The sequence below is a fragment of the Panicum hallii genome, chromosome 7 (assembly GCF_002211085.1).
Source record: "Panicum hallii strain FIL2 chromosome 7, PHallii_v3.1, whole genome shotgun sequence".
Classification (NCBI taxonomy): Eukaryota; Viridiplantae; Streptophyta; class Magnoliopsida; order Poales; family Poaceae; genus Panicum; species Panicum hallii.
In genome coordinates this window covers 30,112,606-30,184,694 of record NC_038048.1, presented here as the reverse complement: position 1 = coordinate 30,184,694, position 72,089 = coordinate 30,112,606, and the positions used below count along the sequence as shown (strand labels likewise).

General features: G+C 45.3%; 4 protein-coding genes across 4 annotated transcripts; 2 read left to right on the top strand and 2 right to left on the bottom strand.

The window, feature by feature from the left end:
• Nucleotides 1-26,296: 26,296 nt before the first annotated feature.
• Nucleotides 26,297-27,544, top strand: LOC112900605 (F-box protein At3g07870-like). The gene has a single exon (XM_025969450.1). It carries the CDS (start codon nucleotides 26,297-26,299, stop codon nucleotides 27,542-27,544), a length of 1,248 nt encoding a protein of 415 aa, XP_025825235.1.
• A 7,840-nt stretch (nucleotides 27,545-35,384) lies between these two features.
• On the bottom strand, nucleotides 35,385-42,236 carry LOC112901469 (ankyrin repeat-containing protein NPR4-like). Its single transcript, XM_025970395.1, has 4 exons — nucleotides 42,147-42,236; nucleotides 41,220-41,810; nucleotides 40,344-40,873; nucleotides 35,385-36,063 (listed from the first exon to the last, which is right to left on the bottom strand). The coding sequence occupies exons 2-4, from the start codon at nucleotides 41,788-41,790 to the stop codon at nucleotides 35,461-35,463; spliced, it is 1,704 nt and encodes a 567-aa protein (XP_025826180.1). The 5' UTR covers nucleotides 41,791-41,810; nucleotides 42,147-42,236; the 3' UTR covers nucleotides 35,385-35,460.
• On the bottom strand, nucleotides 42,048-42,663 carry LOC112900604 (ankyrin repeat-containing protein At5g02620-like). The gene is made up of 2 exons (XM_025969449.1): nucleotides 42,147-42,663; nucleotides 42,048-42,052 (listed from the first exon to the last, which is right to left on the bottom strand). The coding sequence occupies exons 1-2, from the start codon at nucleotides 42,661-42,663 to the stop codon at nucleotides 42,048-42,050; spliced, it is 522 nt and encodes a 173-aa protein (XP_025825234.1).
• A 1,672-nt stretch (nucleotides 42,664-44,335) lies between these two features.
• Nucleotides 44,336-45,196, top strand: LOC112900603. The gene has a single exon (XM_025969448.1). The coding sequence runs from the start codon at nucleotides 44,336-44,338 to the stop codon at nucleotides 45,194-45,196; it is 861 nt and encodes a 286-aa protein (XP_025825233.1).
• The last annotated feature ends 26,893 nt before the right edge of the window (nucleotides 45,197-72,089 follow it).

The window sequence follows — 72,089 nt, the reverse complement described above, 5'->3', positions numbered from 1 at the left end:
AAGCTCTCATTATTTCTAACTCTATGCTTAAAGTGAGTTTCATCTTGTAAATACCGAGAACAATGTGTTAGGGCATCGTCAAACATAGAACCCTCCATAATTGATCCCTCCGGGTGACTTTTGGTACGAACATAGCCCTTACATTTCTTAAGAAACCTATACAAGTGCAAAACAGCACTCATCAATTTATCAAAAAAGTAGTTTATTGTTTTGTATGTTGCAATATGCACTAGATAATTACCTCTCCACTGGCCACATGCTACGAAAATGGACTGGTCCTGCCATTCTTGCTTGTTCAGCAAGATGCACCATCAAATGAACATTAATGGTAAAAAATGATGGAGGAAAAATAATCTCTAGCAGGCTCAAGATTTCAGCTATTTCAGACTGCAGCCTTTGCATATCACTTATTCGTAGAGCAGGGGAGTACAATTTCTTGAAGAAGTTGCTTAAACGAATTAAAACAGCACTAACTTCTTCAGGAAGAACTCTCCGCACAGCAAGTGGAAGCAAGTCTTGTAGAAGAATATGGCTACCATGACTGTTAAGACCAATTATCTTTTTGTCACTAACAAGAACATTATGTCGAATATCAGCTGCATATCCATCCGGAAACTTGACCCCTTTCAAAACTTGACAAAACAGTTTCTTTTCAGCGGGACTCATTGAGTAGGGTGCAGGAGGTAAGTAAAATTGATTATCATCTAGTTCAACCGGATGAAGGTCACTTCTAATACCTAAAGCTTGAAGGTCCAAGCGAGCATTCAAATTATCCTTAGATTTTCTAGATATGTCCAACAAAGTGTTGATTATGTTGTCACACACATTTTTTTCTATGTGCATGGCATCATAATTATATCGGATCATCAAGTCCTTCTAGTATGGAAGAATGAACCAAATAGGTCTTCTTTTCAAAAAGATTAATGACTCCCCTTCCTTGCGTTGAGAATTCCTAGCTGCCTTGTTGGATGGGTTCTTGCCATAAACTGTTTTCAGGTTCTTTGTATATTCCAGAATTTCATCTCCAGAAAGAGGAGCAGGCGCTGGCCTCAACTCAGCGTCACCACCAAATGAAGCAACATCAAACCTTAATGGGTGATTTGGATGCAAAAACCTACGATGACCCATGTAGCAATGTTTGCTGCCATTCCCAAGTCTAAGAGAACAGATCAAGGAGTGATAGTTAGGGCACGCTGCCTCACCAGATGTGACAAACCCAGACACACTACCGAGACCAGGAAAATCAGTGATGGTGTAAAGTATTGCAGCACGCAAATGAAAGTATTCACCCTTCGAAGCATCATAAGTTCTCACACCATTAACAAACATATCAAGCAGATCGTATACAAGTGGCTGCCAGTAGACATCCATATCACTACCAACAGAATACCGACCGGGGATTAACGCAGACATAATGAAATTTGAATCCTTCATGCACATTGCAGGTGGAAAGTTGAGTGGGATCAAAATGCCAGGCCAAATACTGTAACTAACATTCATAGTCCTATACGGATTGAAACCATCGGTGGCAAATGCTAGGCGAATATTGCGACTATCAGCAGCAAATTCAGGATTCTTCTGATCAAAATCCTTCCACAAAAGTGAATCAGCGGGATGTCTAAGCAAGCCATCTTTTATTCGGCGTTCCTCATGCCACCTTGTGAGACTTGCAGTTTTAGAGGATACAAACAATCTTTGAAGTCTTTTCTTAATAGGAAAATAGCGAAGAACTTTTTTAGGAACCTTGTAATCCCGTTTCCCATCTAGACTCTTCTTTTCCGATTTCCAACGTGATGCATTACAATTTGGACATGTATCAGATTTTTCATGCCCTTTCCAAAAGAGGATGCAATTATTTTTGCATGCATGAATAGTAGTATACCCAACTCCCACCGATTTGACCACTTTCTTTGCTTCATGAAAATTTTTAGGAAGTTCTGAACCTCTAGGCAGCACATCAGCAAGTAGGTCAACAAATCAAAACTTCTATCTGTCCAACCTCCAATAAGTTTGATGCGAAGTAATCGAACTAGGAAACGTAGCTTTGAGTATTTACTGCATCCTGGGTATAATTCTTGACTATTGTCTTCTGCTAACTTACAAATTGAAGCTACATCATCACTAGGTGGCTCAAAAGATTCATCATGCTCCATACACCCTCCATCATCTAAACCACAAGCTAAGTCCCTAATCAACTCATCTATATCATCATCTTCGCTGCGTTGCTCAATAAACTCATCTATATCGTCTTCATTCACAGAAGACGAAGAAACTTCTCCATGTAAGGTCCATGTTTGGTACCCTTTTAGAAAACCATCACATATCACGTGTTCTCGTACTTCACTTGCCTCTCTCCAAAATGAGTTAACACACTTTCGACAAGGGCATAATATCTTGTTCCCTACTGCTGAATTTCTAAACGCAAAAGCTAGAAAACCATTCAACCCTTTTTCATAGGCCTCCGTTTCCCTATATGCAATTCCTATGTTAAAAATAAATATAACTACAGCAGCAAACAATTTCAGTTATTATGAACAAGTTGTTCGGTACCTAGCCTCATTGGTGATCCACGATTTATCCATGCACCTTTATGTGAGATACGAAACAACTTTCAAATATGGAATCTAAAAATAGATAACAAGCATCAAAACATAGTTGCATATTTTTGTAATGTACATGCATACGCAAGGTATGAAAAGAACTCAGAGGCACACAGAGAAAATTAATGAATGGGTATGCAAAATTACCCTTTGTGTGAGCTGAGGTTTGATAAGGTTAATGTCAACCGCCTTCCAATGAGAAACGCTTTGCTCCAGCTGAAATCGGTACCTACAAAGATAAGAAATAGCAGTACCAATCAGTAGCTGCAAGATTTGTACACTGTGTTTACGAAATAATAATTCCCTACTGCGGGAGAGAGGGAGCAGAGCGGCCAGCGGGAGGGAGCAGCGCGAATGTCTTCAGTAATGCGGGCAAGCAATAAGTCCAGAGCAGATTGAACTTGGGAGGGAGAGAGCAGAGCGACCAGCGGGAGGGAGCAGTGCGGCAGGGCGGAGGTGGGCGCGCGGGCAGCTGCGGGCGGCTGCGGGCGCGCGGGCGGGCGGGCGTGCCGGCGGCGGCCGGCGCGCAGGCGCGCGGGCGGGGGGGGGGGGGGGGGGGGGGGGGGGTGGGGGGGCGGGCGGCTGCAGGCGCGCGGGCGCGCGGGCGGCTGCAGGCGCGCGGGCGCGCGGGCGGGCGGCAGCAGGCACGCGGGCGCGCGGGGGGCGGCGGGCCCTCAGGGGGCGCTGGCGGCGGCGGGCGCGGGGGGCGCGCGGGCGGCGGGGGCGCGCCCACGGCGGCGGGCGCGGGGGCGGCGGACGGCAGGGCGCGCGGGCGGCGGGGGCCTGCGGACGGAGGCGGGCGCGGGGGGCGCGGCGGGCGCGGCGGGGGCGTGCGGACGGCGTGCGGGCGGCGGGGGCGCGCGGGCGGCGGCGGGCGGCGGGGTGCAGGCAGGAGCGTGCGTGAGGCACTTAGGGTTGGGGAGGGGGTGGGGGGGCAGCTATTTGTTGGGCCAGTTGTTCGATTTGGGCTGCAAATTCAACGAAAATTTTCGCGCGTAGTTTGGGCGCGCGGGAGTCTGCCCGCCTAAACCTTTAGCTACCGACTGTCGGTCTCGATATAACATATTTACCAACCGATCGTCTGTTGATATAATCGTACAGTTTTAGCAACTGATCGACTATTACTAAAACAGCTTTTAGCTACCAACTTTCCGTCCTAACCTTTTAACAACCAACAGCTAGTAGTTAGTATCAGTTGCTAAATGTCATCCGTGGTATAGTGACACCTCCCGCCCATCCAACGGGCAGGAGGTGCCAAATCTTTTTCTAGGTCCCTCCCGAGGGTCTCTTCGCGAATAAAAAACTTTTCTTATTCGCGAAGAGGCCCCTAACGTGGCCGCGGGGGCATCCCGCCCGCCCAACGGGCGGGAGGTGCGGGGCCCCTACAGTGCGGAGGGCCATCCCGCCTGTTGGGCGGGCGGGAGGTTCCCCTCCCCCTATATAGGCCCCCACCTGACCCCTAAATTTCCATTTTATTCAGTAAAAATTAGGAAAAAAAGAAAGGGAGGAGAGGAAGCGGCGAAACCCTGTTCACACGTCGGTTTTGGAGGTATATTCTCGTTCTAGTCGTATAATTACTTGAAAATAACTATAATCTAGGAAATATTTCTTAGGGTAGTTATATTTTGAATAGTTTTTAGTATTTTCAATTATTTTTAGTATAATTTGTATTCTAAATAGTTTAGAATCTGAAAAATATAATATGGGAATCGCTGAAATTTAGGGTCGTTGTGTATTAATATGTAGTATAACTAGTTTATTAATAATTGACAGATATGTCTTCCAAGAAGGGTACTTTTAGTATATGTTACGGAGAAGGAAATGTGATTTATGGGCCGAATGGATAGATTTAAGTGAATTCAACTGTGCGGTCAGAGGAATTACCAGACCGCACGAGAGGATATTTGAATCCCTATGCAACTGGTTAATGAGCGGATTAAGGATTAATCAGGAGACACACACTGTGAGTGTTCAGTGCGTCATAAATCGTATCACTCACGCTTTGATCCGGGAGCTGATGCCATTCGCAAGCAACGATGACTGGTTAAGTTATTTGCAAAATGCAAGTCATTGGCAATGGCCATTGGTACTCCTTATCAGTGTGTACCAGAAGCCTTTGATAAACATCAAAGCTGCTGCGGGGGATGAAGATGTTGATGAAGAAGTTGAGGAGCCAAGCATCGAGGCAGGTGGCACCGCAGCACCTCAATGCATGGCTGATGAGGGGGAGAACATATGCCGTATTGTTGAACAGCTGCGAGACGAAGATCGTGAGTTGGATGAAGCAATGAATGCCGATTCGTCTGATGAGGAGGAGGATACGCCTGAAGAATGGGTGAGCAGTGACTTCAGTCATCTTGTCATAGATGAGGGACCCAGCGTGCCTTGGGATTGCAGGGAGAACGAAGTTGCCCAGGGTGCGAGGTACCAGTCAATTGCTGAGGTGAAGGAAGCTGTTAAGTGTTGGTCTCTCTCTTATACGAGAGTTCAAAACAGTCGAGTGCAAGTCTCATAAGTACGATGTGGTATGTGTGAAGGAGGGTTGTCCGTGGCGGGTGCATGCCTATAAGGGCAAATGGAAAGATTATTGGGAATGCTCAATTGTCACTCAGTAAACTTGTTATTTGCCGGGCGTGCAGAAGTCTCATCACAACCTTATATCCCAATACATTGCAAACGAGATGTACGGGATGATAGTAGCCAACCTGTCATTTGAACCAAAGTCTATTATCAGGCATATTCAGGAGAAGTACAAGTATACCATCTCGTACGGGAAGGCATGGAGTGCAAAATAGAAGGTGTTAGAGATGAGGTTTGGCACGTTCGAGGCTGCATATGATAATATTTCTTGATTGTTAGCCGTCATTTGTCAAAAAAAATCCTGAAAGCTATTATGACCTGAAAAGTCTAGACAGAGGATAAGGTCCGCCCTTCATATTGCAGCGGGCCTTTTTCAGCTTGGGCCCATGCATTAATGCATTCCAACACTGCCGGCCTATCCTGTGCATTGATGGGGCCTTTCTCATAGGAAAGTATAGAGGGCAAATGCTGACAGCCATTGCAGTGGATGGAAACAATCAATTGCTTCCGGTTGCTTTTGCTTTTGTTGAGAGCGAGAACACAGACAGTTGGTACAGGTTCGAACGAGTTTTACATACCGTAATCTTCTTCGTAAAATTGAACTAAAATTTTATGCGTATACAAAAGAGTATGGCAAATAAATCTTATATTTGAAAAGTATGAATTTTAAATAGTTTGTAAAATATAAATTCGAACAAAAAATAAGAAAGACATAAATCTGCACTGTAGGGCGCCTCCCGCCCGTTGGGCGGGCGGGATGCCTTTGCCGCCGCGGGAGGGGCCTCTTCGCGAATAAGAAAAGTTTCTTATTCACGAAGAGGTCCTCGGGAGGGGCCTGGAAAAAGATTTGGCACCTCCCGCCCGTTGGATGGGCGGGAGGTGTCCGACCCTACGCCTCCGGCCCGTTGATCGGGCGGCAGGTACCCATTTTTGGAAATTTTCCAAATCAGCACCCCTTTTTTGAATTTAATTTTTTAACCCCTTTTTTAAAAAATCGAGCAAACATAGCGTGGATATTGGGCTTCAATTCGGTTTCAGTGCTGCGCCGAAATGAGACACGGCGGCTGTAAAAAGCCCAGAAGTTCCAAAGCCCCTCGTGGCCATCTCTCCGTCTCTCAATCCCATCCCCACTTCCCTCTGGAATTTGGTCCTAATTTTTTTAAAAAAGAGGTTAAAAAAGTTAATTCGAAAAAGGTGCCGATTTGGAAAATTTCCAAAAATGGGTACCTCCCGCCCGATCAACGGGCGGGAGGCGTGGGGCCGGACACCTCCCGCCCATCCAACGGGCGGGAGGTGCCAAATCTTTTTTCTGGCCCCTCCTGAGGGCCTCTTCGCGAATAAGAAAAGTTTCTTATTCTCGAACAGGCCCCTCCCGTGGTGGCAAAGGCATCCCGCCCGCCCAACGGGCAGGAGGTGCCCTACAGTGCGGATTTATGTCTTTGTTCGAATTTATGTTTTACAAACTATTTAAAATTTATACTTTTTTCAAATACAAGATTTATTCACCATACTCTTTTGTATACATATAAAATTTTAGTTCAATTTTACAAAGAAGATTATGGTATCTAAAACTCGTTGGCGTCAGTCTTGGTGATGAACCAGCCGTCACGCCAGTCCTCCCACTTAGCACTGGAGGAAGCGCTGATGTAGGAGTCGGCCGTCCCTTGCCGGAGCTGGAAGTAGTAGGCGCCAACCTCGCGCTTGCTCCTCCCTGACCCGACCAGGGCGTAAAAGTGCCTGAAGATGGCGGTGCAGGGAGGGACCCCACGAACATCTCCATGAAATGGGCGAAGACCGCCACGAGGAGGACGGAGTGGGGGGTGAGATGCTGAAGCTGAAGGCCAAACTCCTCCAGGAGCAGGAAGAAGAAGGAGGACATCGGTGGCACCAACCCGCACATGGCGTACGCATTGAAGAGGACGAACTCCCCCGCGGCCAGGTCGCGGAGGGGGACTTTGCCAGCCCGGATCCTCCCGACGAGCTCCGGCGTGGTCCATCCTAGAAGGCAGCGCACCGAGTCCAGCTGGATCTCGTGCTGGAAGTGGTGGGGATGACGAAGAGAAGACATGGTGATGGACGCTGCGATTGCAGGGGATGGATCGCAAGGGAGCAGGAAGGAGAAGAAATGCCGAGCGCAAGAAAGCTGATCGCAAATGTGCAAGCGGAGACGAAGGGGTTCTGCGGCGTCTGTTGAAGGCAAGAGCGAAAAGGTAGCCGGTCTCTTCGGCGGCTGCCTTTTATGTAAAGCTGCTAGCCCTCTCAAACTCTACGGCAACCGAGGAGAAGCCGAACGGTTGTTTACACCAGGCCCCCTCCACTCACACTCTATGACCGGTGGGCCCGAGCCCTCTAGTCAAAGGAGTCACCGCCGGAGCGGGAGGAAAAGGCGAAATCCGAACCGCCAGAGTCGCACGACGGGCTCAAATAAGACAAGAACCTGAACCGCCTAGCGCGCGGAGCGCGGACGGAGGACGGGCCCCTTAGGGACCCCGCCAAGGGGAAAAGTCTTCCCTGCCCCTTTTACGGCGGGAGCAAGCTGTCCACCCGGTGCAACGCTGGGATATGGCCCCACCTGCGGGTTCATCCCTCACCGAAGGTGGGCCCGTGGGCCTCTATCGGTACATACGGACAGGGGTACCTCCCGCTAGGGTGTCCAGCCCCTTAGCGTGCGCTGCCGCCACACAGGTAAGGGCGCGATAGTGGCCGGCTCCGGCGTGTGCGCCAAGCGCGTCGTGGTGGACGCGTGCCACCACATGCTCGGCCGCCTATCCTCCATCATCGCCAAGGAGCTGCTCAACGATCAGAAGGTCGTAGTAGTCCGCTGTGAGGCGACCTGCCTCTCCGCGGGCCCCGTCTGTTAGTAAAGCTGTCTGGCAGGGACTCCAACCAGATGGGCGCAAGACTATCCGTGTCCTCACCTTAGTCCTTTGGGTGACGGGGCGTACGGCCCGGGCCTGACAGCTGGGACCATGGTCTCCGGACCTCCCTCTCGTGCTCACGTAGGTCCACGAGGACAGGGTGCTCGGAAATGGCCTCCACAGGCCTGGACTCCCCAGGGGGTTCGGCGCCGCCGCGTGTGGGAGCCAGACCCCTCTGGGGCCTATCTATCTGGACTAGCCTCGGGGGACCGGACCTCCCTTTCCCCCAGGAAGGGGTCCGGTGCCACCACGTGTTGGCTCAAGCTGCCAGGGAGGCGGCTGTTGGGTCAACCCTGCCACGTGCTCACGGCAGAAGGCCTCCCGTGGGGCGCCAGCCCAAGTCAAAAGTATAGCCTGCCCGCTGACACGCGGGGCACGTATGTTGACACCACGGTAAGCCCGCCTGTTTCCAAGGCGGCACGTCGTATCACCGTGTACTGGGCGCAAGCGGTGTACAGTCTACTCATAGCTCCGTGCACGTGGATAATGATGATCTGTTGCAGGAGTGCTGAGGCGTGCATTGCCACAGTGCGCGCGGAGGCGACGGCACGGTGGGTCAGTGCAGCTCCTTCGCCTGTCAGAAGGATTCTAGCCCAACAGTGACAACACGTCTTCCTCTATGCGTAGTCACTGACAGCAGGTACTGTGCCGGTAAGGTGGCGTCTTCCTCTATGCGTAGTCACTGACAGCAGGTACTGTGCCGGTAAGGTGGCACACGACAGAATCCTGGCTGTAGATACGCACATCAACTTCTCGATCGTGAGGACTACAGGAAGGAGCTGGAGAAGAAGATCACATATCTCTCGTATTACAGGTTCCTATTGACTGGGCCCACCTGTCGGGGCCCCGCTCAGTGTGTGCACCTCCCTTAGTCTATAAAAGTGAGAGTGCACCCGTTAGAATACAAGTTTCTCAGAGTTTCCAGGTAACTGTTCCCCATCCGTAGTTTCTCAGAGACCGGAGTCTCCGGACCCCAGTGTCCGAAGTATCCGGACATATACCCGGAGTATCCGGGTACTTTTTACCTAACGGCTAGTTTTCTGTGAGAGGGGGTATAAATACCCCCCATACCCCTTCATTCATACCCCTCTTGCTCATTTCGACCAAAAAATACTCACAAGCCAAAGAAGAGCTCTCTCACTTTCCCTTTTCATTCTTAAGTGATTTCCTTTGGGGATTCAAGTGAGATTGTTGCAAGAGCAAAGATTTGTGCTGGTAAGCTTTTATTCTATCTCTTGAGCACAACATCCTTGTCTAGCCGGTGGATTCAAGTTTATTACTCTTGGAGCTTCAAGCTCTTAGACGGCTAGGTATCACTTGTGAGTGCTCAAGCAAGTTGTGAGCACCACAAGAAGTTTGTAATCGTCATTCCTCTTGAAGGAACATATAGTAAGTAACCTTGGGTTTGAGCGTTGGTCTCACCCTTGCAAGAGGAGCATAGGGGTTCTTGAGCACCGTCTCTTGAATCCTTCCTCAATGGAGACGTAGCTCCTTTGGGAGTGAACTTCAAAAAACAAATTTTGTCTCTCGTGCTCCTTACTTATTTTATTAGTTATTTGCTTGTGAGACTAACTTTCTAGGGTTTGAGGCCGATCTACAATTACACTTGTCTCTAGAGCAAGACAACTGGTAAGTAAAGCTCCAAAGGTATCACTAGCTTGTCTAAATTTACTCGATCTAAATTGCAGCTTCAATATCTTTGTTAGTGTGTACATTGTTTCATATCCGGACTATCCGGACAATATTTTTGGAAACTCTGAACACAAAACCCGGAGTATCTGGATATATATCCGGAGTATCCGGATATCTGTGTTACTGACAGTGTTTAAAGTGTTTTAAGTTTAGGTTAGCCTATTCACCCCCCTCTAGGCATTTTGAGATCCTTTCAATGACGATCATAAAGATGAAACGATCCGATGATCGCAACTTTGCTACGCGCGGGGTCTCACGGATCGAAATCGTGAAAGAGACCCATCTTCGTGGTTGCATACGAAAAACTATTAAGCGGTCAAAACCTCTCTGTCCGAAGGAGCCACTGAATGAGTCTACGACTCCTTCAGAGGCTTGGGGGCTAGACTCACTGAGTCTGCTTGCGCGTCCTCAGCATAAGGAAAATCACCAAAGCAATATGCACACGGGGGCGTCACTCACGGCACCAAAAAATTGTAAAAACAGCCTTCCAAGAAGTGGCTCACTCCTTCACAGGCTCAGGGGCTACTGTCGGGTATCAATATTAGGGATACCCAGTGGTAGGGAATCAAGAGCCGTAAGCCATTTAACCGCTTGAGCAATCAAAGGAATAGCCCCCGCCTCGACCTCGACCCTCGAGGACGAAACTTCGCCTCGCCCAACCCTCGAGGAGGAAACTCCGCCTCGCTCGACCCCAAGAGGGCACAAGGGTCGGATCCCGCCTAAGCCTCGAGAAAGGACTCCGCCTCGCCCGACCCTGATGATGTAGAGGTTAGACCCTGCCAGACCATCGGGGAAAGGACTCCGCCTCGCCCGTCCATAAGGTCTAGGGGTCGGACTTGCCTTGACCCCCCGAAACAAGGACTCTACCTGGCCCAGCCACAGGGACAAAGGGTCCGACCTCGCCCGACAATAGGAGCGCTAGATTCCCGGGGTGAGTATAGCACCCAACCACTATGAGCATGGGGGCTGCGAGTCAAAACTCTAAAACCGGCGCAGGGATGGACGCGCCATGACAGTGACTCGCGGTCGTGACCAGTCATGCCTGTAGGCGCACGTCGCCCACGATGATGGAAAGGCCGGCACTGTCCTTCCTAACCCCAGTGTAGGTTAGTCAGAGGCGCTTGTTGCCTGTACCGCTCATGGGATGAGGCAGGATGCCAACATCTGATGAGTGACGCTGGCGCGTGAGCAACAGTGCCGCACAAGACCGCAGTTGGACGTCACCCACATCACCGCCTGTAGGCCAGCGGGGCCCACGTGAGGAAGGGAAGGATGGTGACCCCCCAGAAGCTCTCTCCTCCCTTCATTCTCCCTTTTCTTCTATAAAAGCACCGCTCGCCCCCTTGGCTTATAAAAGGGGGAGGCAGAGGACCGAATGGGGGACCCGAATCCTCAAAACATCCAGAGATGTAGGGGGAGTTATCACTACCAAGTCAGATTTTATGATGCTTATCCAAAACTCAACACGTAATCCTAAAGTTGGATAGGTGACATAAAATCCAAACCAAGCTAGTAGTTTACTCTTTTGTGAAGTGCAAGCTTGGAATATGATTTATTTCCATATCTTTGTAGAGTTGTCATTAATTACCAAAAGGGGGGAGATTGAAGGGTCCTTGTTTGGTTTTGGTAATTGAGTGACAACCTAGGTTGACTAATATGTGGTTATGCTGAGATACACAGGTGATTAGTCCATAGAGATACACTAGTGTGAGCAACTTGAGTCATGATGGTGAAGCGACTTACATTCATTGTAAAGCTCAACTAGTTGTGATGAAAATGTGAATAAATACGAGCATCATGAATCGATAGAGATCAAAAAGATGAGCATGATAAGTTAGTGATCACCAAGGAAATATTGTTGAACTAGAATTTCATATGGTGATCATAATTAGAAAGTAAATATATTGAAGATGTGGTATACAAAGTGGCTTTGTATGGCAAGATGGTGAAGGACAAGCAAGCTTGGCTTCGATGGACCATGCAAGGGTGAAGGGAAAGCAAGAGGCTTAGCTCCGAGGGACCAAAGCAGTGGTGAAGGGCGAGTAAAGACTTGAGGCTGATGGACCATGAGATGTCATATGAAGCTATGAGTAATCCGCATCAATCATATAAAGAATGCAAGAAGATGAAAATCATATGTTGATGAACATCAAGTCTCTTGAAAGAATTATGATGATAAACAATATGCATATGGGCATCAAGGAAGACCCAATAAATTTTCTCAAGGCAAAGGTGTGAAATGTAGAGCATTTCATTTTGCCGGTCTCGGTGATTAGTGGAGAAAAGACCGGATTGATAAGATAGATTGCCATACTATTAAGAGGGGTCTTGATGATGCTTGAGTCTTTACTATGTGTTGAAAAGCTCAATTTTGCATATGCATACTAACCTTGGCAAGGAACCGGTAGTTTGCTAAAAATTGTTTAGCAAATGGTTGATCGTAATGGGAGGTGGATCTTGGATTGCTTTTCTGCTTTAATCCAATGTGTTTGGAGTCAAGCATTCAGTTGGGATGTGTTGTCCTCTGAACAAGCTTTTCATAGAGTCCAAGTTCACCTAATTTGGACATCAAAGCTAAGAGTTATGGGCTTTTTACCGAGCCCCGGTCGTGCTGAAATTTGACCTGCGAACGGTCTGACCCCTGTGGTCGGACAGTCCTTAAATTGGACTCGGTTTCCCACCAGAAACATGTTTTGCGTTTTCAGGGGGTCGGACAGTCCGCCCTTGTGTTGGACAGTCCGTAAGTGGCAGGCAAATTCCACCAGAACCATGTTTTGCGTTTCCAGGGGGGCGAACAGTTTGACCCTTGTGTCGAACAGTCCGTAAATAGGAGGCAAATTCCACCAAAATCATGTTTTGTGTTTTCAGGAGGTCGGACAGTCTAATCACACGGTCGGACAGTCCGGCCAAGCCACAACGGTCGACTCTGACACATGTTTGACTTTGCAAAAGAGCTGTTGGCTTTCAAACTCGGACAGTCCGATCTGTTGGGTCGGACAGTCCGAGTGTGCCCTGTTTTCACGCGTTTTGAATGTAACAGCTAGTTTGAGAGGTGTGGCCTATATATACTTGTTCCCTGCATCTTAGAGGAAGGCTGAGCATTCCATTGAGCATCTTTGAGCTTGTGCAAGTCCTCCCCACGAGTTTGTGCATGTGTTGCATATAAGAGAGGGTGAGAGGAAAGATTCAAGTGTATTTGCATAAGAGATTGAGCTTTAGGCACTTGGTGAAGGGTCAAGTGAGTCTTGGCTTGTTACGCTTGGTGTTTGCCGACACCTAGACGGTATTGTGGTGCTATGATCCGGTGATCTTCTCAAGAGAAGCTTGTGAGAAGGCCCGGTGTGCTTGTGAGAGGCTTTGTGCTCGCCTCACCGGAGTGGTGAAGAGAAATTCTAGTGGAATCGAGGTGTGGAGCAATTCTTTGGTTCAAGCCGGCTCAAGGTTAAGCAGTGCCTTGATAGAGGAGCGGTTGGAACATTGAATCCACCTCAATGTGGATTAGGGGTGACTGGCAAGTCACTGAGACCACGGGAAAAAAATTCGGTGTCTCCATGGTGGTTTGTCTTATTGAGCTTATTTACTTTGTGCAATTTATATTCAAGAAATTCACATTCTTAAAAATATTCTTGCTTATTGTCACCCTAGGATTGCTAACCTTGATCTAAACATAGGGTGTTGGTGCACATAGTTGAGAGATATATCTTTGGGGGTGTAGTTGTGTTTTGACCGATCGTTTTAATTCCGTATCTTTATCGGTCAAGTCTTGCTATAATTTTTAGAACCGACTATTCACCCCCCTCTAGTCGGCCTTGTAGATCCTACAAGTGGTATCAGAACTTGGTCTCTCAATTTGGTGGACTTAATCATCTCGAGAGTTATAAGGATGGCTACTAGTTGTATAGAGCGCACTGGTGATGCACCTATTTTTGATGGCACCAATTTTGCTCATTGGAAAATTCATATGTCTTGCTATTTTCGTGCCATGAGCCCAAAAATATGGTGGATCATAGATGTGGACTTTTCTCATGCTTTGGATGATCAATCTCCAACTAAAGAGCAAGAGAAATACCTACATATCAATGCTCAAGGTACTAATGCTTTATTTAGTGCTTTGAGTATGGATGTATTCTACAAGGTACACAAGTTAAAGAGTGCTCATGATATGTGGATGAAACTTCAAGAAATATCTCAAGAATCCAATATGGAAAATGTTGATTGTATTGATGATTTGGTCATTTTGGATGATTGCTCTACTTCAAGCTCAAGTAATGGGGATAGTTATTCTATATCAAGCTCACATGATCAAATTGATAATTCATTCTCTTATGCTCATGTTGATGAATTCACAAGTCCATCTTCATCACCACATTGCCTTATGGCCAAAGGTAACACAAAGGTAAAATTTGATGATAGTGATGATGATAATGATGATCATGAGTATACATATGATGAGCTTGTAGAGATGTTAAAAGGAATGCATAAATATGTTGACAAAAGTGAATATGAAATAACAACTTTGAAGAAGGAAAATTCTTCTTTAAAGGACTTATGTGAAGAGCTAAAGCGATCTCATGAGGAGCTTGAGAAATCTCATGAGAATCTGAAATTGTCTCATGAGAATCTTAGTGAAACTCATTAGAAGCTCAAAGAAGCTCATGATTCTCTTGTTGTCAATGTATCCAAAAATGCAAATGTGGACATAGACACATCATGTGATTTAGTTTATGAACCACCATCTAAAGTTGATGTGTCCACATCTTGTGATGATTTGCTTCAAATGCCTTGTTGCTCAAATGTGGATGCTTGTCCTTCTTCTATGTCCATTGAGACTAACCTTGCAGCTGAGAACAAGGAGCTCAAAGATGAGATCATGAAGTTGAATGACAAATTGGAAAGATGCTACAATTCAAAGATCACTGCTGAAAATATATGGAGTAATGATAGAAGCATTGAGGATAAAAGTGGACTCGGTTTTCATCCCAAGAAGAAGGAGAATAGCTGAATAAGGCACAATAGAAGGCATCAAAAGAAATATCAAGATGCAAATAAAGTGAGCAATAAGGAAGAAAAGAAGAGGAATATTGCTCACATCAAGTGCTTCAAGTGTGCGGGAATGGGACACTTTCCTTCAAGTTGTCCTAGCAAGCCTAATGAGAAGCCAAACAAATCAAGAAAGAGGCAAGTCGGCAACAAGCAAGAAATGAAGAAAATTCATAGAGGACAAAATCTAACTTGCTACAATTGCCGGAAAAAGGAACACATTGGTAAGAATTGTCCCATGGGTAATGTTCCTAAGCCTATTCTCTATAATGATCATTATTTGCTTAGGAAGGCTAGAAATGGCTCTATTGTTGCTAAGGTTGTTAGTTCACCTAATGTTCATGCAAAGGATATTTGGGTGCCTAAATATGTTGTGACTAACCTCAAAGGACCCAACCCGGTTTGGGTACCATATAGTGCTTAAGTTGCTTAATAGGTACTTGGAGAGGCATTGGAGGTTTGACTCATTTTGAAGAATTTATTTCATATCATATTTCAAAATGGAGTCAAGCATGAGGATGATTATTCTATATCAAGAACCTATGCTATCTCGACTTACTGGGGCATTCCCTCAAGATTCATCAATCAATTTCTTCTCTCAAAAATTTTGGTCAGCCACTACTCCCTATCTCTTGCATCTCCTTTGTCATTCTCTTGAGCTACTCTATATATGTTGCAATTGGTGTGAGAGCGAAGAAATTATCAAAATTGGATGAAGATGGGAAAATCAAGTGAATGAGAGAAGTATAGTTTTATGAGGGCTGAAAATTATTTGGAGTTGAGCATTGTCTTCTGCACTTGGTTAAGTACTTTGAGCTGAAAACTGAATATTTTGAGGAGTGGGATATATCATTCATATAGCTCTTAACAAGCTACAGAAATTCCCAATTGATACATGATGGAATCAAATCATTGGGCTGTTGAACGGAATTCTTAGATATCATATATGTTGCATTGTCATACACTAATGATTTGACTGTAATATATTTGGTATATGGGAGATGTGAAAGGCTTACTTGATATTTGGCACTAGAGAAATTTATTTATGAGCCTATCTCATTGATGACTAAGGTCTGAAGTATATATATCCAAGTGGTGTCATTTTTAGTTCAGCAAGTTGAAACAATTTATGTGATGGTGCTTTGCTGGAAAACTATTTGCTATTGGAGGTATCAAGATTGCATATATCATCAATGTGGCAGAACCAACCTGAATTATACCGGCTCAAGTACGTGAGTCCATTCCTGAGGGCTCCAACGTGCTTCAAACGGTATAATCCCTTGGCCTGTCGGGTAACGTCCCGATAAACCACCGAATACAGGATCAAATAAGGTTACCTCACACGAAGGTGAGTCCAGAGATACAGTCACCATCATATTTTACATCACAGGGAATAGCATTACATGAGTTTTCAAAAGTAGTACGAAGTTTTAAATTTAGAGAAAACATTACAAACTGTTAAAGTTGTGGTTTTTGGCAGCGGAAAATATACGCGATGATTTATAACACGTCGTCAAGACGGATGTCATGTTAAGCCCGGGCACGACATCACTCGGTGTCATCAGTGTTGGCCGGGGACGGATCCCATTCCACGGACCAACCATCTGGAAGAGCATAGGGCCGAGATAGGGAAGAGTAGGGTCTTCAAAGACTTTACCTGAAAAACATATAACTAGCAAGACTGAGTATACTATTACTCAGCAAGGCTTACCCGTTCATGGTATACATAGCCATGTAACTAGACTTATGAAGGCTTTTAGCTTTGAGTAGAGTTTTCAGCTGAAAAGCATCAAAGAGTAGATCCTTAATGTCAACTTTTAGATTTCAAGTTCTATGTGATTATTCATTCTAGGTAGGCACCTATAGCTATTCAGACATGGTAGAAACTTTAGCCAAACATCATCTTTGATAACCATAACATTGCTCTTGTTACTCTATGTGGTAAAGGGATCAAGCAGTCTCAATCTCCGCGAGAAACGGACGATTCTGAATTGAATTTCCAACCTTGCAAGGGTAAACCTAACTCACACACTTGGAACATCCAACGATAGTTCCGAAGCAACTGTTTGCCTTTCATTCCGACTCGTGGACAGGTCCACCACAAGCGACTGCAGGACCATACGCACATCCAATGTGCAGGACGTATGCCTGTAGCGCGACTACATGACCATACTCCTGGTTGCCCTGCAACACGTATTCCTACACATCGAAATCAAGTAACTAGAAGAACCAAATACAAGTGGTGGGAGGCATGTCCACTCCTCGGGCCGATTGGCTACTAGGCTTACCGCTTATCCATAACTCACGGCATGTGGCTAGTACTTTCAAACGCTTAACCACCGCTACCACACACTGCGACCTTATTAGATTCAACAACACAGACGGGGTATCATCTCAACCATGATACCTTACAAAACTCCCGTCCGTCATCCTTATAGTGACTGCAGGAATATAAACATTACAACTCCTATAAAACTCGCGAGTGACAGGTAATCATCCGACTTCTACCGGTCCTATTAGCATAGCAGCTATTCGGACTCAAGTTCTAGTGTTCAGTACATCGGTTCCTGGAATTATGCAACTAAGGTTCCAAGCAATTCCTAAGAACATAATGCATAGAATTACATAAATAGATATAGATTGCAGTGTAATTAAAATAGTGGGTTATGTCCGGGGCTTGCCTTTACTGGTGGGGCTGAAGTCAGGGATGTTAGTATTGTTGTCTTCCGAACTTGGTTCGGGGCTTCCGATAATCCCTTAGTGACATCCACTTGGTCTTCAGGAACATCCTCCGCAGACTCCTGGAAGATCTTGTAGGTACCGTTTGCGGAAGTAGCCGTATCTACATGCAATGCAATATTACATTCAAAGTGTGCATATAAAGCTATTTTACTTTACAACAAAGTTGCAATTCAACATTCATACTACTCACATAACAACTAGAAAGATCAGAAACTAACTTGGGTAGAGCTTTAGGTGGACAACTAATTAGATTCGGCTACTTGTTGAAGATTACAACAGAGCTGATTGGAATAACAGGGGTTTAGCTGATAGAATTGGCAAAGGAGGGAACCATCTACACAGCCTTAGGAAATTTGCTGATTTCTATTCGGAAGAGAATCAGCATGAGTAATTTCTGGATATGAGCAGAAGAGATTAACCGGTTTGGTTTCACCAAAGGTTAAAACGGCTGATAGAGATAGGAATATTAAAGGTACAGTACTTCAAGGATAGATCAAGGGAGGATCTTGTCGATTGGATTATCAGCATGTTTCTGGTCTATCTAATTGGTTGGTGTATCGGCTTGCCTTAGTTGACAAGGGTGCATCAGGTTTAGCCGATTGACGTGCTTTGGTCGTGCTTAACAGAGGCGTGTCTACTGTGCTATCTTACTGATCTAGGGTTGTGTACTTTGACCTATGTAGCCAAATGGAGTGTGGTTGAGGGTATGTGACCGATAAATATATAGCCGATTTTCTAGCTGATAAATCGGCTGATAGAAGTGTGTGGATAAGGATGGAAAAACTAAGTATTGATCGGCCATATTTGACCGATATGGAAAACAACTAGAATCAGCTTAGATCAGCCGATAGCAAGAACTCTAAGATTATGTGTGCATCTCCGATACATCGACTTATGTGCAGCCGATGTAGGACAGAACAGAATTGTATCGGCAGTAGTCGATACTAGAAAGGTAACAATCGTATCAGCTAACCAACCGATGGTAGAAGCATATCAAAAGAAATGTATCGGCTGACAGCTGTTACACAGAAACATCATAGACTCAAAGGAAACGGATGCTTAGCGGCTGAGCCGATAGCCGACGCTGAAGCATAGCTACAGAGATGTATAAGCTAAGCAGCGGATATATACGAACTAACAAGGATCCTTATACAAAAAGTGCTTTAAGGAGACTGCAATCAAGACAAGGACAAAGTCTTGATGGCAGGGACATGAGCGCTCGTGTGAAAGGATTAACTAAATATCACACTTCTCCACTTGAGACATACATCCTATGATTTACCATTCAGCTACAACACAAGCATATCACATAAGATACAAATAAAGCATTCATTTCCTAATATTTAACCTAGACCACAAATCAAAGACTTTCAACTCAAGATCACAACATAAAACTTATAGACTTTGACCTAAGGGTTCAAACAAAACTGATTTTGTATTTTTTTGAACTTCTTACGAAATTCTATGGAATGTAGAAGTTCACTGATTAGAAATAAAGAAGGTTCTGAAAATTTTACGGAGAAAACCCTAGAACTTTCTAAATCAAAGCAATTAAGTCCCTGGTCGGGGAAAACAGAGAACAGGAAGATATCGATGATGTTCCGGCAAAGGAGTCGCCGGCATTAGGAAGATTCAGTGAATCAGGGCAAACCTTGGGGTAGCCTTCGTTGTGGAGGAGAACTGGTGGAAAGTGAATTCCAGTGGTGAACAAGATTGGCGATGAGAAGTGCTCGATGGTGGCGAGGTTCCGTGGGTGACGAAGAAGCTTGCCAGAGAATTGTAGTGGGCGAAGAATAGCCGGAGGGATATTCCTCACGGTGACCTGTGGTGGCAGTAGTCGACTTTGCCACGGCGATGATGTTCCGGCATATAGGAAGCGATGGGGGAAATCCAGGAGCTTCCTCGAGGTGTTATGGTCTTGCTCGGCGATGACGAGGAATATGAGCTGCTGGATGTCGTGAACTCATGGAAGAAGTCGGTAGGGCCGGATTGGTTCGCTATGTCAACTCCTTCGCGAACCCCAGGGTTTTCCTGCTCACGGGCTGGGCCTCCTCTGCTCACGCAGATGCACTGCAGAAACACATTCGGTATGCCCACGCAGTTACTTGCAGGACCGCCGTGCTTGGTTGTATCTCCTGTGTGCTGTTCCCGTTCTACTCTCACACCACTGGCTCTCAACCTGCTCGCGCGTGATCTGTTGCCTTGCACGCGCACTCGCCTGCGGAATCAAGTCGAGCCGGCCACTGGCGAAACACTTCCGCTCGCACTCACGAACGCGCAACTCCGCCGTCCTTTCCATCTGCTGTGACGCCATCAGGACCGGTCTACCGCCGCCGCCGGTCTTGCGCTGCGCGTCGAACCCGCACCGCGTTGCTTCTGCTCTGACCGCCTTGCCGCTGCGCAGCTGCTCCTTCTGAGTTCACCGCGCTATAACCGCCGCCTTCGCTTCACCGCTTCTCCTTCTGGCTCGCCTCGCCATAAGCGTAGCCGCATCACTATCCATGGCCTTAGCCGCCCCACGCCAAGCACTCGACGTGGTCGAACCCTGGAAGGAAGCCCTGGATGCCATGCTGTTGGCAGACAAGCTGCTGCCGAACCCGCCTCTATTGCTCCTCTACTCCCTTGCGCATGCTTCCGCCGCACACACGTCTGCTCCTTGCTACTCCTCCTCCTCTGCTGCCGGACCCGCGCTCGCCTCGGCCTTGCCGTGCCTCAGCTCCATCCGTGCACGCCCGTGCCGCGTGCGTCATTGGCCCGCTCTCATTTCACAGGCTCGGCGCCGGCCACCTGCTGGTCTTCACGCGTGCGGTCTACTCCCCGGTGCTGCCCCCGTGCGGAACCACGTCAGGCCGCTGCGCCGCCGCTGCCCAACGCCCGCTCCGCGCTCCGCTCTTGCGCTGCGCCGCGCTCCAACGCTGCCAGCTTCCGCGCGCCCAGCTGCTCACGCCTGCGCCGTCCGCGTCTGCGCCGCTTGCCGCGAGCTGCAGCCGCCCACCGTGCGCCCCGCACCAGCGCCTACCGCCAGCGCCCGCGCGCCTGCGCGCCCAGCCGAGCCGCCCCTGCGCGCCGCGCCTACTTGTGCGCCTGGGCCTGCCGCGCCGCGCGCCCTTGGCCACCGCCTTGGGCGCTGTCGGCTGGAAGTACACAGAGGGAGAGAGACAGGGGAAAAGGAGCCGCCGGTGGAAGAAGAAAAGAAAGAGACGCCAGGGAGAAAAGAAATAGAGGAGAAAGAGAAAAGAGACTTCCCAAGGACTTATGCGTAAATTTAGAAAACTGCAGGGACCTTTCTGTAAAGTATAAATTTCACATTAATCTAAAACCTTAATGAAGAAATGCCCAAAACGAAAGTTGGAGAGTTTTTCAAACTCTACCACATTGCTTTAGGGCCCAAGTTCAAAAACTCAAAACTTATATCTTTACACATAAATTTTTGAACAAAAGTTGGATTTGGATTACTTTTGTCCTAAGAGTGAAATCTTATAACATTTAGGATCTAAATGTAAGAATTTATGACACGTCATGATGACGGGATAGACACGTCATAATGATTGGATAGACACGTCATAATATCTTGCACCTTTTACACTTTAGTCCTAAGTAACTTTGAAAATTACTTTTGTAAATCAAATACTTGCATAAAAGAACTTGTACTTTTATAAAATTACATAAATACCCTTATTTCCACAACTTTACCCAAAATTTTTACACACTTCAACACATACATTTCAAATGCAACTTTCGAATAAATACATAATTTTTACAGGGAATAAAGTAAGAAAAACATGTTTGCAAAACCACCCTTCACTTATTTTGAAATTACCCTCTATCCAATTACATTTTGCAAAAACAACCCTAGTTTTTCCATAATTACAAAAATACCCTTTTTACCTGCACTTTAAATTTTCAAAAACTTCACATAAACATACACAAACTTTACACTAACAAGCACATACTTTACACTAACAAATAATATTCCTAGATTACAAGTAATTGAACTGTCACAATCAACCTTTCAATAGAGTGAGATGGCTAGTTTGATGCTGCTCTTACCCATTGATCTTGTTGCTTAGTAAATTGAGTCATCATGATTATAACTGAAATTACATGTGTTTGAAATTGTGCTCTGTGCAAAAGTAGACTGATGGTGGTTGAAAAATGGATATGGCCACTCATGCTTGATTTTGGGCAACTAGCTGAAATCTGACATAATTGCCACCACACATTTATGATCAAGAACAACCATATGTTTTGGATTGTGTTCAAATTTGATTTTCATATGACATAGTGCACTTTGGGCTGCTATTATATAAATTGTTCAGAAGCATATCAATGGAAGTTTGAACTACAGAGATTAAATTTCTTGCAGAGAATTGTGGTGGTTTTATTCTCAAGTTGGATGTCCTTCATGGTCTATCTTCTTATGCTCAGTTTGCTCAAGTGCAAAGAAAATAAAGATGGTAACTCTTATGAGCTTTTGATCAACATTGTTGAAGAATGCAGCGAGATAAATCTAAGAATGATGATGAATTCAGGTTTCAATTCAGTTATGCTCACTTTAGTATGGGTACTAAAGTTGAAATCATTAACACAAGTTGTATATGATAATGGATATCTACAAATTCATGGTTCATTGAAGAGCTTAACATTTATTTGCAAGTGACAAATTGCTTTGGACCACATCTATGCAAATCTGAAAATCAGCTAGAGCCCAAGACATTATAAAAGCTGAAAATTGAGATTATTGCTACTCACTATCATTATGCAAGAGCTGCAACAATAAAAGTTTCTTGATGAAAGTTGCTAAGTGCAGTTGGGAGATTCAATGGTCATATGGTCCTATCTTTTAGAGTTTCTTAGTCATAGTTATTTGCTTTGCCCAGCTCAAAATAAGTGACAATGGATGGCTGAAATTTCACATTATATGCATGTTTGAGTGGCTACATAAGATTATTTTTGGCATTGATGAGCAGCTGATCAAAAAGGCACTTTGGACTATAATTCACTTTCAGATTTTGTGCTTTATAAAGTGGGAAAGTTTCAGAGATAAATATGTGTGAACAAAGCTACATATTTGGACTCCATTGTGTATGGAAAATTCAGCTAGTTATAAGAACAATTGCAGCTGTCCATATCTGAATGTCATGACATGTTTGAGAGAGTAAACTGAACAATATTGATGGATATGGTTGCTTCAAGGGAAGAATAGTGTCACAAATGCACATCCATCCCTTTATGAGCTGAAAATGTGGGATCTTTGAAGAAAATTCAGAAATCAACATAGTGACATTGCAATGACAAAATTTGTAGGTATGATGCCTTATTTTCAAAATTCCTCATGTAGAACATCAGCATTGCATATTAAAAAACTATTTGGGGTTATGGGTGAATATGAGTTGATTGAATAGGATATATATATGCACATGTTGCTTGAATGATATGTTTGAATGGATTTAACGGCTAGTAATCAAGTTTGGAGTGACTTGAGTTGGATAAATTCACAGGATAACCTCTAGCAAGTAAATTTGAATGGATATATGTCCTGTGAGGGAGTTAAAACCAGTTGGATTCAAATTTGTTTCAATATGAAGAAGTAGAGCTCATGGTTGGAAATCTGTCCAAAAATTGAAAATATGAAAGAGCTGAAATCAAGTCTGAGTTTAAGTGACCAAACCTTGTTGGATTGGCCTGAAAATTGGTATGCATGCTCTGCACTTATTTCATTAGTTTCTGTACAAGTTTCATTATCATTGGATATGTAATGCTTCAGTTTTGGAATGGATCTTGTCAACTATAGTGCAGCAGTTTTCAGCATGCAGTAGTGTGGTTAGATGTGAAATCTGGCAGCAAATGAGAAGTCAAATAAACCTTAAATTTTTACATATGCTGGTATACTTAGTGAACAACATCTCCACCAAATTTCGTGGTCATTGGATTTGAACTTTGGGAGATATAATTTTTTCATTCAAGGGTACAGAATCTGTCAGGAAAGTAACAAACATTGGAACTATCAGATATCAGTTTGATTGAAAGGCTCTCAAAGTTGGAAAAATGATTATAAATAGTTGAGAGTCCTAAATTTGGTTTTGAATTGATCTAGAAGCATGACATGTGAAGGGCTACATATTGTGGAGTGTACTTGGCACATAATTGGTACAACAAGATTGAATAAAGCAAGCTAACCACAACATAAAGATTGCACTTGATCATAAGAAGTTTTCAAACCATATGGGTGAAGAATGAATTATATTGATAATTGGTCTTCACCAAGCTATTAAATTGGACTTCACATTGCTATTGAGGAGATTGATTAGAATCTAATGACTATCCTCCACTCCAAGATAGCAACGGTATCATTGTAATATGCATGATCATTTCATCCCTTGCTAGTATGCGGTTAGTGCATATAGTACATGTCTAATAGGATCATGTATAAGAGAAAGTTTAAATTTATAGCCTACCACTATTGCTTGTATGGTTGATTGATACTAGTGGTAGTATATATGAGTTTTTTCATGAGCTAGTGAATCCAAGTACTTGATCTATTTTGGATTGCAATCAAGTGACAAGTACAACCTCAATAAGATAACTGCCATAGATGTGTGAAGAAGCTTAGAGAGGGTTCAAATCGGACTTGGAAGCTCATGCATATCATTTAGTTCAAGTCAAAAGAGAGAGAAGCTAATGAAAATAATCTAGCTCAAGAAGAAGATAACAATGCAAATGGATATCAATTTCAACAATGTAGTATCTAGACATGTACAATCCCTTGGTATCCCCTACATCACGCATCAAATGGTATCTTTTAAGTGGTATTCATGAATGGTGTCTAGATGAAGCTTACAAGTGGTATCCTATAAGAATGCAAGTGATCCTCAACTTTAAGTGATCAAATCAATTGGAAGTTCCCTCACCTACAAGAGCTCAAGTTTATCAAGTGATATGACATATATTTAGGTGGTGTCCATTAAAACTGCAGGATTCAAGTGTAAACCTTGCATGCCTAATGCAAACCTTTTGTAGTAATTCATGACAAAGGGGGAGAAGTTGGAACAAAGATATGAAATATGCACAAAGGGGGAGAGATTAGAAGAAGAAAAGTTGGGCATGGACATAGAGGGACCCAATCTTGCAACCGGGCATATGTCTCATCAAACCAAGCAAGATTGAATAATAGAAGGGGATCAAAATTCTTGAACAAAAGAAGACAAGAGAAGCACACAAGTAGGGGGAGCAAGCTCATGAATACAAGTTTGATGCATTTGTTTGTGCATTACATTTGCTTGCTTGCATTGCACTTGTTGTAAATTCCTACTTGTTTGTGTGCAAATGATTGCTAGAGCTAAGACTTGATTGATGATTGATTTAGTGGTATCTATAGCCTAATCTTAGTATAGGGAGTGTTAACTAGAACCTTGTTTATAATGTCGATCTCACGTGGTATCTAGTTTCACTTGTATGTAGAAAAGATTAGTTGTACAATAATTGTTCATATGGTAGAAAAATTTATAAATTTATTCAGTTGAACAAATGGGTACATGCAAACATTAATTTTTATCTCTTTTAATGTTACTTTTCATGAGCAACGTGTTTGTTTGCGGGTCCTTCATATGAGGTACCACAGTGTTTATCATAAATGGTATCATGGTGTATGTAGAAATAAACGATAAACGTGGTATTTTTTGGCAGATGTAGAGTTAACCTAACAGTTAAAATAAAAATTGAACATATGTACAACGTTATAAATAGCCATGTGCAACGGTAAATTTTTTTACAAAAAGAGGGCTCAAGAACAGTACACCCACGTAGCATTTCCCACCACTTAATATCCTGTTAATATCCTGTCAAACTGTACTAAAGCATTTTTGTGTCAAGTTATTATGCAAACGATCTTTCACCAGGTTTACATACCATCCTGGTTTATATAGCATCCAAGAAAATTGAGGACGTGGATCGCTTCGTTCAAGGTTGCAAGGTGTACCAACGAATTTCCACCAAGCCACCACGCAACGAACCAAACTTGACCGAAGCCAACTCCTTTCTATCCTCGAGACAAGATGAGCACCACCGGCCCTCATCCATCTTCAGTCTTGTTCTTGTTTGGTGGAGCTCTATTTGATTCTAATTTTTCTTAGACCTGATTCTCTGAGACAAGTGATTCTGTAGCTCAAAGTGATTCTTTTTTATTCTTTCTTAAAATCAGGATGGAGAATCACTTCGCAGAATTAGGAGAAACTACTTTTTCAGCTGAAAATGATTCTCTTTGATTCTTTAGCATAAATTTTTAAAATCAGGATAAAAATCACTTCGTTGAATCAGGATAAACTACTTTTTTCAACTCTCAGCCTCTCACTTCATTTCACAGAATCAATAGAGAATTATCCATCTATGAAAAAAGTTTGGCGGAGCTCCAACTAAATTCAGCGAGAATCAGCTCAGGAAGCTCCGCCAAATGCACCCTTCCAATCGAGCGGTACATGAGCAGTGCGTGTTTGTTTAATTTTTTTTCCTGTAGTCCGATTCTACAATGCACGCAGACTCCTATTCGGATACAAAACAACACCATGATGATCTATCACGAAGTCCTAATCGGAAGTAAGTCCGAATCGGAGTGGATGCCCCTTGCTTCTGGTTGCATGCATTATAAATGCTACAGGTCCATAACCATGTCGACAGCTGCACAGCAAATTAAAATACCGGCGCGGACTCCTACTTGTTGCGATCGATATGACACCACACACGCCGCCGGCGAAACGGTGGCAGTTGGCCGCCTCGGTTGCAGCAGCCATTCCAGAGGACATACTCGTGAGCGAGGTGCTCGCGCGCCTCCCCGTGAGGTCGCTCCTCCGCTTCAGGTCCGTGTGCCGGTCGTGGCGCGCGGCCATCGACGGCGACCCGCGCTTGGTGCGCCACCACCTCGAACTCTCCCGCGGGCAGGCGCCACCGTCCGTGCTCGACGTGCCCTGCGAGCCCCGCCTGGAGGACCACTGGGGCGAGGCCCGCTCCAAGGAGATGGAGTTCCGCCGGATCCGCCACGGCGCCGCCGTGGACGCCGAGCTGATGCTCGCCGCGGCCTCGCCCGCGAACCGCTTCACGGCCGTGATCGACCCCGTGCACTGCGACGGCATGGTCCTCGTCCCCACCGCCTCCGGGGAGCTCTTCGTCTGCAACCCGGCCACCAGGGAGCTCGTCGCGCTGCCGCCAGGCAGCCGCAGCGTGATGAGAGGGGCGGTGGCGTTTGGCTTCGACCCATCTAGCAACACGTACAAGGCGGCCAGGATCTTCTACCGCGGGGTCGAGCTCGTCGAGGCCGACGATGACGAGGGCGGCGAAGGAGTCGAGGAGTACGACGTCGGGCACGAGGTGCTCACGCTCGGCGCCGACTCATCGTGGGAGCCGACCGACGACCCGCCGTACTACGTCGCCCCGATCAGGCCGATCTGCACGCGGGGCGCCTTCTACTGGACCGCCGCTGTCGGCCGCGCGGACGACCCGCGGCCGACGGAGCTGCTGCGGTTCTGCCTCCGCGACAAGACGTTCGCGGTGGTCCCGAACCCTCCCTGCTTCTTCCAGTCGGTGGGGGGCCTGGGCCTCATCGGCAACCGCGACACCCTCACGGAGCTCGGCGGGAGGCTGTGCTGCGCCCACGCCCGCACCGCGACGGGCGTCGACATCTGGCTGGCCGACGACGACGGGCCGCGGCTGGAGTGGTCCATGGCGCACCGGATCGAGCTGCTCCGGCCCGTCGCGCACTCGGTGCTCCCGCTCGCCGCCGACGGGGACGAGCTGCTCCTGTCCGTCGACAGGCGCGTGCTCTACAAGTACAGCGCGGCGAGCAAAGCTGTGGAGGAAGTGCTGGACATGCAGCGGGTACCGGATCTGTACGGAGGAAGGCCTCCGCTCCCTCTCCGTCTCGTGCATCATGCTGTGCCCTACGTGGAGAGCCTTGTGTCGATTACTAGGCATAACTATTAGTTCTCGAAACCGGCCTGTTCTTGAGGCTTTTGGTTCTTGAATCTGGGCGACGAATAAATGGACTTGATCTGGTGGCGATTCTGGCCGTGGTTTTCTCTGCGTTGCATCGCGTGGAGCCAGTGGCCGAGCTAACAGTCAATCGAAAGGGGACCAATTGCTACAGTATACCATGCTGAGGACTCACCCTCTGACGATGATTCGCGTCGATTGAGTCAACCGCGAAGTAAGGCTGACTCCAACGGAGCAGCCATCCGGGCAGGCAAAGCAAAAATGGCTCCCACGCGGGTACTGTAGCGCTCGGATGGGTGTTCCAACGGGCCAGCCATTTGAGCCAGCCAAAATAGCGGCAGGAGGGAGAAGCAGCAAAACTAGATGGTACTGTGGCCGCTAGCGATCGGTGTTGGGCCCACTCCTACCAACGGCAACACGGTGGCTTCCTTCTCCCCGTCCCGCTCCCCCTCCGTCTCTATCGGTTTCGCCTCCGCTACCCTGCCCCCGCCGCCCGAAGCCCGCCGCCGCCGCGTCCCCTCCCGAGGCGGAGCTCCTCCTCCTCCGCCGCCGCGCCCGCACCCCACCCCCTCCCCCCCCCCCCGCCCTGCCGCCTTGCCGCCGCGCCCCCACCCCCGCCTTCCACCTGCTAGCGCGGCACTTTTCCTTTCCGTGGCGCGAACCAGCCTGGGCCAACGTCTCCAGCTATTTTAGCTGCTCCGTTGGAAACAGCAGGTCCATTGATGGCAATGTAAAATTGACGGGGCAGGCAAACTCCGGGATGGATGGCCCAAATGGCTGCCACCCATTGGAGTCAGCCTAAGCAGAGGATCCAGCCCAGGCATCGGCGTCAACGTCGTCTCGTCCGCTAGACGCGACTCACTTGAATAGGGTTGATGTTTTTCTATTGTTTTCACCATTTGTGCCTCATGGGCTTTCTTGTAGGCCTGAATTATTTGTCAACAAGCCACGAACTACATTTGGGCTAGCAGTTTGCACTTTGCAGTTCTGATTTTTTTACCAGATAGGGGGGGGGGGGTGGCATGTCCCTCTATGGCCCCAACAACGCTCCACCAGTGCTCAGCGCAGATGAGCAGGAGGAAGAAGACTAAGAGACAAGTGAGCGCCATTTTTATAGCATATCAATGGTCGGCTTTCCTAGACTGAATCGAGGGAAGTGACGATTTCCGAAGAAAACTGAGGTTATGGTTCAAGCATATAGTGCTTTTGCACTGTGTTGTACTCGAATAATCGCCGATATCCGCTTCAGTACGTGGAATGTTGACAGCTTAAATAATTGAGACAGTAAAATCTTTAACTTAGTATAATAAAATTTTGATTTTCAACCTTCAACTGTAAAACCGGACAACGAAGACCATCCAACTATAGAAACCAGACAAATTTAGCCCTTTAGGTGGTTTCAAAGGTAATTTTTCATTTTATAAAAATTAAAAATATTCAAGTTTAACTAAAAAATTATAAGTAATTTGTTTTAAATAAAAATACGAATCATGTGCCAACATTTTTCTAAAAATGTAACCTATCTATTGGCACTCTACTTGTCAGTTATTCGAATCCAATTTTTTTATATTTCTAGTATTTGGTTGTTTGCAGTTATGCCTATTATTTTTAGTAAATAAGATGCAAATAGAGTAACAACAAAGTTGTATCAGTATTTCTTTTAGTCCAACAAGTTTCAAACGTAGCAACCCGATACATCAAGTTGCAGAATACGGTGGCCTATGATTCAAGATGGTCCACTAACAAAATCAAGTTGCACGGAGGATGAGCATGATGTCTCTTAAGTGATATTTTTATGGGGAAAACTTCCTATTGTGCGACTTCATTCTTTATCAACTCCCACTACTACAGAAAATATTAGTTGGGGCGGGTCAAATGGCATTTGTAGGGGTGGGTTGATGGTGAGCTCCTATCTTCCATAGCTAAAAAATGCATTTGCAGGTTAGAACATCACATACCTAAAAATGCATTGCATTTCTAGGAGTGGACCAGGTCATCACCCACTTTGTAACATACATGCCAGCATATTCATGTATTCCAATACCTCATGAGAATTTGAAAGGAAATAATTAAAATGTTTGTATACTCTGCACTCTGTGTTTTCTTACTCACCTAAGAATTTCTAAAATTTAATAATACCTAAACATTATTAGGGTTTAGGGTACATGAGAGTATATACATATATTTCAATACCTCATGCAAATTTGGAAGTTAAAATTCAAATGTTTGTATACTTTGCACTTTAGATTTCTCAACCACCTTAGAGTTCCTAAAATTTAATAGTACCCAAATATTCTCAGGAAATTATGAAATTTGGCTAGGAACCAAATACATCCATATAACATCCGCCAATAAGTTTCATCTACAAAATCAGTTTGAGGTAACTTTCGCTTCAGTTGGTGTTCTTTTCATAGCACATGTTTATGGTCAACTCTCTTATCTCTAGAAAGATTAAAGAAGATCAATAGCTAACTTTAATTTTTTCTTGAAAACTTAATGGAACCTTGATTTAGTATGATTGTTAATGAAAATAATTTACATTTGAAGAAATTTTATATATTTTTATAATAAATGCATTCAAACATATTTATTGGAATTACTTCCCATTTGAACTATATGTGTTGTAAAAATGATTTTTTAATTACAAACAAATATATACTAGAGTAAACTCATACATTTCAACACCAAATGAAAATCTTTAAGGAAATATTCAAACTGTTGTACACTTTACGTTGTAGTTTTTTGAATCACTTTATAGTTTCTAAAATTTAATAATACCCAAATTTTCTAAGAAATATGAAATAAATCTATATGGAGACGATGATACATCCTTATGACATTCCAAGAAAAGTTCCATCAAAAGAACCTAATTGAGGTTATAGTTACTTCCTTTGGTGTTCATTTCATATTACATGTTTATAGTCAACTCACTCTTCTTAGTAGTAAAATTTAAGGTGATCAATAATTAACTTTATATTTTCTCCCAAAAACTTCAATTAAACTTGATCTCCTATGTTTGTTAATAAAAATAATTAATTGAAAATTTTATGTAACAACGTACCATTTGATAATCTAATTGTATTTCTGCTCAAGCAGTGAAGTATTTGTTAAATGGGTAAAAAATCCGGGTCTGGGATGTTTTTTTCCTGCACTCACACGGCCTGCAATGTCTCCTCCTAGCCACCCCGTCTCCAATTGGATGGCTTGTATTGCTCAAGTGGAATAAGGGGCTGTTTGGATGCCTGCCTAAGACGCCACGCCACGCCACACATTTCGCGTCACAGGTGCGGCGGCCAAATCGGCCGCAGCACCTTAGACGCGGTGTGGCGCCTAAGACAGGCATGCAAACAACCCTTAAAACCGCGTCCCCTTCCCCCCTCCCCCCCCCAACAAACAATCAACTCCCCGTGCTTCTCCATTCCCAACTACAGCAGCGGCTGCTGCCGCGTGCAAGAAAAAAGATGGGGACACACATTACACTATTTCATTCAGCAGGAGGCACCTTGTGGCCATCGGTCTCCAATCGGATCCCCCCTCCCCTAAGAAAAAAGAAAAGAAGAAAAAACTATCAACTCCTCCTGCTTCTGCACAAAAAGAGATAGAGGTACTCATTGTAACGCTAGTTCATCCGGTGGTATGTTCATACCGCCATTTTAACTTGCTATATGTGTCAAATTTAAATTGGCCCAAATTGCTCAGAGTGCCAGCGTGGCAAGAGGAGGTAGCCATGTAGACATGCATCCTTAAGTTAAAGCAACATTTTTAAATATACCTCCATTTTACTTGGTTATAGCCTTTTCAATTGGCTTCAAAGTTAGATGTGTGATTCTTCTCATCCGGGCAATTATTATTTAAGAAATGACAATAACAAATATAAGAGATTGTCAGGGTGTAATTTGTGAGATTAGAAGGACTGACTTGTTCGGTTGATCCGATGAAATACCCTGTATACTTTACAACACGCCCCCTTGGTAATGACGAACTCCATAACGGCTCCAAAAAAGAATTCGACGCTTCCATATATAAAGCAACAATGCCCCTGATATTCTACACCGTCAGCACCCTTGGAAACAGAAAATTTTGACATGGCTCCCCGGAGAAAGAAGTCGGCAGGAGGACCATCGCCAAGAAAACCTTGCCTCGACCTAAGGATGGCTCGGCTCGTCGAGTCCCACCCGTTTTCCACAACAGCGCAATACCGTGCGCGGCCCGTGTTCATCGGGTCGGCTGCCCCTACGCCATGGCGCTCGCAGCCGCCAGCGTCTCAGGCGCAGCAGCATCCGGTGCCGACCCCTCCTCCTGGCACGCCGACCGATCCCGCGCGCCCGGAGGCTGCTCCATCGACTTCCGCCTCGGCGCGGCTCTCGGCGGCCACTACCGCCAAGAACGGCTCCCCGCGGCACGCTCCGCCTCCGGCCACCGGCGCTGCAGGCAAGGGTGGCTCGCAGCGGCTTCAGGCGCCCACTACCTCCAAGAATGCCTCGCGTCGGGGCGCGCGGGACGCTACGGACACCGGCGCCGCTGCCAAGGGCGGCTCGCGCACGCAGCGGTGCCTTGCGGCCATCCGCATCAAGAACTGCACGCCGCGGCTCGCCAAGGCCCCTCCGAGCACCAGTGCTACCTCCAAGGGTGGCTCACCGGTCAGCCCCGCCAAGTACGGCTCGCCGCGGCGTGCAAGAGCCGCTCCCACTACAAGCACTGCCGCGGCCAAGACGTGGCGCCCGGTTGCCGCTCCGCCGCCCCCAGCAGGAGCAGCGCGCTCCCTCCCGGCTGCTCCTTCCGCGATGTTCCCCAGCAGCATCGCTAAGTCTGTGGCCCCAGCGGCGGCGCTCCAGTCTTCGGCGGCGGAAGACACGCGAATCTTTCGTGCTGCCTTGCGATGGGAGATTCTCCCCCCTGGCACTCGCTCGGAGCCCGTGCCGCCGGGCTGGGAGCCACCACCCCCTGGCACTCGATGGGTGATCCCGACGGTCAGCCCGGAGCCGAAGATTCTGGGAGATTGAAGGATTCGGTACCAAGAACTAGATGGTAAAGAATGCAGAGCACATTGGTTCTTAGATTAGTTATGCGTTCTCTTCGATTGTTCTTTGGGTCTGGTTGTCGCTGGAAATGCTGAATCACGGGAATGCAAAGGTTTTGGTTCCTGAATATTTTTTCCTGTCCTTGCAGAGTTTGGAAATTGGTGTATTTAATTGTGATCTTCTTAAGAACATAGAAATTCATGATTAGTATTCATATAAATGGAAAGATTATTCGTGTTCATCTTTGGTAATAAGCAGGCCCAATTGGCTCAATGAAAAATGAAACTGAACTATAGCATTTGGAGTAGGGACAAAGTACTTGCTGGTAGTGCAGTGTAGTAAAAGTCTTGCATAGTAAGTGCGAACTGATGATTCAGATATGTTCTTTAAAAAACAATGTTTCTAATTCACATATGTCTTGCCTTGCCATCTTAGGATCTTTTAGCGTTACCCCTGCTCATTATGTGGAACTGGAAACATGTTACATGACATGAACTATGAATTAATATTCTTGCAGTTTGAGATGAAAGATTTTTTGTTACATGATTTTTTTAAAAAATAAAAGTTCTGTCTATTTGAATTGTCATGTATCAGTTAGCAACATGTTCTCCTGCTCCTCTAAATCAACCACAAATTTAATTTCTCATGTGTAGTGGACATTGATAAATTGTTCTATTCTGTCGCTATTAATGTCAAGTCACTGTAGCTACGGTAGAGTGCAATTGTTTCTGCTGTTCATCGTTGTTTGGGTCCTGCTCTGAATTTCTCCCTTCTCATTTGTGGAAGCAATGCACGGTCACTAAAAGGAATGTGTTACAACCAGAGCAATCATATTTCTTAAATTACTGTGTGTTCTTAATCTGTGGTAGTAGCTGCTTAATCCATCTACAGCACAAAAGCATGATATAAAGATCATTTTTTTAAACAAAACAAACACCTATTCAGGTAAATCTTGATTTTAGGAGATGCCGTACGCAGAACCACTTGAATTCTTATGTCTGAAAACCTGAGTACATCGTATCCTCATTTGCAAAAGTAAAATCTGTAAAACAACCAAATTCAGACTTCAGTTATGGAATATGTATTATTCTGTAATGAGTGTAGAGATTTCGATATGTGTTCCTGAATTGTTGGTGAGGAATCCAATCTCCAGGATTATCTTCTCTGGCTATTGAAGTGTACTTGCATCTTTCATTCGGACTACTGCTACAGAGATCAGCATAGCAGCCCCTGGACTTCATATTAGCCTCTTCTGATCTGAATGTTCGAATCTTGAAGCTTCGTTTCCATTTCTGTAAAAACTATTGCTAAGCTTGTTCATTATATTGTTTTTCAGTACCTAGGGTCGGATTAGCCATCGTACTGTGGGAGTGGCACTCGCTTATAAGATGAAAGCCAAGCCTTTTGTCAAATATTCTTGATTGCAGAGGTCTGCCCTGAATTGACCCAGACGGTGCTGCACATCTGCCATTGGCTGCACTCGCAACAGCTGCCGAAGGTACACTAAGCATGGGGTTCACATAAGTGTTCTCATGATAAGCTTTGAAATACGACTATTGCTCAGAACCAGACAATAAAAGAGTGATAGAGAACAATAGACACAAAGCCACTGGATAATACTCTTAAACAGAATCACCCTTTGTACAATGGGTAGGTACCTATTTATAGGGAGATGAAGGGACTCTTTAAATGACCGATATACCCTTACCTACCTTCTATATTTTACGAATATGGTATACAAAATGGTTACGTAGGAAAACATATTTAACTTGATCTTTTCTTCTAGAATCACGCTGATCACACATTCCTCTTCGTAACTGACCATCCTTAAGTTTTATCAGAAAGATTGTCCTTTAATTTTCTTCAATCCGGCGGAGCTCCAACACATCTCTTGTCTGCTTAGAAACTTGATATCTGAATCTTCGGTTGCTCGCCAAATCCTTCCACGTAGAAACCATATAAACAAACTCTGCTTAGGCAATGAGTTTAGATATACAGAACTCCAGGCCAGCACCTCCAAGGAGAACACGACGTTGAAAACGCCATCGTCGCCCATCCGACAAGCCGGAGTTAGATTTTCACCCTGAAAACTGCTGATCCTTGCAGAAAACATAACAACAGAGCCTCAAAGGAAAAAAACAACGCTTAGACAATGCTGCCAGAATTGGCCCGACGCATACATCAGGTAGAGCTTTCGCCCGAAACTCCAGCAAGAAAACATCATCACCACCGCGAGCAATCAGCCCATAAGACGGCCACTGAAGTCCCACCGGCCGATCTGAGTCGGGGAGTGGAGCAGGCTGTTGGCCTCTCCTATGGCCACTACGCAAGGGAGCCAGGGGAGGCAATGGTGGCCGCCAGCACTGCTCTACGCGACCGGCGGCGGCGTGCTCCCCTTTAAGGCGGCGGCGGCCATGCTCGACGCCGTGGAGAGGACGGGCCCGAAGGGTGCAGATCCGAGGCGGGAGCACGCAAGTGAAAGGGAGGCACCTGCCGCATATTGACGCCCCCTAGCTCCGGCCAGGGAGCCGAGCACCCGCTCGGGGGCAGGCGACCAACACGCACCCCCAAGCCAGCCAGGAAACCAAGCGCCTGCGCCTGGCGGTGACGATGCCCGCAGCTCCGACAGGGAGCAGAGCGCCCGCGTGGGGGAGCGGCGACTGAGGGCCCGCGCCAGCGGCACCGCACCCAGCACCGGCCAGGGAGACCGACCCAAGTATTTCATAGCTTGACATATAAGTGACATTTACAATTCCGAGTTTATGATTTACATATGGTATACCTAATTTCAACCATAAGACTCTCAACAATATTTAGCATACATAACATTATTAGAAGATAATGAACATAACGAATAGCTAGAACAAATAGCACAAGCTGGTGAGATCAAACCATGTCAAGAAGGTCGGACTTGAATGATCGACCCAACCTAAACTGGAGCCTCAGGACAGGCCATCTACCAAGCAGCATGGTCAAAATGGGCAGTAAAACAGGAAGACAGCAGATCGCAATAGCCAATGGTAGCAGACGTGGGGCCAAAACTGTGTATAAACCAGTTGCGAATGCCGTGCTGGTTGCCATGTATGCAAACCACATAATCTTGTTTGTCATAGATCTGTAGTAAAGCAAGAACTCAAAATCCTCCCACCTTGCTATGACGCATATGAAGGCAACAGAAAGTGAGGAGCACATTGCCAAGGTGTCAGAGATCAAGAATGCTTGAAATGCAAACTTTTTTGCCATGATAGGAAGCCCCTGGCTTCCAGCGGCATCACTTCTGTACCATCCAGACAATGTTAAAGCTGCTGTAAAGGTGATTGACGCCATGAGGATTGCCACTATAGAAGTGTTTCTTGTGTATGTTTCCGTCAAAGATTTGACAATCTTCCTTGACTCATCAGTTATTTTATCCTTTATTTCCTTATGAAGATTATAAATATTTGTGGCTCTTTTGGGGTCAGCATTCAGCAACATCATGGACACTTCATTCTGCATGGATTCAAAGAAATGTAATGGTGCATGCAAAAAGGTAACTTACACCACAATATTAGCTACTCCTTTATGCTGACAATAAGGCAATTCACAACGTACTCGAGTTGAAAATGTGGAAGGTACTTCATTTTTTTCTATTTTAGTTTGCCTTTTGCTTGAAAATTCAAGAGCAAAATTCCACTCGCTGTATCATTTGAAGTACCTGTACACACTCTGGTAACAAATACTTCCTCCATTTCATTCTAAATTGTAGGCCGTTTTGGCAAATCAAGATATATAAATTTTGCAATGTATATAGACACAATGCATAGCAGAATCTATGTATCTAATAAATTTGCTAAAATAATCTATAATTTGGAATGGAGGAATACATATCATTTCAACTTACATTTGTCGACAATCAAGGTGGTGGATGTTTGAGCCATTCATTTTGATCCTATTAATAATTTATTTAATTAGAGTATTGTCCATAAAAGTTTTTAACAGTGGCAGGGTCTAATGACTCCCGGACGACCAACAACCGGGTCATCTTGGGAAGGCTAGGTCTAAGGGCAGCCCCAATGGGCCGCGCATCAGCTGGTAGCAAACTATCCATAGCATTAAATAGGAGTGCAGGCCACCAAGAATTTTGGATAAAATGGCACTGTAGTCAATGAATAATGAGAGGAAAATTAGATGGAGCTGTCTCTTGCAAGACGTACTCCAGTCTCTAGCATTAAGATCAGTGCACAAGAAACCCATTAGGTTAGGTCTTGAAATTTTCAATATTATTGTTGACTCACTCATCTATTGAAGAGAAAAGGAGAATAAATAAATAAAATCTTTATTCTTTTATAATAGTCTAGACACTATGCATTTTTAAGTGCTGGGTCTGTACTGGTGTGTCTATGTTACATGATTTCTTTAGACCGTACACTGCCTTTGGTGTTGGGACTGCCCTAACCAGCCTAAAAAGCCAGGATTTGAGGCCACAGTTGGGCATAATGTTGAACTCTTGTCAGCATGGAGGTTGCCAGTAAGGCCAAATTGATATAGAGATGTACAGCCAGGAGATTACACTATTATAACCATGCCATCACCGCTGGTTCCAAACCCCCTTCATCGCCGGTTTCGGGGAGGGGGGGAGGGGGAGGGGTGGTGTTGAATTATAGTTGGCCGTGATAAGGTTCGGTTTTCACCGCCGGTTTGAGCCACGAACCGGCAGCGATGAACTTTTTAAAAACTCCGTAAATAATTATAATGACAGCAAAAAAATCTTAATACCCAAGCAACCATTGCATGATCACAATCTCAACATCCAACGTTCACGATTTTTACATTTATATGCAAAATGTGTATGACCGGTGATTCGAACCAACAAAATTATACGTCCCGCGACCCTTCTTACCACTATGCTACACAATCACTTATGACAAGTGATCAGGTATTATTCATTTATAATAAATTTTTAAAATTTGAAATTAAACTTTTAGATGCTAAGACAATCTTAAATAAAAATATTGTCAACTGCAAAGTTTTAGATCTTGTCAAGCACAACAACTTTGATGTTGATCTTTTTTCCATGTAAGATCATTTGATTGGTCTAAGAGCTTATATCAAATATTTACCTATATAAATAATTTTAAATGAAAATTTGTCAACTACGTCGAGGTCTATAATTTTGATATAAAGTTTATCTTCATCAATTTTGTATGAAAAAATTATAACTTTTTCATGCGAATGGGTAGGTTTTTCAGTTTAGAAAGGTGAGGGGTTTTACTATTGGCTTATCATCATCGGTTCGTATTATGAACCGGCGGTGAAAGTGACCATCACCGCTGGTTCGTATTAAAAACGGACGGTTCATACCTCAAATCAGTGGTGATATGGACTTTCACCGCCGGTACCAATAGCCACTATGGCCACTTACTCACGAACTAGCGGTAAAAGTCTATCACCGTTGGTTTGAGTTCAATTGGCGGTGATAAGGTGTTAGGGATGACCATATCTGCAGTAGTGTTAGATGGATGGTACTTATTTTGCTTTATTATAGAAATATTTAGGATGTTTATTTAATATATATTTGAGGCACCTACAATTAAAAGTTTACCTATTTTTATATTAATTAATAAATAGATAAATTTGACTTGTCCACATCGGGCTTTGGGCTGGGATATGAAAAGCTCAACCTTGAATAGCCGAAACTGAGCTCACCTAAAGATACTTTTGTATTTTCAATCAATAAACAATATTTCTTTATTTATTTTATACTTCTGTAGTGAAAAGTAGTTACCTAGAAAGAAGATGGAGTTTAATCTGTTGGCTCCCAGAAAATTAGAAAAAATAGCCCATAGATTTAACCTATTTAATTATTATTGGCTAATAAATACATAGTTCTTTTCAAATGTCATACTTCTCCATGTTTGACCACATTTATAGAAAAAAAACATAACAATGTCTACTTCTCTTATCATCACAAACATAAGTGCATCTAGGCTTGCCCTAAATAAATCTTGTTTAACTTTGATCAGTAATCAAATGAAAAAAGCTATATATGATTGACAAATTTGTTAGTGAATCTGTTGGTGTGGATTTTGTGATGTAATATATATGAAATGTTAGATAGCAGTGGTGAAATACTTAGGAGTATTAAACGACTTAGATTTTGGAACATAAGGAGTATTATATTTGAGGGCATGTTTGGATCCTCCTAACCTTTTTTATAAGCTGGAAGTTGCAATAGCTTGGTAAGCAACTAATAACTTTGTATAAGCTGGATATAGATCAGCTAGAACTTTTTTAATGGCTTTCTATACACTCCAGCTAATCCAAATAGGGTCTAAGAAACACCAGAATTGGTACTCGACCTAATCACATTGGCCTTACGATCATCCAGCTAATCCAAACAGGGTCTAATCTAATCCAAATAAGGTCTAAGAAACACCGGAATTGGTACTCGCCCTAATCACATTGCCCTTACGATTATTGCCACCCTATGTGGCACCATATCTACACCCTTCCTCGCGCCATATATGCCGTGGCCATGGTAGCCATCAGGCTCATCGCTCCCAGTGCTTAACCGCTGTCAATGTGGTGATATCAGAAATCATCTGTACGGCCAGTTAGAATATTATTTTTAGGGATTGATAGGCCACCGGCTGCTGCTTTTCGCAGTTAGAAATAGAGCACTTACAAAGGCGGGTCCTAACCGTGCCTAAAAATAGATTGTGGTCAATACTGCAGTGCGCCCCTAAGAATTTATTTTTAAGCGCCATCGAAATAGAATCTACGGGTGCGCTTGGTACCATCCACCTCTGTAAATTGGATTTGAGCAATAAAAATGAATTGATATATGTTCTGATCAGTGTGAGTTATTAATCACAAGAACAGAGGCAAGTTCTGAGCACTGCCATTGCATTGACATTTACAATGCCACAATCTTATTCAAATGAACGAATCAAGCAAATAAATCTGGCCATTTGTAATCTACTAGTGCACAACAAAACACATGCAATATTGAATTCTGTGGAAATTTGAAATAAATCCAACCTACCACTTTCAGTTCCTCTCTATGGATTTACATTTTTAGGAGTGGACGGTAGTGTCACCCGCTCTTATAAATCAAATTTTAGGACCCGACGGTGATGTCATCTGCTCCTAGAACTCGATCCATTTTTAGAAGCGGATTGAAACATATAAAAGTGATAATTTCTAGGGTGGTCGGTTTCGATCCACCCTCGGTATGATTTATAGGAGCTGGTAATGCCAATGTCCACTCCCTAAAAGTTTATCTCTAGGACCAGCCATGCTGCTACTTTCAAAGTTAGCTGGGGCGGAGGAACTCTTCATCCACCCCTTAAAAAAATCAGACGTTTTTACAAATTATTTTTTAGTAGTGGTGGTTCTTCCCTCATCCAAATTGCTAATCTGCTGTTGCTACTACCTGATTGATGCTTCAGCGGCTATTACTGCCTAGATTGGACTATATACATACATTTTATCCAAAATATTAAATTTTCACAAATAAATGCAAGTTAGTAAATTACCATTTACTAAAAAAATAACATGGGTGATGAGTATAAATGACCTACATGATAATGATAACAATTTTGGTATCACTAATAACATTAAAATATAATTGTTAATTGAAATTATTGATCGTCACATAAGTTTGCAATATATATATATATATATATATATATCAATAATGAGATATACAAGGGTTGAGTAATTTTAGAGCATCTTAAGGAGAACCATATATATATATATGTTTTCCAGAAGAGATCAGGATATCGTACCCACTGTAAGGACTTGGCGCTCTTGATGGCATCATCGAATAACCAGGTTGCCGGGGATCCTTTGTTGGTAAGCACTGTGACGTCTATGTCGGGGTGACGCAGCAAAGCCGCGAGCATCTTGGGCATGCACTTCCGGACTGAGTGATGAAGCGCAGTCATCCCATTCTGATCTCGCATGTTAACGAGTTTACGAAGTTGCTGCGAGGTCAGGACAAAATTGACAAACTCCATCTCATCACTCTGTACAGCCACGTGGAGACATGTCGAGCCATTTTGTTTTCCATACGGGGTATCTGGACAATGGTCAAGGATCTCTCGAGCGGCACTAACATAGCCGCGAAGTGCGGCAATGTTAAGGAGAGGAGTGCCGTCCGAGCAGACAAGGTAGCCTAAAGTCTGGTCGTGCTCCAACAATACTCTCAAGACATCCACATGGCCCCGAAGTACGGCGAGGTGCACTGGGGTCTCGTTGTGCACATCTTCTTCTCGGGCTAGCTGAGGACGTGCCTGAATAATTTTCTTGGCAATACCTAAAAGCATATATATATATATACACACACGCACACAGATAGATATATATATATTAGTCCCAGCTGTGATAGATAGATAGATAGATAGATAGATAAAGGAATAATTCAATATCTCGGCTTCCACGTCACAATGCAAATTAACATATACTCGTTCTGTTCCAAATTATTATTTATTTTTCCTTTTTTAGATACATAATTTTTGCTATATTTATATCTATATGCATAGTAAAATCTATAAAAGTCGAAACGACTAATAATTAGGGATGGAGGAAGTATATATTTCGTTGAGAGCATCAACAGAAATTAACAAGAACTCATGAAGGGGGCGGGCTGACGCTCACCGTACCTGAGTTGCCATTTCTTACGGCAGCATGAAGAGCATTGTTACCACCGGCTCCCCCATCGGCAGAGTCAGGAATTTCCAGTAGCCTGTCCAAGACGTCGTCTTGGTAATCTCTCATAGCGGCTATGAACATGGGCGACTCGCCATACTTGTTCGCAGCACGTGACAACGAAGGCGCTGCTGCTATCAAGCGCAGCGCGAGCTCCTTATTATGGCCGCTGCGGATGGCATGGTGCAGCGCATTGCATTCGTGCTTGTCCTGCTTCGTGAGTGCGTCGCTCAGTCCAGGGCCTTTATACAGCGGAAGAAAGAAGGATGCCAAAGAGATATGCCCGCTTGTCACAGCGACAAGCAGCGGTGTCTCCCCGTCGGCGTTGACGGCGGCGAGGAGGTGGAGGAAATGGCTGTCCACGTCCAGAACGGCCTGGCAGAACGCCTGGTGGCCATGGATGGAGGCGATGTGGAGGCAGGTGTTCCCCGCTGGAGTCCTTTCAGACAGCACGGCTGGGTCCATGCGTCTCATTGCTTCAACATCACCAGTGGTGGCTGCTTTCATCAGTTGAATTGTATCCATCCCTTGTCCGTCGGTAGTAGCTGCATTCAAATAGTGTTACTTAATTATTATTACTCCATTCCAAATTATAGATGGTTTTAACTTTTCTAGACGTATAATTTTTATTATTTATCTATACATACTATTTATAAAGATGCACGGTAAAACTATACATGTAGAAAAATCCAAAAAACCACCAATAATTTGGGAAGCAGTGAGTACTTGAATTAACAGAACAGTACTTGAATTAACAGAACAGTACAGAAACAGTATCCGCATTAAACTAAATGAAATTGCGAAATTCAGGCACAGTACCGTTTGCCAAACAAATTAAACCTATTGGTAATTAATTAAGATGCCATGCCATGGTGTCTCACCTGAATTGGCTTTTCTCACGCTCACGCTAGCATGCAGAGCGTTGTGGCCATATCCTCCCCTCTTATTAAAATACTTATTAGAGGTTTTTGCCAATTTCTCAAACACCTCTACACAATCATTCTTCACGGCGATAAACATCGGCGACTCGTTGTCTTTGTTTACAGCTTGCGATAATGCAGGCTCCGCTTCCATCAGTTCCAGCGCGAGCTTCGCGTGTCCGCCGCGGATGGCATGGTGCAGTGCGCTCCACCCATCCTTGTCTTGCTTCAACACTGCGCCGCTCAACTGGAGATAGCGGCACCACCGGAGCAAATAAGAAGCCAAAGAGTCATGGCCGTTTCGCACGGCGGCGAGCAGCGGCGTCTCCCCATCCTTGTTCACGGCGGCGAGGAGAGACCCGTTGATGGACAGAACAGTCTCACAGAACTGCCGGTGGCCTTCCATGGAGGCGATGTGGAGGCAGGTGTTCCCCTCTGGAGTGGTTTCTAGCAGAACGGCTGGGTCACGATGCGCCATGCCTTCCAGTTCGCTGGAGACACCAGATCTGGCTGCTTCCAGTATGTCCATTCCTGCTCCACCTGAACTGCTGGAGCTGGCTGTATCGGCTGCCATCTAGTACAAGAGTAAACCAGCACATTATACATCAATGTGTGTCTTACTGGTAACCTAAGAAGCAACCTAAATATAGGGGAAAACAGATATGAACAGCAATTGGTACCTCATAAAAAAACGCTGGGAGCAGCAGCAGCACGCAGACAATGGCAAAGGACTTACGAAAGCTTCAAGTCTACGCACCTCTTTGGTTCATTGTCCTGAATATAATCCCGATTAGGCCCAACAGATTGTTGACGGAGTCTGAGGTGATCAATTTGCCCCACTTGTCTACTTGTATAGCCGTGCTATGCCCAGCAAGTGGCACAATTGCTGCTGATCATCATTAAGAGCACATGACCCGAGTTGACCTGCTGCATAAAGCTAAGTTAAAAGCTGATGAGTCGGATCTCTCGTATTCTGAAAGGAAAGTAGTTGCGAGCTTGTAGCGTGGAACATTTACTGTTGTATATGATCTGAGTTTTCAAATTCTTCAGAGCTGTTAGTTGCATTCAGTTTGGTGTGTGAAATAGACATGCCATCGCAAATGTACGTACTAAATTCATGTGTACCTAAGAGGAGAATTCATATGCGAATACATATGCATCGTTTTCAAGTACGATGAGACGCTATTTATTCTTGGAAAGGAACCGTTAGATTATATATGGTAAGATACATAAGGATCAGGTTGTTATGTGTAACAACCCAAAACTCATCTCATCGCTAATTCCTTTTGGTTAAGCCAAATTAAAGATCACTAGCTCCCTGCTCAAGTCAAGCCAATCGTAAAAGCTCACCAAGCTTAAACCTGTTTTCCAGAATCTGACGGCTGAACCGCGTGTATGTTCTGCAGGTCTGACCCATATACTGTTCAACGTCGTCCATGTCAGCATCCCCTTCGACCTCTCGCGCCTGTCAGAATAGTATCAAAACCACAAGATACATTGATAAAAGTATGAACTTGGTGGTCCCACCTTAAAGATGTGAAAGACTACTAAGTACCTTTCCAAATGTTAGAACTAATCTTGATTTAGTTTCTGCATGTGCACGTTTGTTAAGTAGTATTTGCATGTAGTCAATAATATCGTGTAGAAGTGTAGAAATTTGCATTGCAGCAGTGAGTGGTGCCGAAAGAAATGTAACGGCGATGAGTGTGAAACGAGCCGTGTGATCTGCGAAGCGGCCGGAGGCTCCAACATCTGATGCATGCAGTATGACCTGCATGAGATGAGCACGGCAGGAGTGCATGCCCTGTTAGTTCGGGTCAAGGCCATGAGGAGATTTCGTGGCACGAGAATAGGATGGATAGGCTTGCATGTCATCTGCACGTTTGCATTAGTTTAGGAGAGTATGGCGCAGTCTACGCATGGATCAGACTAGCCGGTTGTTATCCTTTGCATGTACTTCAGTCTATTTATATGAATGAAAACGATGAGAGCTGTGAGGCTTGCGTCGAACAAAAAAAAGACTTCTTGTGCTGCTGTGTTTCTTGCGTGTGTGTAAGTGTGAGCCACCGGAAAGGCTAGTGTGTTTGTGATAAACACCTATAGAGGGAGTAATTCCAATAATTGGTATCAGAGCCAAGTTGATGAAGACGATGCCGCGTGAAGATTCGTCATCAAGCAGAAAAGCCATTGTGAGCGGTGGCTTCGGCAGCTCGACGGCGACGACGGGGAGGCTCCCGTTCCCGTTGCTGACAAGGACGAACTACGCAGCGTGGACTGTGAGGATGAAGTTCATTCTACGAACCAACGGCACATGGGGTGTCGTTGATCGTGGGAAGAAGCCAACAACCGAGGATGTCGATGAGGCCCAGGACCAGCTGGCCTTGTCGATCATCTCCCAGTCGATCGACGACGAGACGCTGCTGCGAGTCACAGAGAAGGAGACCGCCGCTGATGTGTGGGCGGCACTGCGCTCCATGCATGTGGGCGTCGAGCGTGTTCGGGAGGCAAGGATCCAATCCTTGAGGTTAGATTTTGATAATATTAAGATGAGTGATGCAGAGTGCATGGATGATTTCGCGGAAAAGTTCATGATGCTAGTTGGACGCATTCGTGAACTTAGAGATGCGATGGAAGAAAAGTACGTGGTGAAGAAGCTGCTGCGGGCTGTCTCCACCAAGTTCATCAATATTGCTTCATCGATGGTGCTGTTCAACGACATCAACAAGATGACCATGGAAGAGGCCATTGGGTCATTGAAGGCACATGAAGAGCTACTCAAGGGACGGGAGGTCCAAACAGAACAGCAGCTCCTGATGGTAAAAGGAGAAGACTCGGCGCGAGGTCGAGGTCGTGCACAAGGCAGCCGCGACGGAGGCAAAGACAAGAGCAAGGTAAAGTGCTACAACTGTCAAGATTATGGACATTATGCTTGGGAATGTCCTAAGAAAGGAAAGGAGGAGAAGGCGCTGCTCGCGCAAGGCTACGCTAGCGACGAACCTGCTCTTCTCTGAAGTTTGTGAAGGCCTAGGGAATCAAGATTAGGGGGAGATTGTTAGAACTAATCTTGATTTAGTTTCTGCATGTGCACGTTTGTTAAGTAGTACTTGCATGTAGTCAATAATGTCGTGCAGAAGTGTAGAAATTTGCATTGCAGCAGTGAGTGGTGCCGAAAGAAATGTAACGGCGATGCGTGTGAAACGAGCCGTGTGATCTGCGAAGCGGCCGGAGGCTCCAACATCTGATGCATGCAGTGTGACCTGCATGAGATGAGCACGGCAGGAGTGCATGCCGTGTTAGTTCGGGTCAAGGCCATGAGGAGATTTCATGGCACGAGAATAGGATGGATAGGCTTGCATGTCATCTGCACGTTTGCATTAGTTTAGGAGAGTATGGCGCAGTCTACGCATGGATCAGACTAGCCGGTTGTTATCCTTTGCATGTATTTCAGTCTATTTATATGAATGAAAACGATGAGAGCTGTGAGGCTTGCGTCGACCAAAAAAAGACTTATTGTGCTGCTGTGTTTCTTGCGTGTGTGTGAGTGTGAGCCACCGGAAAGGCTAGTGTGTTTGTGATAAACACCTAGAAAGGGAGTGATTCCAACACCAAACAATGACCATAATTAAATTATGGCTATCCGAATACATTTGGTTACTCTACGCAGAATTGTAAATAGTATACCTTTACCGGCACGATTTGCACATCCAAAGTCCTAACGCTGGATGGCCTAGCACATTTAATGTGAGAGGATGGGAGAGGCATGCCACATGCGGGCATCCCACCATCACCTGCCCCCTTTCCGTTGCTGCCCGTAAGCTTATGCCAGGGCACGTTCTTACCAATAGAATGATTAAGTGGCCGACCCGCATCTTAGCATGCCATTCCTTATGGTCCCACCCCAATACGTAGGGCGACATTCGGGGATGAAAGAAATGATAGATGCGCTGCAGAAGAAGTGGCTAATGTGTGTGAGAGTGTATTACGGGTATTGGGCCTTAGGGTATAAAAGACCTAACCCAGTCCATCTAAAATGATCAAACCCTACAAAGAAGAATAAAGGATAAGAACTCCAAGCTCACAAGGATATAATGCAAAGTTGTAAAACAAAGAAATATAGTATGGATCTCTGCCGCTCGGCAGTCTGCGGCTGCCCGACCCGCGTCCGCATCAACCGCAACAGTTTATGCGGTCACATGCGGCTGCCCGTGTTGGACCACGAGTGTTTCGCGGGCTTCGCAGCAGCACACGTGGTGCCGCTGCGGGCTGCGGCGCTGCGTCAGTAGCTTGCTAGTTGTTTGCAGCAGGTACATGCTTCTTGGCTGTTGATGGGTGCCAACTCAACACAAACGACGAGCTGTCCAATGATCCACTTCAAGCGCACTACCCAAGATGCTATTGGACCCAGGTGTCAGATTCATCTCTCGCAGCTCCTCCACTCGTATCTCTAGTTTTCTTCAAGTTTACCCTTCCACGGAGCTCGTGCCTCAGCGTCGCCATGGCCGTCCTCACGCTTCAGCACCTCGTCCAATTCCCGGTGACTCACCTCCGCACGCGCATCCCTGCATTTGCCTTTGCCTCCACCGACTGCCGCCCCTATCTTGCCCACCGCACCGGCAGTCAGCACCTCGGCGGCCGCGCTCGCGCTCCGTGCTCACCCGCGGCACCGGCCGTGCTCCACTCGCCCGATCCCTGGTCTAGTCAAACCAACTACCGTTATCCATCGATCGACCTCCACCAAGGTGTCCGCGCTGTAATGCCCTGCCTTCCGTGCGCCGGGCTACTGGTCCGGTGAAGGCACGTGGACAGGAGTTACATTCGTCCATGTTGCGGCCACGCAGGCAAGCAGTGGGTGACCCGCCGGGCGGAGGCCAGGAGATGGAGGCGGCGAAGAGATTCTTGAGACCAGGGGAGGATGTGCCCTGCCGCTCCACCTTACAGTGGGGCGCCTGCCGCTCCACCTTGCTGTGGGGTGTGGGAGCACAAGGATGTCGCAGGCCTGGTGCGGTGGTAACGAAGAACATGCCGTCGCAGTGCACCAACCAGCTATATGGTATATATCCACCATGTCTCGCCATCCGGTTGGCTGGACAGTGTCGACGGGCATCCCATGGCCACGTCCTATATATATAGCGTGACCGCGCCAAAAGGGAGGTGGAATGTGCGCCTCAAGCGTTCTACAAGTGCTGTCAGGGCAACCCCTCCAGTATTGGCAGCCCCTCTCGCAGCATTATGCATGGCCAACGACAAGAACCCAGCACGCTGCCGCCTGATTGAACACCAATCTAACCGGCATTGCTAGCGACGCGAATCTCCATGCGTGGCACTCAACTTTAGCTGCTTTCGCCACTACTGCTATGAATACAGGCTTCTTTATGGATACTTACTGGAAGGGCATAGTATTGTAATGTAGCCATGGCCATGTAACTCAAGTAAGCTTGATCGTCCCACGTTACCATTTTTACAAGGACGGTTTATTTGCATATGATGTGAAAAAATTAGTCTGAGACCAAAAATGTAATGCTGCCCCCAATGTTCATGTGTTAGTTTTCTCTCTTGATCAGTACTACTTGTGCAAGGAACTGTGAGGATTGATTCAGATCATAATCCCTTCTTATTAGTTAGCACATATTGCACTGCGAGGATGACTCCGAAAGGTGGCAAGCAATTTTTTTTAGAGTTTTAGGGCAAAGCCCCAGCCTTACTTAATAGAAAGACCAAAACAGTTTACAGCATCAGGTTTACTCCGATACAAAAACGCAAAAGCCTAACAGGTCAGGACGCCAAAAAAAAGGTGGCACTCGTCTCACACTAGCCCTATTACATCCCAACCAAAGAGGTGGGCTGGGCGCATCTTCTTCCATCTTGTTACCCTTCAATCAGGAGGCCACCAGAAGTGTTCAGCAGGGGTTCCAGGTGAGCAGCGACCTGCCCCTCCTCCCAGCAGCCCCCACTGCTTATCAGAAACACAAGGAGTTCCTCCCGCAGCTGTCCTGTCACATTGCCAATCTGCCAGGTTGTCTTACCAAGCAGTTCAGTCTTTCTAGCTTGAGCTCTAATTCTTGCTTCTTCCTTTGGGGGCAAAGTATCTTCCAGTTTTGGATCAGCACAGTCACTTTGTGCAGGAGACTGGGTACATCCTTCCAGAGCCCATTCTGAAAGCAAATGAAGTTTCTTAACTTCCAAAGCCCCCACACAGGGCTGCAACAATAAAGATATTATTGACAGCAAATCTACTATTACTGATCCACATTCTAGCAATAGATTCAAAATCTAAACCAGATTTTGTTTATCTAAGGTGGCAAGCAATACGTGGCGGCCTCAACTACTTGGTCATCTCCCGTAGCACGGCGCCGGTACTTCATTCGAAACGAGCGCCATGCACAAATAAACAAACTGGTAATCTGCAGGTAATTGGCAGCCGTGACCACGTTCTTGATCTCTTGATTTTCATCGGGTTCAACACAGCTGAGCAAGGTAATTAAACGCCTGCAAGTAGTAGTAATAAGCGACCATACACGACCATGCATATTGCGTGGAATCAAAGAAGAGGGAGATAGAAGCAGCATCTCAATGAAAATGCAGCTTAGGCACTGATCCAGCAATGCTGGAAGTAGCACTTTCAGAGTGAGAATTACAGAAGATCAAGAACCTGGAATATAACAGGTGCCAACCGTGCTGGAAGCAGCTTCATCTCCCACGCGCACTTCCCTTCCAACTGCAAACAGTACCTCTCACGAGCAATTTATTTTTGGGCTAAGAAGAGTACATCTGTGATTCCCCTGGAAGATGTGATCTTGAGGAATCTTCAACTCTTATTCTTAATCTTTGTCTCCAAATAATATTCGCACGCACATTCCTCTTCCCGTGAGGATGAGATGCACTTCTTTTTATGTTTTAATAGAAAAGGCACTAATTAAAGGAACTTGGTAAGATCACAAATATGCTTAAAGATATCCCATTATTCCCCTCGGAGATGAGAAGCACTAGCAATTTATTTAAGACACATCAAGCACTAGTCAAACTAACTAGGATAAGCTAAGGTCGCCTTATCCCAGCAGACCTTCATTTCCCAACATATTTTTGTACCATATATAGCTGTCCATAGCTAGCCTGTTAACATGTTATTGCCTGTACTTGTTATTGTGTTTGTGATATTCTTAAGGATCTGCCCGCGCCGGTACCATATGTTTGTGATATTGTGTTATTTTTGACTTTCCAGTTGCATCCAACAACCCTAGCTCGTAAGTGTTTCCTTGACTTTGAATATTTTTATATTGGAAGTGAACAGAATTAAGTTCCATAATGGCAGCATACTGATGATTGAGCTTAGTTAAGATCTAGAGGAATCTTGACCTCTGTTATTTATCTCGAAACGATAATGTTGCAATAAATTCAATTCCCCTGGATAATGATCACTACCGGAAACGCGGTCTTTGCCGAGTGTCCGAGGCTTTGCCGAGTGCTAAATATCGGGCACTCGGCAAAGAGACTCTTTGCCGAGTGCTATACTCGGCAAAGAAAAACACACGGTGAACGCATCCTTTGCCGAGCGCCAGGCCCTCGGCAAAGAAAAACACTCGGCAAAGAATACTTTACCGAATGTCGGGCGCTCGGCAAAGGACGACACTCGGCAAACAAGCGCCACGCAATTAACGACGTCATTCTTTGCCGAGTGTCATGTCACAGGCACTCGGCAAAGAGACGTTTTGCTGAGTGCCTGGCCAAGACACTCGGCAAAATGTACATATTTTTTTCTCCATTTTGTCCTAATTTTTTTATATTGTCATCCTACAATCTCCTCAACAACATATGTAATTTAGGTTCATTTCTCAAAGTGTTTGCTATATCTCGTCAATTTATTTTATTTTATTGAATTTCTTGAATAATTCAAATTTGAACTGCATGGTCATTCGAATAGTGGAAAAAATGATGAAAAATTGTTATTTATGTTAATGAGCATACTTTGATGCCTTATCGAAAAAAGGACCAGAAATTTTTGAACTACTATTCATGAAATATGGCGACTAAATTGTGTTCGAGTCGTATTTAAATTGTATAAAAGGCAAATTTGGTCGGAAAATTATGAAACTTGTAGAGATGTCATGTTATCATGTGAGGATATTGTGATAAAATTTTTATAAAATTTCATAAAATTTTACAATGTACAATGCTTAACACCTAATCGGTCTGTATATAAAATCATATACCTCTTTGGAAAACTTTTAATTTGTAAGCATCGTATGTTTTTACTTTAACGAAACCTCATCAGATTTTTATCATAGGTTCCCCATGTGATATCATTATATCTCGACAAGTTTCATAATTTTTGGACCATATTTGCATTTTATACATTTTAAAAACAACTGAACAATAAGTTCGTCGTCATGTTTCGTGGACAACAAATTTGAAATTTCTGATTATTTTCTCGATAATATCTCAACGCATGCTTCAATAATGTGAATATCATTTTTTGATTCATTATTTTCCATTATTCGTGTGACTTGTAGTTCAAATTTTAATAATTACAAGAAATTCAATAACATGAAATAAATTGACGAAATATAGCAAACACTTCGATTAATGGGCACAAATTGCACATACTGTTGCATGTAATGTAAGTACCAGAGAAAAAAAGTTTGGTGGCACATAGGTGTAAAAAATTAAAATTATTTGCCGAGTGCCTGCTGGGGCGCTCGGCAAAGCGCAGATCGGAGGCACTCGGCAAAGAGGTAATATATACCACGCGCAACGCGCCCCCGCCCAGACACCACACGCGCTCTTCAATTTTGCCCCCGCCCGCGCGCCCCCGCCCCGCGGCCCCGGCCGGGCCCCCGGCCGGCGCCCCTGCCACTGCCGCGCCCCCGGACCGCGCCCCCGGCCGGGCCCCCCGCCGTGCCCCGGCCCGTGCCCCCGACCTGAGCCGCCGCCGCCGCGCCGCCGCCGCCGCCGATCCCCCGGCTGCCACCTAGGTACATTTTAATCTCATTGTTAGTCTTTGACTGACCTGTTTCTGCAACTACTGCTGTTGCTTGGTCTTCTCCATTGTGAATGCCTTTGAATAGGTATTTCATTGATCTAGACCGGGTGAACCACTCCACATTAATATGTGCTTGGAACTTGACCAAGAGATCTTTGTTGTATGGGACAACTCCTTTAGTTTTATCATGAATACTCGAACTACAATATCAGGGCGTCCCGAAGGTTGCTGGTTGCCGGCTTCATCTAGCATACTCTACTTCTGTAAGTATATAAAATATAAAATATAGATTGTTTAAGCAAATTTAAATATATAGTCTTTGCTATACATTTAGATAAACATTGTTAGTATATAAAAATAGCTTTTCCTTAGTCAGTTGCAGATAAACTTTAGCTTCTTTTCTTTTAAAAGGCTTGTGATTGTCCTTTTATGAAATGGTAGGGCTCCTTTTTAAAAGATTAGAGGGCACCTTTTTGTCCATTTATGTTTTAATTCTGATATATAATTTGTCCATTTAGAGGGCACTCTACAAAATGCTGAGTTGGGGACAAAATTATCAACAGATTTCAAGTATCAAAGTTTAATAATGCTTATAAAGTAGCACTATTTGAGACAAGAAATTACAATCCTTTACTTGGACAACACATCCTCCTAATTGTTCCACCAAAACCAATACGAGCACTTCCTGCATGCTACTGAACTTGTCTGCATTGGTCATGATTCATGAGATGCTCTGACTGACAGGATTTTTGACATGTTAAGGTCTAAACCGAGTTCATTCTTATATCTTAATAATCAAAAGCGACTGCAATGCAAAGTTGGCAACTCTAAGTTGACCTGCTAGCAGAATTACAGTTGCATCAAGCTTTGCAATGTCTGAATTTGTAAATATTTAGACTATGCCTTTGATGAAACATATTAGCAATTAACAAAGTGCAGGAGCTCACATACCAATTCACTAATACTTAGCGAAAATCCCTCTCAATTGGCACTGTGCCTAGGCAGCAAGCATTTCAGTCTTTCTTGCATAGGTCTTGTTGAATGCCATTCAGTCTTTCTTGCATTTGTATGCCGAAGTGTTAGTTCTTCGTTGCTATTGATAGTAGAGATTTTTTGTTTTGTATGCTGTTTGTTAGCTTAATTTATGTACGATCATTATTTATCTTGTCTCACATGCAATCTCTTCTTCTCTGTGTAGAGACAATCGGCGGCGTCAAATGATCCGCATGCACCGTCATCTCCAAATCAGGCAACTCCAAATCAGCCATCTCGAAATCTTCATTTGTGACATTTGAGCTTGTGTGTGGTGAGCTTGTGTGCGGAACATGTGTGGTGAACTTGTGTGGTGAACTTTAAATGAACCTTTATCGTTGTTAACACTTATATGGTGAACTTGTGTATGTGACATTACTTGTGTGTTGACGAGACTTTGTTAAATTTGGTTGTGATGATAAGATTTGCGTCAATTTGGTTGTGTATGTGAAATTTCAAATAATATGCCTGTGTGAATATGTGCTTGTGTAAAATGCTACGGAAAAAACAAATTAAAATCTTAAAAAAACTCTTTGCCGAGTGTATAAAAAAAGCACTCGGCAAAGTGACCTGAACTTTGCCGAGTGCCACGTAACAGGCACTCGGCAAAGTGACCTAAACTTTGCCGAGCGCCCTCTATTTGGCGCTCGGCAAAGTCTGCCCTTTGCCGAGTGCCACATCACAGGCACTCGGCAAAGAGCCAGCCTTTGCCGAGCGCCAAACAGAGGACGCTCGGCAAATACTAGGCCCTTTGCCGAGCGCCAAACCGAGGGCGCTCGGCAAAGAGCCGTCACGGTCCCAAACGCCGTCACGGCGACTTTTCTTTGCCGAGTGCCTAATCTGACACTCGGCAAAGCCTTTGCCGAGTGCCCGACAAAAGGCACTCGGCAAAGACGTCTTTGCCGGAATAATCACTACCGAGTGCCCTTTGCCAGGTGTTACACTCGGCAAAGCCTTTGCCGAGTGTTTTCAGGGCTTTGCCGAGTGTCGTAGACACTCGGCAAAGGTCCTGAATCCGGTAGTGGATAGGGGATGTTTATTTCTTTTTTAAGACAAAACTAAGCATGAACTCGGCTAGCATCGTGTAATGTTGTCATTGCTTGTTTTAATTATCCATCATTAATTTGTGAAAAGGGTTTAAAAAAGCTCTTACTCTATATATATGTTAATAGTATATGGAGTTTATAAACAAGTTTTGGTATAGACCACAGAAATTTTGATAGCTAGTTTATAAACAAGCAAACTTTGTGAGCAAAGCAAGGTTGAAAAGCTCAATGGTTTTAACAATTCAGGGTGGAAAAGTAAAGGTTTCATCGATACAAGTTGAAAGCTACAATCAGCCTATGGTTTATGGTCAGACTCGATTCTTTTGTGTTTCTTGCCGCTGCCAGCTAGTTGTGCGTCTCATGCATGAACCATTAATTTCGTCTCGGTGAAGAATTTTTTAGTTCGAACAACAGGACCGAGTGCAAAAACGATTGAACCAAATACATATCTATAGCAATATTTAATTTGTACTGTATCTCAAAATTGTTCTCCGACACCTTCCCGTTCCCGTCAACACGTTAAACTTTAGTCAAAATATGCTCCACACTTGCTATTTATTTAAGATTAATGAACTCAAACTAATGTAACTAGGATATGTTGCCTTCCTGGAAGATCTCCATTTCATAACATGTTTTTTGTACCATATTTAGTTGTCAGTAGCCAGCTTGTTAACAAGTGAAGAACTTCTTACTGTGTTTGTGATCTTCTTATTATGAACAAGCTAACTTAGTGAACACATCATGGGTTGAAAAGCTCAGTGGTTTTAACAGTTCAGGGTTGAAAAGTAAAGGTTTCATAGATACAGGTTGAAAGCTAGAGACTCAAGCCTATGGTTGGTGGTCGGACTAGATTCTTTTGTGTTTCTTGACACAGCCAGCTAATTGTGCCTCTCATGAACCATTTCCTCTCGTCAAAGAATCCTTTAGTTGAAACGAGAACCAAGTGCAAAAACGATTGAACTGAATGTATGTCTATAGCTGTCATTAATTTGTATTGTATCTCAAAATATGTAGTGCTCCGGCACCTTCCCATTCTCCCTCAACATGTTAAACTCTAGTCTAATTAATAAACTAACTAGGATACGTCGCCTTCCTGGCAGATTGCCACTTCCCAACGTGTTTTTGTACCTTGTATAGTTGTCCGCAGCCAGCTTAATAACATGTGAATTTCTTACTGTGTTTGTGATCTTCTTGAGGAGTTTCTTGTGCCTCATGAGGCACTTTCTCATTTTTAGGTTTGCTGTAGAGCTGCGTGGGCAATGAAAATGAGGATATTTTTCAGTGGCAACTAAGCAGGAACTAAGCAGTGAGGATGTCGTGGCTGCGAATAATCCATCCTTTTCTGTGGGGTCCTTACCTTCAATGATTTAGTAGGCCTCTTCTGATATGTGTTCATATCTGATATTGTAATTCTTGTTACGACGTTGGCATAGTACGGACAGCCAGAATTAAGTAGAAACTAGTGATGCCTATTGATAAAACAATGCGCACATGTTATCCCTCTGGCTTGGATCATTGGCTTGGATGGTGCCAGTAGTAGTACATATATATTATTAATATATTATTCACATTATTGAATAATCCGAGAATGCGCTGCATGCGCAGCTAAAAAGAAAACATCGAATGCTGTTCATTGAGAACTGTCCCTGCAACGTTCTTTGTATATTTGGGATCATGTCAAAGCGATGAACACAACTGATGAGCAGCGTGCGCAGCTCAACTGAACATTTTTCTTCAAGTAATCAACAACCATATTTGGCAATGACATTGCTCCCTGGCCTCCTCCCTAGCCGCTCCCCTATAAAAGGAGGACTTGCTGCCACTGTTGCAAACCCACACATACATACAACTCAACATAAGCACACTCAAGTAGTAGGAATTAATAGACATAGCCCAATGGCCTCCGTGTGTTTCTTCTTCCTCCTCGCAACCCTGACCATCGCAGCAGCCACCGCCTCTGCCGGATATGATGGTAACACGCAGGAGCCGTATCCAGTGGCAGATGATAATGAGGCAAAGCCCATGCCGGAGCAGCCGTACGACTCCTCGAGGCCCTCGTGCGGCGGCTGCCGAGATGCCAAGATGGGTGTTCTCAAAGCACGGGGCATGTGCTGCCAAGAGGTAAGCAGGCACGTCGAGTGCCTTTGCCCGACCATGAACACTCTGATCGGCGCCGGCGTCCCGCTGAAGGAGGTGTGCTACGACGACATGGCGTGCAACGAAGACGGACCGTACGGCAGCAAGGGCTCAGTGGTGATCGACCCGTCGAAGAAGTGCTCGGTGCCAACGGTGTGCAATGGCGTTGTGGACGCCCTTCTTGAGCTGAACAAATGCTTCAGTGTCCAGCAGGCTGGGGAAGACAGGTCAGGAGGTAGCTGTTTTGTTGGGGCCCTTCGTGAGCTTGGCTTCAAGAACCCTGACAAGGTGATTGAGAAGCTCTTCCGCCATTAGGATCGGATGACCACTGAAAGATAAGCATAGGTGCAAGATGGCATCCATGCACGGTGAAGTAGCCGTTGACGTTGTCACGATATCTTCGTTCCTTTCTGCATTGTATTACCATTTGTATTTGTCTGTGTGAACATGTGTGTGAGAGAGTCGGAGAGAGCATTTCTTTTATTTCTTCATATTGTGCTACATGATTGAGATGTTGCTGTACCATTTTCTGATTTCCACCAGTACATTCGTGTGTTACACAGAACAAATGCCTCAGAGATGTGTTGATACCATAACTGCGGTCTCCCCCAAGGCGTCACCTTTCGCCGCTGATCCTCCGCTGGCGGCGACGGCGGCGGGCGGGAGCGTCCCACTGGCTCAACAGCTGATGCAGGTACCAACGCGGCCACTGCCTCTGCCTCCGTCGCTGGCTCCACCTCCACCACATCCGCAGAACCAGCGACGGCCTACGCGTCGCTCTCGACGCCGTCGCCCGCTGGCGCGGCTTCTGGTTGGGCTCCCGATGCGTCGCGAGCCGCCTCTCTCTCGCCCTCATCGCCCTCTCCCGGACCGGCTGCGTGGCCGTCTTGGGCTGCCCAACGGCATGGGTGCGCGTGGTGCAACCCGCCAGGAGCCGGGACGGGGAGGTGGTGTGCGGCCGCAGGTCGACGCGGACGGATACCAGGAGGTGGTTTCCAGGTCCACCCGACGCCGCCTGGGGCGTGATGCGTCGGTGGCCGCGGCGGTGCCTCCACGCCGGAGTCGCATCCCGCCGGAGTTCGAGGGCAAATGTCTGAATTGCCTGTCCACCGGCCATCGGGTTGCGACATGCAAGCTGCCCCGGCGGTGTGTGCGCTGCCACGGCTTCCGCCACCTCGCCAGGGACTGCAAGCGTCCGCGCAGTCCGCCGGTGGAGGGGGCTGCCCCGGTGGATGCGGCTCCACGTCGATTCGTGCGTGCTACCGTCGGTGTACGCCGCCGGCTTCTCTGGCGGGGAGTCGCACACCTTCGCCGCCGCCACACAACCCGGGCGGAAACAGGGCTGAGGGGCGTGGGAGACAGGGCGATGCTCCAGTGGTTTCTGCTGTTGAGCTGGCCGGAGATGAATTCCCACCTTTGCGCCCGGAGAGCAGTTTCTGCTACATTCAGCGTAGCGAGGAGACTGTGGCGGAGGAGACGCGGCTGAGGTACGCGCTGCTGGCTCAGGCGGGCAATGCCTCGAGGGACATCCCGGCTGATGCGGCTCGACGTGCGATCTGTGATGTTCTGGTCTTCTGGGTGAGAACCCCGGCGACCTCGCCGTGCGGCCGTTCTACCCGGAAAACTTTCTGGTTGTTTGCCCCTCCCAGGGTGTTCGTGACCGGATGCTGGCGGCCGGGGGTGTGCCGCTGGCAGGCACCACGCTGGTGCTCCGGCCATGGACGCGCCTGGCGCATGCGGGTTCAGAGATCCTGTTCAAGTCCCTGTCCATTGAGCTCGACGGAATCCCACCACATGTCTGGAGCATGGACACGGCTAGCAAGCTGCTCTCCAAATACTGTTGGATTGAGCGCTTGCATCCGGACACGGAGAGCAAGACGGATCAATCGACTTTCAAGCTCACTGCTTGGGCGATGGAACCATGCAACATTCCGAAGACGACGACTCTGTTGGCAGCGGAGCCGGAACCGACGGTGGTGCACTCTGATCCGGTCCTGCATAGGGTCTTCAACAACCTCCGTCCCTTTCTCCGGAAGAAGAAGCTGCTCTCCAACCCAGTGGTGGTGCATGTTCGCGCCATTACTGACTTTGCCTCAAGATCGACGTCGCCGTCAGGTCCTTCCTCACCGTCCACTAATGGTGACAGCGGGCTCGATTGAAACCCTGATCGGAACTATGGGTTCTCCAGAGGCGTCGGTCCTAGGCACACTGCCTTCCCCTGTCGGTGCGGTGAGCCGGACGGTGGCCGGAGGCAGCAACCGCCGCCGCCGCCGGAGACGAGAAGGCGACAAAGCGGTTCAAACGGAACCAGGACAACATTCCCAAAGGAGAAAGTTGTTGCCTTACGCAGGCAGTCGGCAGAGAAGGACGGACAGCGGAAAAAGATTCTCTACATCCGGCTGCAGAGAAGCGGCACTGCAGCCTGATGCCGATTCGCGACACGTGTCCAGCCCACGCATCTTAAAGCAACGGAGCTTCCAGGCCCATTAACCTCGGCTCGGCTCAAAGAAACAGTTTATTTGTACGGCTTCGGCTCGTTTCCTGTTCCAGTGGCTGGTGCTTGGTCGGATCGGAAGAGACCAAGCCATGGCCGTCGGAGCCGCATCTCGCATCTAATCTCCGAGGCTCCGACTACCGCGCTGCCTGCGGACGACGCCTACGGCGGTAACTGCCGAGTCCTCTCCCACCTCCTAGCTCCTGCGGTTGCGGCATCCCGTCCCCAACGGCCTGCCCTCGTGGTGGTCGCGCACGCCGCCGGCAGCTGGCCGGAGTCACCTCCGAACTGACTTAAGGAATCAAGCTAAGTCAGTACGTTCTTTCTTTGGTCTCCATTCAAAATCTTGATTCTTGCATGAAATTGGCAGAAGTGTGTAGCTCTGTTGTGATTGAGTTTTTTCTTTTTTTAACCTTTCCCCCCAGATTCACGTTGAAACTGCCCCTGGAAGCAAACTGAAGAGGACAATCGATAGACATTGTGCTATAAACAGGTTGTTGTATTAGTATGTCTAATGCCGATGGAGCAGCTGACCAAAATATTTAAACACTATCACAACTAATATTTTGAGATGGCCTCCATCAATATGTTTTTGGAGCTCCTGAACCTCATGTATTTTGAGCTCATAGTAGAGTTGTGAAGTGTAGTATTCTGTTTGCCTAATACGAGTTTTAGAGGTGTGGATAATCTCAAAAATAGTTTGCTAACGCTTATGAAATGACATTTATTTTCAGAACTAAGCTTAGCAGGTTATGAGACAGGTAACATCATGGCCTTGACAATGTTGCGCAATTGGAAACAATCAGTGCTAGGGAGAACAAGACTCGGTGCACTGCTGACAAAGATGGACATGTTATCATCAATACAGGCGAATCTGAAGCTGATATGTGCAACAAAAAAATGAGTTGAAAATTTCTGGACAATGAAGAAAACATCATATGAGGTTTTTAGGTTGGAAGAGAAGCAAAGATAAGCATGTGTACTCTGTATGCTAGTATTGCTCTGTGCTTGCTAGCCTGATTGTATATCTTTGGTCTGTAACCTCTATACTCTTTATTAGCCAGTGATCAATTTTCGGTAGTGATCAGTTCTGATTTCTATTGTCACAAAAACAACGGAAATGGATTATTACAGCTCCAGTTACATCGAAATTTACAAAGAGTGTCTACTGCTTATGTGCTTCATCAAAATGCAATTTTCGAGCAGCTGATGCTTCTTGATCAACTCCAAGTAAAAGGCTTGACCATGGCTGGAAAATCCGCATACACATTATTGGTTACAACATTGTGTACTGTCATATTAGCACCAATACTTTCATCAAAAGATGTCTGTGTAAAAAACAAAACCTTAAGAGAATATTCAGATAAATGAATTATTAAAAAAGGAAAATAGTATAGGCTAGTATGTCGTACATTCAACTGTTTTGGATCCTGATCATGTTTTGTATTTTGGTCTATTTTCCGTGAACCTTTCCCTATAGCATACAGAGGAGTAAAATATAATCAGCAATATATGTTCTTTGATTGAATAGGTGCATCTATAAATATAACTGCAGCTAGTAAAAGAAGTGATATAAGAGGATAAGTACCTTTATCAGAAGAACTTTTTCTTTTCTTCCCTGTATTCTTTTCAACAGCATTCTTTGCTCGTTTATTTTTTGAACCTTTTACTACCTCAGGAACTCTAAACGATATTTTACTATTTACTGTATCTATACTGCAGTCATTTGAAATTACAGAAAAATCAGTTTCTTCCATCTTGTTTAGTGAATGATCAGCCTCCAATTCCAGCTTCTGTAACGCTCTCTCCAAATCATCAAGAAGTGGTTTTGACACTGAACACTTCAGTGCAAGAGATGTTGCCATTCGAGACAGTCGTGCGGCATGTGCTTTCAAGTTTTCTTTCTCCTTTCCTTTTTTCTCAACATAAAAACCTCTTTTTGCATATTTTGTCCATCTATTCAGAATATACTGAGACGGTAACATGAAAATATCGGTCATATTGAATACTTTCAAGGCATGCCTGCACAATATACCTACAATGTATAGAAACCACTAGTAAGCAATTTGTATTGGAACCAAAATTTTAATTCAAATACTGTATACATACCTATGGATTCAAACTTCCTGCAACAACATGTAATAGTCTTATCTGTAGTGTTGAGTACAACTGTTGCTCCAACATTTGAGTCCCTATGTGTAACCATGAATGTTGATATAGACCCCTCAGCTTGTACTAACTTGCAGGTAAATGAAAACTGACTTTTAAATTCTTCCTCGAACTCTTTATACATCCTTCTTGTATAAGATTCAGCAGCTGTCTTCAACAAAGGAAAATCTAGGATGTACTTAACTGGATCCTTCGTACGTGATTTAAAATCTTCATACAACTCATTTTCACGAAGAGAAGCAGAAACATTTTCACATTCCACAATGAGTTCAGAAAGACCAAGTTTCCTACGGAATTTTTTCTTAAAGACATTATTCATACCTTCACTCCTTTGGGTTGTCGTCATATCAGCTGTAAAAGAATCACGATAAACTGCAGCCCACTTTTTTCTTAAATCATATAAATTTAGCATCCATAAATTCTCTTGCAGGCTGTAGTCTGTCAACAATTTATTCCACTTTTCTTCAAAACACTCCTCTGATCTATCTTCATAGACACAACTTTTGAAAGCAGGTAAAAACTTCTTAGGGTGCTTATTAATTACATGACTAAGATGTTTTGCAGCATTAAGATAAATGTGCCACAAACAAAGACGATGACTTGTATTTGGGAATACATAAGCAATTGCTCCTGCCATGGCTGCATCCTGATCAGTGAAAATAGTGCTTGGGTGCTTACCCGACATTGCTGTCAAAAAAGTTTCAAAGAGCCAGATAAATGAGGGAATAGTTTCATCAAATAACAATGCTGCACCAAAAATGATTGTCTGCTTGTGGTGGTTGGTTCCAAGTAGTGGAGCAAAAGGCATTTCAAATTTGTTTGTTTGAAATGTAGTGTCAAATGGCACAGCATCACCAAAGCATTTGTAATCCATAATAGACTGACCATCAGCCCAAAAAAAATTAGTTATCCGTCCATTTTCTTTGTTTATTTCAATGGCATAAAAAAATGTGGGATCCTCCATCTGCTTGTTCTTCAAGTATTCCAACAAAGTTTGTGCGTCATTGCATTCTAAATACTTCTTCCGTTCGCGACCAATTTCATTACAGCAATCAATCTTCAAGAATGGAACATTTTCAGCGCGACCATAGAATTGTTTCATAAATTCGTACACTTGTGACGGCTTCATCCCGGCTTCTCGTATTTGACTAATGAGTTTTCTGTCAGCTTCCATAACCCGCCGCTGGGATCTCAACATGTGTGTCTTACCTGGACTAGCCATATAATGATTATGTTCAAGCTCAACATGTTGCACTGTCCAAATTCCCTCTCTGCTTATACTGAACAAAACACGAGCATTGCAACCTGTCCTTGAACTGCCCTTTGATGAACTAGCATCTCCATGCCCTTGTTGGCTGCAAACTATCACTTTTGATGACATTGTTTTATCCGCTCTACGCTTTGTGTCATGTTTTCTGATACTGAACCCAACCATACCGGCATATGTGTTGTACATCTCATATGCACTTTCTCCGGACTCAAAAGACATTCCAACTTCAGGAACAATCACCGTTGGCCCATGCTCATTAGCCTATTGTAAAATGTGTCGTAAGCAAAGTCATATTATCACAATACAAATTAATGTGTTTATCTTAAATATTATGCATAATCATGTTACCTGACATGCCATTGATTCAGGGATTGTGTTGTCATCGCCTTGAGCATTTTCACCAATAGTCAATGATGTTGTGTGCAGTGTCTGCTTTTCCACGTATAATAAGTACTAAATATTTGCGCATATCAAGAATGAACAAATCGTAAATTAACAAAATATTATGAAACAAATAGATAAATCTACCTGCGTTTTCTGCTGATCAGTGGCTCTATGATCACCAATGGTTGCAGAGTCTTCACATGCGAAAGGGAGCATAAGAGATTGTAACCGCTGCTCGTTGGCTTCGTGATCCTCAATTATTACTGCGGTGTTTTCATGTGCAGAAGGAAGCCCAGGTTGTGTTGCCACGTCCTCTTGTCCTGCCATGTGCTCATGTCCTTTTCCTGCCATGGTGGTCATGGATTCACGGTGCTCGATGATTACACTAATTAAAACATGTGTGAGAGCTGCTACTTCTGAACTGAGAATACATTACTTTTATCTTGACGGAGGAGGTGCGGATGGCTGCGAAGCAACGTAGGAGAGGCAACGATCGCGGCGGCGGCGCTGCGTTGTTGTTTTTTTTCTGCCCTAGGCCCCTAGTTTCTATTCCGTGATTGTGTCTTTCAGTTCTGCATAAACGAGAAAACGAGCCCGTACGAATAAACTGTTTCTTTGAGCCGAGCCGAGGTTAATGGGCCTGGGAGCTCCGTTGTTTTAAGATGCGTGGACTGGACGCGTGTCACGAATCGGCACCAGGCTGCAGTGCCGCTTCTCTGCATCCGGATGTAGAGAATTTTTTTCCCGGACAGCTGTCGCCTGGCGAAGAACCAGGTCCCCGCATGCGGACTGCTTCAAGAGGGGCCATCTGTCCTTGAGCTACAGCTGTCCTGTCGTGCTGCGGCAGACGAGATGGGGTCTGCACCAGACCAGGTGCAGGATCCGATGTGGCTGGAGGCTTCCATCTGGGGACCAGGTCGGCTGCCTCGACACCCCACGGCTGAGCTGGTGGAGGCTCCTGCGGGAGCGTTGGAGGGGCCTACAGATGGGCAGCTGGCCCGCCCGCAGCTGGAACCTGTCCTGTTCGATCTGCTGGCTGAGCAGATGGAACCGGCGCTCCCGATGAACTGAGCCGCGTTCCTCAGTCGACTCACTCACTCTCTCTCTCCTGTCATGGAGCAGCCGAGCCGCATGAGAATCGGAGGTTGTATCGGCGACGCCTGTTGCGGCCCAGCACACTGCTGGTGGAACAACGATGAAGGGGCCCGGGGAACCTGTCCTTGGCTCTGGAACACGGAGCTCGCCATTGCAGGACCTTCGTTGGAGCTGTGACACGCAAGATCAAAAGACCACTCGCGCCTAAACCAGCAAGGAGAATGAACGTGGTGGCACAAACCAGGTTGGATGACTCGCCGAACCCAGGTCTGCCCAAACGCAGCCGGCGGATTGAGAACCAACCTTTGGCCAAGATAGCCTCCTCGAAGCGCGCCGAAGTCATTCTCATGCAGAAGTTCGGTGCAGTACTACCAGAGAGCCAGCTGCAGCCGACGTCGAAGAAGACGGCCACAGAGTACTTCGATGATTCGTTGAGCAAAGTCCGTCTCAGTGCTGCGAAGGAACTGTTCCCTTCCTTGCGCTGTTCGGGTAATCTGCTCCAAGCTCAAGCAGCTTGTTGATAGCAGATTCGCACACCCATTCTGGTTGCTAGTGTTTCCCATGGAACAGCCGTTCAATCTCTTGTCTGCAGGTACCCGGCGCCTAGGGGAGCTGATTGTGGGCTAGTAGTTGGTTAGCTACCTCGGGTATTTGGTTGTTTAATCTCTGTGTAATTACAATCTCGTGGCAACTTAGCATGAGCACACGATGCTCCGCGATGTGTAATCAAATCCTATTTTCTTCTTCTTAATATAATGAAGCGCAGCTCTCCTGCGTTTTCGAGAAAAAACATAATGTGACGATCGAGATACGAGAATATCTCAGCGTGCAATCTATAGTGGCACGCTCTACACGTGTTTTCCTTTCTTGTCACGGCCACTTACAAAAGTGTATGTACTTGCCTTTCTTGTACAATGTACATTCCATATATGGCTAACCTGATTAATTCATATTAGACCTCAAACTTTAAATTTCATGTTAAAGTATATGTAATCACTGTGTATATATACGAAAAAAAATGAATACTGAATTTTTCAAAACTTTCTCTAACTCCTACTATGACTTCTCTGCCCTTTTCCTTTATCCAGTGAATTTCCTGGGTATAGCTTGCGCCTCAAGACCATGACTACTCTCCATTTTTGGGTAGGTCCCTTGTGGATCAACTAAAGAAAACGGACTAATTTCTAATGACTTAATCCTATGGGAAAATTTCTAACACGAGTTGCTTTAAAACTAAGTGTTGGGATCTTAAAAATGCCATGCACTGACCTGCTTGCTCATACAAATTGGAGAAATATAAATTCAACTCGTAAATAAGTTAACGCATAGCGTGTATACCACCGCCTAGACCGATCTGGCCGACGGCAAAACCCCGGCACAGCGGTACGCTAGTTGATTGAACTCAGATATGACCGGGATATCGTTGCAAATCTCCATGCATTCGTGGCACTCAACTTTAGATCTTATAAGTTGCTGCTGTTGTGGACACAGGCTGCCATATATATAGATACTTAAATATCCATTATGTGTGGGAGATGTAGCATGCATGGATCGGATATCTTAAATTTGTATGAATCAATAATCACGTGTTAAGACCCCAAGAGCATTCGTTGCCTATCAGCTGGCGGCAAACTTCAAGTATCTTGGCATCACGTTAACAGGCGCTACCTGTAAGAACCGTCCAATTTGATATCATTTTAAACAAACCGTCGGTCATTTTTATTAAGATAAGAGCTAACACACGCTCGTCCGAGAGCGTGCCATGTGTTAACCCACATCTAAGTCATTCGCCAAAAATATTATCAAATCCAGCAGTTCTGGTATGTGCTCCACCATGTGCCCAAGATCACGCATACATACATACTATTTACAATCATATATTTTGCCAATGATCCACAAAGAGCAATTTTAAGCATTTCATGGTTCGATAAATAAACATTACAAGTTCAATATAGGAGGAGTCAAATCTGAAATTTAAGATTCAACAACATAATACAAGCCTTGGGTTCACAATTATCATTTAAAAGGGACATGAAACATAAAGTTTAATGTTTAACATGATATCCCAAGAGAACGATTGCGCAGCAGATAACTAGATAAACACGATAACGTAATGAAGTCTTGCTCAAGGACACCATCGAGACCACAACGACCTACTCTTCACCTGCACCGTGATTAGCGAGGTAGAAGTGACCAAACACAACTTCCGGCTCACCTGCAACTTAGTTTAGAAAGCAACATGAGTACAAAGGTACTCGCAAGAGTTGCGCAAATTAATAACCAAAGAGTATGCAAATGAGAATTCACAAGATAAGGCTTTAGGATTAAGTAAGTTTGCATATGGATGAGCTCTCTAATCCAACAACTAGCTTTCTAGCAATTTAATTACCTTGCCCAGCCCACCTCATAATTTTAGTTGATTGAATTACTAAACAAACAAGCAACATGAGGTGACATAAGCCAAAACCAAACATAGAGATACTTCTATGAAGGATTCATTGGATATTGAGCTTGTTCATTACCGAGAGCGCAGTAATTTAAAATGATTAAATAACCTTACAAGGGTGTACTTCTTTACCTACACGACACAAGGACCATGCGGCTCACCCAACCGATCACGTTGGATAAGGGGTACTCGCATCAACCTTTTCCAACAAGTCTCAACCGTTGAAAATCACGTCTAACTTGCGCGGAGAGTCACCTAGGTCCACTGGGGACACCCCTAGGCCTCTCTACAAAGCCCAATGGCCACGCATCATGGACCGTGCATCAAAGATTAAAACTTACAAGGTATTCGGCTCATCCATACCATGATTGGATATGTGGTAGTACGATAAGTTGCTCAAAATCAAGGTCATCCACGGACAGTCCTTAACTGGTTCAAGCGGACTATGTTTCCGAGACTCCTTTCTCTAGGCCCTGCATTCCGCCCAAACCACGAGACCACTTTTCCAACTAGACCACTCCGATCCTTCCAACATCTCAAAACCGGACAAGTGTGATCAAGGATAAACAAGTTGCTAGTGAGTGTAGCTTGATCCTATTCCCAAAATTTCCTTACAAGTTATAGACCAACTCTAAGCATGGCTAAGCATTTATTCAATTATTAGTTACTAACTACAAGTGGCAAGGACATGGATATATAAAAACAAGGAAGGTAAATGCACGAAGTAGAATCAACCATGCAATAGATAAACATATAGCATAACCACATATACCCAAGTGAGATAATTAAATTAAATTAAGTTAAATGGGTCGAGGAACATGCTTAGCTGCTTGCCTTGGTTTTCTTCTGACTCGACAATGAACTCAACTCCGGGCTCGGGTTCGACGGTCTCGGCGGGCTCAACGGGCTAGTTCTGCGGCGTTTCGGTCGCTATAATGCATGAATGAGATGCATGCATTAGCATGATGCCGATGATTTGAAAATGATATGACATGAAATAAAGAATGGATGGCACACTTAAGTAAGACAAACATCACGAACGCTAGCGACAAGATCTCGCTTACTAAACTCTTAAACAAAAGGATTTAGAGCGAGGATTGTTCAAAATAATTCATATAGCAAGTATAAATCAAGATTTAATTCCAGAATTCAGGGAACATCATAAAAAACTCATGGGGGTTGGATTTGCAGCAAAAATTTTTTTAGAATTATTTATGCATATCACAAGTTTCAGCTACTCTAAACAAGTTAAATCTTAAAAGACATGCAAATCACTTCCAAAAATCCTCAGAAAATTACCAGAGGATAAAGACATGGAAAAAAGGATAACAGAAGTGGTTTTACCATTTTATCACTTTTCAAAAAAATTATGCATTAAAGATGCTTGCAGGCAGAGAACAAATAAACACACTAAAACTCTATCAGACAGTACATATTCATTAGAACAAGTTGTACCATTAGATAGCACATTTCACAAGGATTCTAACAAGATTTAGTTTGGCATTTTTAGAGCATCCTACCATTTATTAAGCAATTAACTTACTTTCATAAAGAGAAAGCATAACTAAATTTACAGAACATTAACCTGCAAAACAATATTTTTGCTAAGTAGATTTATCAACATAGGAACCCAACAAAATAACTTTCATAGTTTTTGAAGACCTTTACAAATTTCTATGGATTTTACAAGATGACTGCTCTAAGAAAATCATAAAAACTCACGGAAAACACTAAGCACACCCGGATCCGGCGCTCCCAGGCGCCGACAAGTGGGCGTAGGAGGCTAGGCAGGCCCGGGCTGAGTCAAGGCTGGCCGCTGGCCTTGACCCGCAGCAGGGAAGCGGCCATAGCGCGCCCACGGCACGGCCCGCGCGGCGCAACGTCGCGGCGGCCGGCGGAGGAACGCGATCGAGGATGCGAGCGGAGCGAGGGCGGCGTGTGCACGGGGATCTATGCACGGCTTGGATGCTCACTGCGGCACCAATGGGCGGAATGGGGCGGTGAGCGGCGGCACGGCGAGGAGCAGCGGCAGCGGGTGGAGGCCGGCATTGAGGGGAACCTGCGGAGGAGGAAGACGGCCGGTGAGAGCTTGAATCGGACGAGGAGGGCGAGGGGGTGCTTGCACGCAGGAGTCGGAGGGAGGCTCACCGAAGGTGGCTAATCGCGGTGACAGCGGAGGAGAGGAAGGAGGAGGCGGCGGCATTGGAGGAGAAGGCTAGGATTTGGGGGGAGAGGGGAACGGTGTTTGAAATGAGGAGAAGGAAGGCGAGCGGCCGGCGTGCGACTTGCCTTCCGCGGCCACGCTGGCCTAGCCTGCGGCCAACAGCGCGGCGCCGCCGCCCGGGCTGGCCAACGGGCGAGCCGTGAGGTGCGGGGATGGGGGGCTGCGGCTGACAAGTGGGCCCGGGGTGGGTGGAAAAAAGAAAAACGGTGGTTCAACTTCAAAATTAAAAAACTAGGACTTCTCGGGCTCTGAAAATTGCCAAAATATTACTGGAGTAAGATGAAACTGCCAAGAACACAACGCAACAACAAGAACTCGAAAATATATTAAGGATTGCTCACAGAAATTCAAACAAAACGGCAGTTTTCAAAGCTTCCAAGAATTTTATGGCTCGGGCTAAACATCACAAAATTGAGAAAAAACATTTTATAATCGTCATTTGAAATCTAGTATTTGAATCAAATTTTTGAGGGCATAGTTACTTGGAAAAAAATAGACTTGCTTCACAACCTTCACTCAAACCAAGCAAGGAATTAAATATAATCATTCCAATCCATGCATAAATGATGCTCCATTATGATAAGATGATGCTCATGATGCTAAAAATTACATATTATCATGGTCTTTAAACTTTGGGTTGTGACACTACTCCGATCCGATCCCTCGGCAGGAACTATTTCTGAACAAGACATGCCATAAGATGCCACATTTACCGCTAACTGTAAGAGGAAATATCAAGAGTGCGCAGCGGATTTTGGCTCAGCCTGGTATACTGACGAGCTGACATCCTTCCAGTCCCAGGTCTACCGTACCTATAGCTCACAAAAATTAAAGTCTTAGACCTAACTCAGCTCAAAAGACCAAGTTTCAAAGTGGGACTAACACTAAACAGCAATCTCAGTGATTTCGTTAAGCTATGTAAGCAAATTAATTGAACAAATTATACTGCAGAGGAACGAACTAGCATTTCACCAGTAGAGGAGGTACTTCGATTCCAATTCTGCATTTCTGTGCGCTCGCATCAATTTTCAGTACTTGTATGTCGGCGTTCGGTAGATCTTTTCCAACACATCGGAACCGGACCTGAACATTTGCAAATAGGGTACATTGATTCATGGGTAGGAATACCCAACTTTCTCTAGCAAAAAACGACTATATCTCAAGTATATGCATGAGTATAAATTATGTTGGATCAAATAGTATGTTACCCGAGTTAGAATTCAGTCCAAAACGTAATCCCAGTCTCCCCTCGCCCCACCTGATTCTGCAATCCGCAAGCCAGCCCATTGCCACTCGCCAGGGGTGCAGCATATCTCTTGCTCATCTCCCACATTACATAGCGTCGATACCCAAAACTGATTTGAGCCAGACCTATACTATGATGGCGTGAGAGACAACCAGCGGAGGGCGGCGATGAGGGCGAGCGTCGGAGCAGCAGGAGCACCTTTCGTGGCTACGCTCGAGGGCCGAACTGTGAGCGTTGGCACTCGGCAAGAGGCAGCCGGTGGTGGCACGGCAGGCCAACATAAGGGTCTGGCAGCCAAAGACCTTAGGACTAAGCCTCTTGAGAGCTGTTGCGCCGGGGCGGCCCAGCAGCAGTCTAGCATCCAACGTCGAGTGAGCAAAATTTTATTTATCTAGTTTAATTTATTTTGTTAGTGTTTGTGTCCTTCCTGAGTTCCTGTATATTATAGAGCCCAATAAATTGAAGAAGAATCAGTTGATGAACTTAAGAGCTCAACACACGAAAGATAGGATGCACATTGAACCATTGAGCATTTTGTTCTGGTTTGGAAAAGATCTTTCCCAGCTCTAAAATTCTGGTCCACCACTGTTTACAAAAGATCTTTTTCCACTGATCGAGCGAAGAGGTTTAAAATAAAATTTGCTCATCAGATTGTAACGAACTTCCATGCAGGAAAGGCTGCAGAGCCGAAGACATTTTCACCGAACCGTCTCAGCGTCAGCAACTACTATATCAGTCCATCGTTGTAGTAAGATGTTTAAAAAACAAATTAACATGGAGAGCATGCACGAGCGGGATGACTATAAGTCATCCGCGCTACAATATTCGTTTTGGGCACATGCAGGCCGCCCGAGCGTTGATAGACCCATTAAATTGGGCGACCTGGCCCACTCGGCTTTTAAGGCACATGCGACGTGTGCTGGCAGGAGCAACCGTCTAGCCCAAAACATTCATCGATTTGAGTAACCGGGCTCAATTTGCCTTTCATTGAACTGACGTGCATCGATTTGCGTAACCGTGTTCAGATGCATGCATGCATGCAGATTTTCTTTTATTTCTATATTTTTTGTTTTACGATTTGCATAAATGTATTTTAGATTGTAAATTTGTGAGAAGTGTACTCCGGCCACCAATTGAAACAGCTATAGCCAATTGGATTGGCGGTAGGTAAAAAACCGCCGGATGAGAGGGAGATTAAAGGTACCGCCTGTTCAAACAGCGGTAGGCGTGGACCCCGTCTTTTTGCCGGCACGCGGTTGACAACGTGGCTGCCACTTCAGCTTTTGCCGGGCATGCATGGCATGTCAGACAATTTGTGTTTCGAAGTGTTCTATGGGTTCGGGAGATTCACTATGGTCCCAAGTGGTAGATTTGTTGGAATTTAAATCAAATCACAAAAGTAAGTACCCAAAGTAAGAGAAAGGAGTTTATTTAAGACTTTTGGTCTTAATCGAGAGCAACATGAGTGGTCAGCCATGGCAGTGATTGCGCCCCATCTGCTGCTCCTCCCGGGCGCCCGTGGAGCTCCAGGGCGAGCCGGGAAGGTCCAGCAGGTCTCGCGACGTCTGCACCGCGTGCAGCTGCCACTCCAACTCGGCGGCCGCGGCTCGCAGCACGATGGGGGCGGTGACCGTTGGTACTGCAGAGAGCGCCCGTTCGGCTATTGCTGTGGTGTGTTGGCGGCTTCCGTCCGTGCCACTGCCGATTGCATCATCGTCATCGCTGGACTTCTTTGTGGCCAGAGGATAATGAGAGAGGAGGGGGTGGGGGGAAGAGAGGGTGTGATCCGCCACTTACAAGCATGGTAACGTCTCGATCCACCTCAGGCACCAGCATGGTAAAACCATCATGCAAAATCGCCTTAGGGGGTGCTTTAAATGGTTTTACAAAGATGAAAGGATTAAACACCTGATTTTATAGTTGAGGGGATGATGTAGTCCACCCTTGATACGTTGAGGGTTATATACACTTTTTCCTCCATAATACGTGCTACCGAGGAGAAATTCAAGTACAAAATCAGCTACAACTAGGCTTATAGAGCGAAACAGAAGGTGTTGGAGATGCGGAGGGGGTATGTATGAAGCCTCGTATCATAATTTGCCATTGCTATTGCACACCATATGCAGAGAAATTCTGAAAGGTTCTATATATGACTTGAAAAAATATGCTTGTGTTCAGAAACTAGGCAAGCAGGTACTGCAGGGGCTTGCATTGAGGCCTTTCGATACTGCCGTCCTATCATATCCATTGATGGGATATTCTTAATAGAAAAGTACAAAGGCACGATCGTAACAGCTATGCTGATGGCAACCATCAACTCCTACCTCTTGCCATTGCCTTTGTGGAGAAAGTGTCCGGAGAATAGTTGGCATTGGTTTTTAGAGAGATGTAGCAAATGTATGTGTCATACATGACCTGCCGGAATTAATGGGCTTGACCCATTGGAAATTTCAGAATTCCTATAAATCTTAAAGGCTCATGTGTGTAAAAGAAAATGGTGCAAATCTTAGTCCCACCTTAGTAGTGAAAGAGTGGGATGGCCAACATAACTATAAAGGTTGTCTCCATCCATCCAAGCTATATGATGGGGGAGAGAAGAGAAACACCACATGCGCACGCACGCCACACCTCACCGGGCTGGGGCGGGGGCGGGGTGGAGGGCGCGCGGCACCTGCATGAATGGTTCGCCAAAATTCAGCCCCTCGCCTTGCGGAGGCGCAACTTTCTTTTGCAGTTTTTATTTTTATGACTTGGGCTCTAAGTCGAACGGGAGAGCAGGTCTCTGGAACTCTTCACTTTTGGGATCCTGCACTGGGAGAGGGCGGATAAGGTTTTTGGGAAGTGCTTCGTGCGACTGCTCAAGGTTTTTACCATGGTGCGTCTTCCACCCAACTCCGTTGCCTCACGGACCAACCGCCTTTATCGTCTCTAGCAGCGGCGGTTCGTCGTCGTCAACCCTCGAGCCAAGCCTCGGTACGTAATCTGTGATCTGATCTGTCTCTTAAGCATGTATCCTGAAATCATACCTACGCTGTTTATGCTGTCTAGTATGTTAGATCTATGCATGCTAGTTCCTGTGTTCATTATAATTTATTTTATACGAAATTTTATACAGAAATTAGTACTGCGTTTGCCTATATTCTCAACCATCCAAAAATCTTATTATAGGCAATCTGTTGATTTTATAATGACTGGTTTTGCTGATAAACTGTGGCCAGAAAAGTTTACTGGTGTGCCCTTTAGGAGATGGCAAGTCAAGATCCGTCTCTGGTTGACTGCAATGCGTGCATAGGAAGTGAGGCTTAGTATACCAACAGGTGAATATTCTTCTAAGGAGAGGAAGAAGTTCACGGAATCGGGTAGTTTGCTTTTATTCCGACTAGTA

What these genes read in the sequence shown, in the direction of transcription:
- LOC112900603 (XM_025969448.1), top strand. Translation starts at nt 44,336, where the DNA reads ATGCCGCGTGAAGATTCGTCATCAAGCAGAAAAGCCATTGTGAGCGGT.
- LOC112901469 (XM_025970395.1), bottom strand. Translation starts at nt 41,790, where the DNA reads ATGGATACAATTCAACTGATGAAAGCAGCCACCACTGGTGATGTTGAA. An exon ending in CGTAAGAAATGGCAACTCAG is followed by an intron (nt 40,874 to 41,219) that starts GTACGGTGAGCG and finishes ATATGCTTTTAG; the next exon opens with GTATTGCCAAGAAAATTATT. An exon ending in GCGCCAAGTCCTTACAGTGG is followed by an intron (nt 36,064 to 40,343) that starts GTACGATATCCT and finishes GAATCCATGCAG; the next exon opens with AATGAAGTGTCCATGATGTT.
- LOC112900604 (XM_025969449.1), bottom strand. Translation starts at nt 42,663, where the DNA reads ATGGCGCATCGTGACCCAGCCGTTCTGCTAGAAACCACTCCAGAGGGG.
- LOC112900605 (XM_025969450.1), top strand. Translation starts at nt 26,297, where the DNA reads ATGACACCACACACGCCGCCGGCGAAACGGTGGCAGTTGGCCGCCTCG.